Raw genomic sequence first — 72,089 nt, forward strand, 5'->3', positions numbered from 1 at the left:
GAAATCTGCATCTCCAAAAAGTTGGTCAGCTGCAGGAAGCATGAAGTGCTCTAAAACTTCCTGGTATGTGGCTGCGTTGACCCTGGACCTCAGAAAACACAATGGACCAACACCAGCAGATAACATGGCACCCCAAACCATCACTGACTGTGGAAACTTTACACTGGACTTCAAGCAACGTGGATGAAGTGCCTCTCTTCTTTTCCTCCAGACTCTGGGACCTTGATTTCCAAAGGAAATGCAAAATTTACTTTCATCAGAGAACATGACTTTGGACCACTCACCAGCAGTCCAGTCCTGTTTCTTTTTAGACGCTTCTGACGCTGTCTGTGGTTCAAGAGTGGCTTGACACAAGGAATGCGACAGCAGAAACCCATGTCTTTCATACGTCTGTGTGTGGTGGTTCTTGAAGCACTCACTCCAGCTGCAGTCCACTCTTTGTGAAACTCCCCCACATTTTTGAAGGGGTTTTGTTTCACAATCCTCTCCAGGGTGCGGTTATCTCTCTTGCTTGTACACTTTTTTCGACCACATCTTTTCCTTCCCTTCGCCTCTCTATTAATGTGCTTGGACACTGAGCTCTGTGAACAGCCAGCCTCTTTAGCGATGACCTTTTGTGTCTTGCCCTCCTTGTGCAAGGTGTCGATGGTCGTCTTTTGGACAACTGTCAAGTCAGCAGTCTTCCCCATGATTGTGTAGCCTATAGAACTAGACTGAAAGACCATTTAAAGGCTTTTGCAGGTGGTTTGAGTTAATTAGCTGATTAGAGTGTGGCACCAGGGGCCATCAATTTTGAACCTTTTCACAATATTCTAATCTTCTGATATGATGAATTTGAGATTTTCATTTGTTGTCATTTGTAATCATCAAAATTAAACAAAATAAACATCTGAAATATATGAGTTTGTATGTAATGTATGAATATAATATACAAGTTTCACTTTTTAAATGGAATTACTGAAATCAATCTACTTTTTCATGATATTCTAATTTTATGACCAGCACCTGTATTGACCCTTTACAGGGCATTCAGTAAAATATACAGGTGCTGGTCATAAAATTAGAATATCATGAAAAAGTAGATTGATTTCAGTAATTCCATTTAAAAAGTGAAACTTGTATATTATATTCATACATTACATACAAACTCATATATTTCAGATGTTTATTTTGTTTAATTTTGATGATTACAAATGACAACAAATGAAAATCTCAAATTCATCATATCAGAAAATTAGAATATTACTGAAGACCAATAAAAACAAAGGATTTATAGAAATGTTGGCCAACTGAAAAGTAGGAACATGAAAAGTATGAGCATGTACAGTACTCAGTATTTAGTTGGGCCTCCTTTGGCCTGTATTACTGCAGCAATGCGGCGTGGCATGGAGTCGATCAGTCTGTGGCACTGCTCAGGTGTTATGATAGCCCAGGTTGCTCTAATAGTGGCTTTTAGCTCTTCTGAATTGTTGGGTCTGGTGTATTGCATCTTCTTCTTCACAATACCCCATAGATTTTCTATGGGGTTAAGGTCAGGAGAGTTTGCTGGCCAATTAAGAACAGGGATACCATGGTCCTTCAACCAGGTACTGGTAGCTTTGGCACTGTGTGCAGGTGCCAAGTCCTGTTGGAAAATGAAATCTGCATCTCCAAAAAGTTGGTCAGCTGCAGGAAGCATGAAGTGCTCTAAAACTTCCTGGTATGTGGCTGCGTTGACCCTGGACCTCAGAAAACACAATGGACCAACACCAGCAGATGACATGGCACCCCAAACCATCACTGACTGTGGAAACTTTACACTGGACTTCAAGCAACGTGGATGAAGTGCCTCTCTTCTTTTCCTCCAGACTCTGGGACCTTGATTTCCAAAGGAAATGCAAAATTTACTTTCATCAGAGAACATGACTTTGGACCACTCACCAGCAGTCCAGTCCTGTTTCTCTTTAGCCCAGGCAAGACGCTTCTGACGCTGTCTGTGGTTCAAGAGTGGCTTGACACAAGGAATGCGACAGCAGAAACCCATGTCTTTCATACGTCTGTGTGTGGTGGTTCTTGAAGCACTCACTCCAGCTGCAGTCCACTCTTTGTGAATCTCCCCCACATTTTTGAATGGGTTTTGTTTCACAATCCTCTCCAGGGTGCGGTTATCTCTCTTGCTTGTACACTTTTTTCGACCACATCTTTTCCTTCCCTTCGCCTCTCTATTAATGTGCTTGGACACTGAGCTCTGAACAGCCAGCCTCTTTAGCGATGACCTTTTGTGTCTTGCCCTCCTTGTGCAAGGTGTCGATGGTCGTCTTTTGGACAACTGTCAAGTCAGCAGTCTTCCCCATGATTGTGTAGCCTATAGAACTAGACTGAAAGACCATTTAAAGGCTTTTGCAGGTGGTTTGAGTTAATTAGCTGATTAGAGTGTGGCACCAGGGGCCATCAATTTTGAACCTTTTCACAATATTCTAATTTTCTGATATGATGAATTTGAGATTTTCATTTGTTGTCATTTGTAATCATCAAAATTAAACAAAATAAACATCTGAAATATATGAGTTTGTATGTAATGTATGAATATAATATACAAGTTTCACTTTTTAAATGGAATTACTGAAATCAATCTACTCTTTCATGATATTCTAATTTTATGACCAGCACCTGTAGAGTGTGGGGGTTTTGAGACAGAAAAAATAATAATTTGAGCAAAAAAATAAAAAAAATGCAAATGGAAAATGTTTTAGAAGTTTTTGTTTTTCAAATGTGTATAAGGTTTTCAGAACAAAACTTCCAAGACCTTAAAGCATACGCTCCAATAGCCCAACACTTCTTTATTATGGGTTTGCATGTTGGATTTCGGTTCATAATCATAAGAAAAAAATGAGCCCATCAACTGATAAGACCTTTTATTTCATCAATTGAGAAGGAAACATGTAAAAACAGTGTACAAAGTTTATATTATTTGTTTACTAAAGCTGGTGTCTTCGGCCTCAGGAATACAGGAGGGGCAGGTACAAAAAAAAGTTGCAGTAAAAAATATAAAATGAATTTTCTTTCCCTATTTTCAGGTGACAGCCAAGAGAGGAGTGTGCATAGGAGTAACAAACAGAATGAAAGAGTGAACAAAGGTTTGTCAACAACTGAAGAAAAAACAATATTAAAACCATTACATTCAATGAAAATATGCACTTTTGAAGTATGATTATCATTTGTTGTTAAAAAAAAAAATACTGAAATGCTTCCAGTAACTTCTGGCAGAGGAGCATCAGTTTGAGCCTCAGCAGAAGAAATGCTTCAAACACATGAAGTCTTAGAAAAAGGAAGCTAATTTAGTCTTTACCAGCCATAAGTTACACATAGGGGGTTCCTAATACAATCATTTTTGGGTAACAAAGTGCATATCATTGGCACAGTGAAACTCCGTTTCATCCATATTGGTCTCATAAATAACTCAGAAGCTCATGAGTGGGGTAAAGGTCCCCTTAAAAAAGCAAAACAAAGATGACTGGGTTTCCCCATGAAGCCTAGTTTGCTTGCGAAGTACTCCTAAAGAAGTGTATTATGTTGAAGTGACCTCACTGAGGCTGCAGCATATGCACCAGGTGGAATATAACACCCAATAGTGTACTGTACACAGAGGGAAAAACCCAAAGGAAAGGAATTCGGAGCAGAAGGAGCATCCAGATGAAAAGGCACCAGGAGTATAAGCACTTATGTTAGGACCTGGAGATGCTTTCTTTTTATTAGCCTGTACAGGAAACAGTGGGTCTGTGATGTGCAAAGAAAAAAAAAGATCAGTCTTGCTCGAGTTATTCGCATCATACTAGACTGTATTGCACTGCCGATTAATCAGACCCGTTGTGGCGTGGAATGACAATACATTAGACTGGTTTTGCATTAAGGGTAGATTAAAGCGAAGATGGCTTTTTTCAATTTTAGGGAATTAGGCATGTGTTACAACACATTATGCAGGAAGATTAACTTTATTTGATGCAGTACATTCATTTTTATAAGGCCAAACATTGTCTGAAGAGACTCAGGAAACATGGATAAATCACCAACTCAACAAACAACACACTATCTGCTTTACATGATGTTTTTGGTCCAGAGCATGCCTAGAACCTATTTGAAATGGTTGATATTTTATTGATTTCACACAACCCCTTTACAAAAAAATAATAACAATAACATATTTTATTGAGTTATGGGAGTAGCCCAATTTGTGCATAGCACATTTTCCCCATTCATTATGGGATGCCTGCTTTGTACAGCATAACAACCAGGAAATGCAGGGATAGTGTTTTCTCCATGGTCCGTCTTCAAAGGCCACCAAAAACAAGCTCGTTTATCTTGCTTTTTGTTTCGTACTTCCTCCATCCTGTGAAAACAACAACGACGGCTCGCAGACTGAGACATCCGATGGGGGGCTGAGGGAGGGCTTGTGCAGACAATGCCGGGGGAGGACTAGGCAGAGGAGGCTGGGGCCTTTTGAGAGTGCAGTCGGATGGAGAGGAGGAATGACTGTGGGACTGGAGGAATGCTTGAGATTTGCATATTAGGCTGTCCCACTGGCAGAGTAGGAGAACTGTGGGAAGTGGGGTCGTCGCTCGCTGTCAAATGACTCCATACTGTCATCTGGGGATAAAAGAAAAGGAAAACTCATCTGTTTGTTCATGTTAAGATACAACCTGATAAAGAATTTGGTTAAATATTTGCTATTATAGCAGTTAATGACAAAGACTCATTTCTAAACCTGATTACATTTCATAATGTTACAGTGAAAAAGAGTCATTATATACTACTGAGGTTTGATATAAAGGACCAACATGAAGTAGTGCATCCCTAACTCTGACGATGCTACATATAATTGCTGCTAACTAAAACTAGTAAACAGAATCCACTTGGGGAATAGTTAACTTATAACCTATATCCGGCTTTTCTTTAATGGCTTCGCTCTCAATCTGCAGGTTTACTAGTGGTTCCTAGAATTTCTAAATGTAGAATGGGAGGCAGATCTTTTAGGCTACGTTCACACCGCAGCCTGAAGTGACCCAAATCCAATTTTTTGGCCCACATGCGACTTGGATCAAATCTTTTTGGATGACATCCATGTTTACTTCCGTAAACACAGAGCACACTGGCCTGTGACGTCATTGCGTCCTGTACTGCGCATGCTGGACACTTAGGTTGCATGAATGCAGTTCACACAGTAGATCACATACAAGTTGCATATATTTGGAAATGTGAACAGCAACGCAGAAAAATCAGATTTCACAAATAAATCGGAATGGAGCATCAATGCCTGCAGTGTGAACGTAGCCTTAGTTATCAGGCTTCTCTCCTGTGGAACCAACTACCAGTTTTAGCCTGTGAAGCAGACATCCTGTGTACTTCCAAAGGGCTGGTTATTCTCCTGCAGCAGTGTGTCGCCTTGAGCTGGCATGCAGGTATGATGCAGACATTTTTAATTTCATGCTCAATATTGACGAGTGGTCTGTACTGTGTTTATTTCACGCCACGACGCAAAGGGGGAAAATCACAAACTAGCTGTGGGTCTACATACGGCCGAGGCGGTGAGGAAGTGGGGGCAAGTTTGTCTGACAATAGAGGGACATGAGAGAGAAAAAGAGCGGGGATCCAGGTGGAAAAAGGGTTCCTGCGTTCTGGTGCACCTCACTCTTCGCTGGTCCAACTATCGAGTTGTTTTCCGCAATGGCGGTCATACAAACAAAACAACCCGGTAAGGTACCAAACAGGAGACGCATAGTGTAGTGCGAATGTAGATTTGACCATTCAGAGGCCTCCTGTCTGTAGCACTTTCTGCTGTCACCTACAATTTGGGAGAGCTGCAGCAGAGTGTCTGTGGAAGGGGCGGGGACGTCTCTGCGTTCACCGTGACACTTTAAGAGTATAAACTTTCCTATTTGATAAAGCTTAGAGTAAGAAATGCTCAGGTTATCCTGAGCTATCTCTATAGATATGCTTAGACTGCTGGAGGACATAGGGACCCCTTTTTTTAATCATACTACTTCATTCTCTATTCTACCAGTCAGAATTTGTTAATTTAATATCTAACGTTATGCTCTCTTTTGCTTTCTCTCATATTAGCTTAATCTGGTCTGTTCCTGTTTGGCTGTGACACCATCCTGTAGAGGGGTGTCGGCTATTCTAATGTCATGAACACCTTTGTTTGTAGATGTTTGAGCTTGGCCTTTTTTTCCCAGTGTAGTCCTGTTTGTCTGACTGTGACTAACAGGATGTGCTCTCTTTCATCCTCTGACATGGGAGATGGCTCGGAGCTTGTCTGCCTGGCAATGCGTTTCCTGGATGGGGCTGCCTGTGTAGCTGGTTGACAGTTGCCTTTTGTATCTTAGCCTCTTTCTCTCTGACTGCTTCTCCTTGAACCCCAGTCGGCCTTTGCAGATGGCCACTCACAGCGAGTCGGGTTCTGCTGGAAGTTTCTTCCTGTTAAAAGGAACATTTTCCTCTCCACTGTTGCTACAAGCATGCTTGGTGTCAGGGATTACCTTTGAGTCAATTCCACAGTATGATCAGGTTAAATTGTCTCTGTGAAGTGCCTTGAGATAACGTGTTGTGGCGCTATATGAATAAACTCAATAGAATTGGTTTCAGATGTTTTTTACAGAACATTACTGAACAAGTGGCATCATGAAGATGAAGGGGCACAGCAGACAGGTCATGGTTGAAGCTGTTACCAGAGGTAATTTCAGAGGGCCTGCTGAGATCCACTCTCCAGGTGGTGTAAGGAAAACCATTGTACAAATAAAGCTATTTGAACACTAGCAGATAGTATTTCTCAAGCATACATGTGAAAGAATAAAAAGTTGTGTATGCAACAGAAAACTAACACAAAAAAAAAAAAAAAACTCCCACCACAGTGAGAAATGCTGGTAGCAGCATCATGATGCGGAGAGGTTTTTCTTTAGAAGGTCAATGTTAATGTTCAAAGGGATGAAGATTTAGGAACAAAATCTATCAGAGGCTTCAAAATCTTTAAATTAAAATTACTCCACACTTTTCAGATTTAGTTTGCACGAATACTTCTTTATTTAGTTTATCCTTCCTTTTTCACTTCACCTGCTTGGTTAAATTGGATCCCAAAAAACAGCGCAGTTTGGAATGTAATAAAATAAAATAAAAGAACTCAGGCATCATATATATATATGTGTGCATGTGTATAAAAAATGTATCTTTTTCCAACCCATGTTGCATTAGGGGTAAAAAAACAAAACATGTAAGACTCAAATTAGCACTAAAAAATAAAATGTACATTATTTTGCTGCGACCACTTTTTAAGCCATTATATCTTAATATAACAGCTTCACTGTTTGTTTTAATCACTTTGTGAAGTCAGTTTAAAATGTGCTGAGTGTGTGTGCGGCCAGAAGGGGGCACAGTTTTCATGAGAAAGTGATGCTACCTTGTCCGGGTGGCGTAATGGTGATGGTTTGTCCTGTGAACTCTTCGTCGAAATATCTGGTATCCGTCTCTGAGGTAACTTGGGGCTTAAACGGTGGGACGAGCTGTTGGAGGGAAGGAGACAAGCTTACACCTCAGATCACAGCTATCCATCAGCACTCTGACATAGTGTGTAATCTTATAAGTCATCCTGCTTTATAGAGATCAAAGCCCACCTTTTTTTCATAAACATCTTGCCAATTTATCCCAGCAAAGAATTTGTGCTGCATGATTTCCTTGGCGTCATCAGGCCCTCCGCCTAACCTTGAATTACAGAAACAACACGTGTAAGGCAAAAGTTTTTATACAAAGAATGATAAAGATAAATAAAACCTAGAAATGAGATTTGAGTCAAGACACTGGACAATCAGACCTTTCCATTGGATCCTTCTTAAGAAGACCAGAGAGTAGCGATCGGGGCTCAGGGCCGAGCGTCCGTGGAAAACGGATGTCTTCCATGAGGATGAGCTCAAACAGCTTCTCGTGATCCTGGTTGTAAAAGGGCAGCCTGCCGCACATCATCTCGTACATCACCACCCCCAGACCCCACCAGTCCACAGCGCGGCCGTAGTCATTGTCTTCTAGGACCTTGGAGAAGGGAAAGTTATAAAGAGGATGAGATTTACTATTGCTATTTTTGGTTTAAAATAAAAAGAGATATTCTTCTTGTTTAATCTCTAAAAGGCAATATTTCAGACATTTAGGTCTTTGAATGTTAAAAGCAAAGAAACAAAACATAAAAGATCTGATTTTCTGCTACTCTTCAAATCAGTGAAGTTTTTGACAGCAAATAATTTTTGTAGCCAATCCTCTTAAAACAGGAAATGAGAACCATATAAATAAAAGGACATCTGGAGCCACAGGGTCAAACACACTGTTCAAGTAGAGTTTTTAGAAACCACTTTTTATAGATGATATGCCTAAAAGACTAAAAAATGATAGAGTGAGAATCACAAACATCATCTCCTGAAAGAGACAGATTTCTTCTCACCCTTTTAAAACAAGTCTTCCTGTCTGTTTTACTGCTTTTGACGACCTGGATCACAACAAACCCAGAGTCTTAGATTTATGCATAGCAACAGGCCAAAAGTGACGGCAAAAAATATAACTGACATATAGCTCAAACAGGGAGTTAACAGCCAGACCATGGAGGTGTCCATAGCTCTTGTTTTTGATTATAAAAGTCATCAATGTAAGACCTTCAATCAACATCTTATTTATTTATGGGTTTCTGAAGTCAGTAGAAAATTCCCTGATATCTACGATAGTTCTGCCAATCCTAAAAGTTGTTAAAGTTGTACAAATGGCGACTTTTGTTCGCAGTTTTTTGTACACTGCGGGGTAACGAGGAAGATGTGGATGAAAAAACATTTACAACAGTTCCTGATTAAACCAAGAAGTCTCTGTTTGAACGTCCCAACCGACCCCCCAACAAAATCACCCCCCAGTCAGAAGTCGTGTGTCCGCTTCAGCAAACACTGACTCACCTCTCACATTAGGGGAAGGTATAGAATTTCCCCTGGAGCCTTGCATATTTAATCACCTCAAGCCCTTTTTTTGCATAAACACAAACAGATCAACAAGCAGCAAAGATATTAGTCATTAACAAAAGCAAATTACATCAAACTGTTCAATTAACACAGCTGGGGTCACAGACAGGGAAGTACTCTGTCACAAGTTCTCTATAAAATATCTTTTTGGGGCATTGTCTGATGAGAAACTCCTCTGGTGTTATGCTTAGTGAACAGCACAACCTGTTGCATGAGTAATGCGCTGCAGAGCGGAGTTGTTCCAGGGTGTCTGGGGACATGTACTGGATTCTACCTCTCCAGGAGGATGTTGAAGGTTAAATCAAGACGGTGAGAACAGTGTGTTCCCCCACACCTTCAGCAACGTGATGCTGCAAAATGTGGACCTAATATTAGACACTTGAGTAAAAAGATGAGGGTGGATTTAAAGAATTAGACACGGACACAAAAGTGTACTGGCTCAGAGCGGGGGGTGGTCCTGAAGAAACAGATGGACAGAAGTGTCTGTAAAAAGAACAAGACTGGTGGGTCAGTGCATGCATGCAGCTTGCATGTCTGTGTGGGCCCTGTGTCTGGTACTGCGGTGAGTGCTGAGCATCAACGAGAAAGGCCGGGAGGGCAGGGGAGGGGGTAACGTGAAGCCGGTACGGAGCTAAGATTACTGGGCTGTCTCTATTTCCAGCGCTGCTGTCGTGTGATTCACACCGTGCGACAGCTGGGCCCGCAGCTGCCCCATATATGTAGAAGAACACCACAGCTGTGAAGCTGCCAGGAGCGCAGGAGCCAAGCTCATCCCTCATATACGTAACCAGGACTGCCTGCTTGCCTATTTGGGGCCCTGCCTTAAGCTAATACTGTTACATTGCCCCAAAGGAGCAGAGAGAGAGAGAAAAAGAAGAGGATTAAAAGAAAAAACAGAAAACAAAACATGCTTGCTGGTTCTTTGGAGGTGCACTCTCCTTACTGCTGTTTTTCAGACCTACACTGACAGCCATTAATCTTTCAAGACGCTGAATACAGATCAGTGTTGGGGGGCTAGATTAAACACGTCTGCATTTTTCAGCTGCCAATAATGGTTTTCTTTCTGTAAGTGTTTAATAAAAGTAACTAAGTGAATTTGCCCAGGTCTGTGGTCTGAAGACACACTGGCCAGGCTGTTGCAGATGGAATCCGTCCTCCCTACCTCTCCCTCTTTCTCCATTTCTTTTTCTCTGCAGCTCTGGGTGGAATATTCCCAAACATTACAGCATTCCTGTGCAGCACACACAACAAGGTCATTGTTTATTGCAGAAAAACCTGTAACACTGCCTGGCCCGCACTCCATAGAGACGCTCAGCAGCGACCCAGTTACCATGGTGATGCCCCCTGATGTCTACCAGCGCTCCACTGGTGAGTTTGGAGCTGTCATTACAGAGAACCTTGGGATAAGGACAGAAACTGAAGCCTTTACAATAGAGGAAAGTTTTTTTTTTTTTTGCAAATGGTTTATCTGAGATTTGGATTATTGTGAGAGTTGGTGCCATACCTCTTTAAAGTTCTACTTAGTGTGATAATGTGACCACACTACAGGAAGAGAACATGAGTCTCCAAACTACCGCCGTGTCTAACAGCTCTTTCTCCCCTGGATTTTGATCTATCCCACTTCCTGTTAACTATGTGCAGCCGATTTTTTCAAAAGAGATGCATTACAGTTGGGATGGTGTGTTAGGAATGAGGTGCAGTGGTAGGATTTCCAGCACACATAGCACTACACATGTAGCTTTAGCTAAATATATATTTAGTGTTAGGAATTATTAATCAACCTGAACCTCGTAACTTTTTAATTCTGTGAGAATTGGTTATATTTTCTTTTATTTTTCGATGTTTCGATTACAAGGGTGCCGACCGGAAACAGGAAGCGCAGCAGAATCCACAAAAGTTTGCGCTCAAGTATCTGTTGTTTTTTTGTTCTTTTTCCCCTCTGTCACAAGTACAGAGAAACGAAATGAACTCTCTGAATTTAACCCATCCCCCTTGGGGAGCAGTGGGCTGTCATTGTGCGGTGCCCGGGGAGCAGTGTGGGGTTAAGGGTCTTTGCTAATGTGGCAGTTTGTGGGAGTGGGGCTTAAACTCGGAACCTCAGGATTCCAAGCGCAATGCCCCAAACACTAGGCCGCCACTCCCTCTAATGTTTGTGACGCAGAATTAGAAAGTGTGGCTTAGCATTAAATAAAGACACGACCACTCAGCTATCTGAGACACTGATGGGATTATATTATGCAAAGGAAGCTGCAAGGCCAACATTAACACCACCTAACTCATCTTTGACTAGCTGCACCCGTGTTGTGATAAAATAGGTTCTCTGAGGGAATCGGTTCCTCTCCTTGAATATATAGCGCAGCTTCTGGAGGAAGAGTGGAGCTTTTTATATTTTCTTCCTCTTACTTTATGTCTTAACAGATACCCAACCTCGTTTTCGTTGGATAGAATGAAAAGCATCTTAATGTAAGTTTACTAAACTTCCGAATGATTTTAAATTATTTTAACTTAATTTGTGACATGTTACATATGATAAAACCCAGTAGATGAGCAACAGAGTATGAAATCTGATGGTTCCTGTCCACAAGAATAAAACATCACTACTCTGAAGTCTAGTTGAGCAGAGCTGAGGTGCAGTAAGTGAGGCTGAGGATATAAACTCTGACTGGATGCCTTCCTGTTGCGCTGCTTTACCCTCCTTCTCAGACGCTCAGCCTTGAACCAAACGACAATTAGACTCAGGTAAATAAAATAATACAAATTGTCTTATAGGGCTTAAGTAACTGAAGCATCAGATACTTTATAAATGTGTTTTAATGAGTTTTAAACCATTAATTTCCATGTGAAATTGGAACTGTGCAAATTCCCAAGATATTTATTAAAGTTCATGGGTTTGACATTAATATAAGGCTTAAATTAACTATGTAATCATTTATAGTGTAATTTAAACAAAGCTGGATGTTCAAGGAATTAGATTACATTGAGAAGTTCAGACCATTTCATCCAGACAGAACTCTAGTTAGCGAGCTAATTAATAGGATATTAACTTTAATAATTCTTCTATTTAAAAGACCTGAAATCAAGAACTGATAGGATCTGTAATTGTAACAAACAAAAAAATATTAAAAGAATGGTCAAAATTGTACATCTTACCATAAATCTGTATCCAAGCAAAGGGAAAGCAGAGTTTACGTGGCATTTTTACACTTTTAGTTTTCTTTCAACAGTCCTTTGATTGTTTTAACCAAAACAAAATCATGTTTGTCACATCGCCTCACAAAAAGATCCTCAACACGTTTAAGGACTTCTTTTGGATTCCTGTCCAGAAAGGCTTTCTTCTTGCTCTTCCTCTATAAAGATATAACCGGGGTAACTTCTATAGGAAAATTGTTTAACAGCATTTTATTTGATGGCAATAAGCTAAACGGTCCTGAACACAAATGCATTTTAAAATAATTTTTCTTCAATTATGCGGTGATGCTATACTGCCTCTTTGTCTATCCAATACAATCTTAATGCAATACAGAGAATCTGAGAATCTAAAGGGGTTTTAAGGTGAGAGAAACTTGTAGGGGTGTTAATATATTTTTACAAGGCTCTGCATTTGCTCCTCAGAATGCTTTGTGGGACCATGTGCTCAGGTCAGGTGAAGCATCCCAAGCAGGCCTATTCTGGTGCCATATAACAGCTGTAATCCATGTTCTCTTTCTTTTCCTCCTTCCCAGATGGAAATTCACATTTCCTGAGGTCCTGCCAGTCAAACATCTTCTTCTCTAAATGCTAAATTCCTAAAGCAGTCTAAAAACAAAAAAAATAGGGCAACTGTGTCAACATGGAAACCCTTCTTCCGGGGGAGCATTTCTATGATCACAGGCTGGGAGAACCCACAAGCACGCTTCGAACACTCCCAATACAACATATCAGGTTACACATCCAACACTTGTCATAGCTGCACGCAATAGTAAGTAGCCACACCCTTACCGAGCCGGCAAATATGAGAGCAGGCGGCCCTGCCCTGGGCACTCTGCTCACTCATTAACCCAACTTCAGCTGGAGATTAGAGAGGCATTTTGGGACAGCTGCTGTTTCCTTCAAAATACTTCCCTTGCATTGACTGACATCCACTAAGGCATGGAGTGTCTTGGTTAAGGCTGCCAGAATAATCCACTAATTCCCTTTAAATTTGAAGACAGGACTAAGTATAAGGATCCATACTGTACTGATTAGTTTAAAGTGCTTTTAAGAACAAATTACTGCACAGAAAAGCTAAATGAAAGCTACAGACTCCGAGTAAGAAGTAGAAAAACCAAAAGATAAAACCGTGATTAATCGGGAAATCCCAAAAACAAAATGAATAAAAACACAAATGACGTTCTATTCTGGGTTTAAGGCCGGCGAATCAATGGGTTCTTGTAAAGTGAGATTTAAAGTCAGAGACGGAGGAAGTCTGTTGAATGTGAACTGATAAAACATTCCAGAAACTCGCAGCAACTTAAAACATTAAAGACGTCTTTGGAATGACTGAAAGCATCTCTCTGTCAACCTAAGAGTGTGAGCCAAATATGACAACACCTTAAAATACTTAAAAAAAATAATTAAAATAATAAATTTAGAATTTCATTTTAAGAGCAAGAAGCAAAGCTAAAGCTTGAGCAATGTGCTAATTCTTCTTGCACCTATTAGAATTTAGGCTGCAGCATTTTCTGCCAGATGAAGGTGATCAAGGGAAGCCAGACTGAACCCAAACAGTATGGTTATTAAATATAGAGGCCATAAAAACATGGATAATGGTTTCTATTCCTGATAAAGTTGACTTGATGAATTCCACTTTCTTCTATAGTTTTTGCTGATAAAAAGCAAGATGTGACCCCAGTTGACATTGTTGTCTGGTTTTAAACAAGCATAAATTTTAAGATCATTTTTAATCAAGCATTTTTTATTTTAAAGGCTGTTTGGACTGAGAAGCATTACTTTTCATTAAAACCATGACAGTGTGATCAAACATCACAAAGGCGGTGGAAGAAGATCGAGCTTGAGAAGAGAGAGCTAGTAAGGAGCTAGAAGAGAGACAGAACGCAGCATATGTCATTAGAGGGGAATAAATCCGACAATCTTCTGTGTGACGATAAAAGGTTTACTGTGCAGAAGCAGGTAGAGAGAAAATAATTCAAGAATGGGAGATAGATGGACACCTTGCATATGGATGAGGAAAAAAAGTTCCAAAGATGATTAAAGCTCCATTTTGTTTTGTGTTTAGGTTAGGACAAGGTAGTAAACACTTACTCCGAATTAAGTGTATCAAAGTTATCTGAACGCTCTTTTCTTTCTTAAAATCTTCAGGTAGGTTCAACACCATCAAACCCCACAGAACAAAATGTAAGGCAGACTGGGCATTTTTTACACAGTCTATGAGAACATTTTCTTCCATTTGTGTAAATGATTTAAAAAACCCATTTAGAAAGACGTTTTTGCAGCTGGAAGCCTGAAATCGGGATATCTAATTACCTCAGGTGCAAGGTATTCTGGTGTCCCGCAGAACGTTTTCATTGTGGCTCCGTCCTTGATCCCTTCCTTACAGAGCCCAAAATCTGTGATCTTTATATGTCCGTCTTTGTCCAGCATGAGGTTTTCCAGCTGTAGAGATATAAACGAAAGGAAAAGAAATAAACAAAGAAACATTTTTAAGTTGAGTATTTAGAGATTTATGAAAAAAAATTTAAGCAAAAAAAAAAAAGGGGGAAAAAAAACACTTTAATTGTTATGACTCCCTTTTGATTGAGGACCAAATGTGCAACTCGGTAAAAGATCTGCTTTAAAACTTATAAACAAAGAATATATGACATGTGAATTATATAAATAGAAATAAAATATTTATTTAAATACATTAATGACTAAAATAATATTTTAATATAATAAAAAAAAGGAATTATTTATAAAACAAAAATTTCAAATATATATTTTTCATTACAATCAATTTTGAAATAATAATAATATATTAAACAGTCCCTAATATCTGATTGGTTAGCAAACACAGCCATTAAATCCTTAATAACATTTTATAACACGCAGTTCTGGAATTGTATTAAAACACTTTTTATTTTAAAGTATGAATACAATTTTTCATAATTTTCTGAATCATTAAATTAGTGAAAAATGTTAACATTCAAATATTAGATATTTATTTTCTTAATAAAAGTGTGTTCTTTTTTTAAAACATGCATAACTTATCATTTGTTGAATTGTAGCAGTTTTGGCTGGTCAATATTGTTTAAAACCAGTTGAGTAATTTTGTTTTTCAGTGATGCTAAAGGCTCTAAAATGAATGAATTCGTCTCAATGGGTAATAAAAATATCTGCAAAGAGGAATTGCGTCTCTAATTCGACACGGCTAACAATAAAAAAAAACGTTCCTTCTTCCCTTTTTGAGAGGTAAAAAAAAAAGGATGTGTTTTATTTCCCCAGTTTGGCAAATTAATCTGAAGAACAACATGTGAGCTTGGGGAATGTTTACACTCAACTTGCTGCTCATGTTATTTCATGTTCTATGCCATACTTTGAAAACACACAAGCATTTATCTGAATAATTACGCTGCAGTTCTGTCTCCTTGTTTAGGGTTTTTTGTTCCTCCATCAACTCAGGAGTTTTTTCTGTCCCTAATGAAGAAAAGGAAGACATTGGCGCTGCCGCCACGTTTCTCTATGGGTATGGTGTATTTAGATTGTTTTTGCTCCCCAGTGTTTTGGATCGCTAAAAGAAGCCTCCATACAACAGCTGTATTATACAGAAAATCACATCCTTTCATGGAGTATTTTTAGAGGTAAATATCAAATGGATCTTAATACAATTTTCAGATTTTTTCACCTATAAAACATAGAAGAATTACTTTGTTTTTTCATTCACTTCACAACTATACAAAAAACAAAACAAAAAAAAAAACATCCGGATAAGATTGATAACTAAAAGGTTTAATAGGTGTTAATACTTTTGCAAGAACTACAAACTAGGACATGTGGAGGTAATCAGACCTGTAGTGATATGGATTATTTGATGTCATGACTCCCCCTCTTTAAGTGTCTACCTCTTTCTCTTTAAGTCACCTAGCAGCTGTAGCTCACACGTGGCCAGAAGCGCCCGGTCAGAGTCAGCACATCCTCCAATCCTGCTACCCCGGCATTTTCTGGAGAACCCTCGCAGGCTGGGAGCCTGCCTCGTAAACCCAAGGGAAGGGAGGAGGGAGGGAGAGCTGCGCTGTGCTGACCTGGCTGGTATAGTTTTATCAGCTGGAGGATGTACGGCTAGAGATGCCCACTGCAGCACTGATAGCATTCCTGAATCCAAACACGGCTCTTAAAAAGGGCCCAATTAGAGCTGTAGTGATGGGTTTGTTTTTTTCTTTCCTTTCTTTTGCAAACAAAAACTACTAAACTGCAGCGTCGCATCACAAAATAATATTGCAAAGTGGAAAAATGCCACACTAAGGGCTCTGCATGTGGGCCATTAGAAACAATCCTGGTTATTTGTGCTTCACTGCAGTGTTCGGACCACTCTCAGGTCCAGCTGCAGTGCTGTCTAGAGGCAGATCAATAAGCCAAGTCCACTGCCACAGCTCCAGATGGAGACTAACTCAAATATACAAAGCTCTACTAAGTGTTTACACTCCGTCAACATGTACCGTTTTCACACATTTTAATCAAAAACTTGTGTTTTTCATTTGGGATCTTAAATGATCAACACAAAATACCTAAAAATGTGAAGTTTAAAGAAGGAAACCTACATAGTTTAACTTTTAAGAAAAATAAGGTTCCAAATAAAAGGTTTTGTGTGCCTATATAGTCATCTAACCTGAATAAATACCTATGAAAAACATTTCAGTGGAATTATAGCTGGAAGTTTTAATAGGTACATCTGTACCAGCTTTGTTTATCAGTCCAGCTCTAAAGAGCTACTATCATGTTAAGTTTAGGTGCATCTCGTCTCAAACACATCTGAATCTCATGAATTGCTTTTTGCCAGGCCTCTGCAGATCTGAGAAAGAGCATGCTTATGAGGGGTTCAGCCACAGTGAAGAAAATGTGCATCTAAAGGCTAAAGCATTGGAGATGTCAAGAGGTGGGGTTGAACACCCCCAATCTAGACGTGGCCATATTGACCCTTTGCATATTCTCATTGAGTAGAAAATGCAAAGTAAGTTTTTTCTCCTTTAGGCACTACTAAATAAAATTAATTGTGTTTGTGTGCATCTATCCTATCTCAACCTGTATTTTTTTTCTTCTATCTTTTCTTTTTTTTTTATAATAAGATTATAGAAATAAATGAATAGTTAAAACCTAAACCCTAATAATTTTGACACAGTTTCTTTGGCAATTTTTTTTATCTTCATACATTTTCTTTTTACAATTTGTATTTAGCTCCAGATTTTGTCTGGACCATTCAATCATATTAATGTACTTCAACAGGTATTTCTTTTCGCTTTTAATTTGTTTATAACAAGAGTAAGGTGGTAAGGCGACAAAATAGAGTAAACAAAAGGAAGAAAGGTAGTTAAATGTGAGCAAATGGGCTCAAATTTTACTGTTACCTTGAGATCTCGATAAACCACGTTTCTCTCAGCATGCAGGTAGTCGAGCGCTGACACTATCTCTGCACCGTAGAACCGAGCCCGTTCTTCTGAGAATACCCGGTCTCTTGACAGATGGAAGAAAAGCTGAGGAGGAAAATGGGAGATTTATTTTTGCTGCCAAATAAAAGCAGAGTTAAGGAGTCCAGAGGACATGGCAAACAATCCATCAGTGACAAAAAAGTACAACAAATGTCTGAACCGTGAGTACGTGTTACCTCGCCACCGTTCGCGTACTCCATTACAAAACAGAGGCGGTCATGTGTCTGGAAAGAGTATTTCAATCCCTGCAGAAAAGCAGAGTTTTGGGTTTTCAGCAAAGTCAATAGAAAGGTTCCCTTATAACAGCAAACATACAATCATAATATTTGCATTTGTAACAACAAATATTAAATCTAAAGAGAAGCAAACTGAGGAAAACTGAGAATTCAGCATGTCGAGACGATTAAAACCTTTTTCTATAACTTGTCACGTTCATAAAAGTTACAAGGAAAATTATTTAAATTAAAATTACAACTACAAAAAGCTTTAGTTTTTCAAGGTATCCCTGTTTCCATCAAATAAACAGATACTTAGATATCAAAAACAACAGAAAATAAACATTGCTTAGGTTTAAAAAAAAAAAGGTTTAGTTGAGAAACACAGAGAGCTTCTTACAGTCAAGAACGGATGCTTTGAATTCTGGAGGACTCTGTTCTCTGTGAGTGTGTGCGCCACTTCATCCTGCAAAAAAAGAACAGCACAAAGAGTGTTTGTCTAACTCTTACAACGGCTAACTATTTAGGTATCAGTCGTTGCTCCCCTGAACTCCAGAATCTAAGTGTTTTTCAGCCTTTACTTGCAAATTGGCAACCACTCACTTTAGCTACGATCACCTCCTTCTTTAGGATCTTCATGGCATAGTAGCGTCCTGTGGCCTTCTCCTTTACCAGAATAACTTTGCCAAAAGTGCCTTTTCCCAGGAGTTTGAGGTATTCAAAGTCGTGCATAGTCTAGAAGGCCAGAGCAGACAAAGTGGTATCCGGTTACAAACAGGAGAATTAGCAAACTTGAGCTTTAACTAGCTCAGACACACAATCCCACTGACAACACCACTAAAGCATTTTAGGCACCATTTTACCCACTAAGCAATTTCCACTCCACTAATGGTTTGCCCTAAATATGGTTGGGTCTTTGTTAACCTTTGACCCCGGAGAGAATGTTGTGAACAAGTGCGTGTGTGTCTTTGTGTGCCTGCTTGCAGGTCTTCCAATCCGGTTGCCCTCACACACCAGTGTTACCCCCCTAGCGAAAAGGTTTGTAGCCTAACATTTCTAAATGTTTAACAATGTTAACTGATTTATGCTTAGTCAACATTTAGCTGCAAAATAATGAACCATTTAAAAGAGGTTTCTGAAAAAAACAAAAACAAAAAAAAAAAACAGCCCAAGCTCTATCAGATTGAGTTAACTTCATTTGAAATAATATCACAATTCAACAAAACGCTATTTTTAAATCACAGAAGCAGTCAGTTTTGGTCATATTGCATTTAACAAGAGCAAGACTAAAAATATTAGAGATCCAAAATTTCTGGTACAATTTCACCAACTTCTAAGATGCATAAAAATGGTCAATGAACCGCTGGGGTAAAACACTTTAATTCAGGGCGGTTCAGCTTGTGTTCTGCTTCAGGCACTTTTATTTGAAATAAAGTTTGTTCCTGTACTTTCAGTGTTGCTGAAGTTTTCACCTTTCTAAGACTAAATATTTCACTACTTTAGGGGTTACTACTATGCATAAGGTGGGTTTGTTGCTGCACAGAAGGGAAGAGAGTTGCAACCACTGATCTCTATTCTCTGGATTGCTGATAGACCGAAAAAACTGAAGTAACCTGCCACCATCTTGGTACTCCCCACTTTAATGGAGTCACGCTATATAAATATCTGTAATGTAAAGTAATTACAAAATCAATGTAATGAATACATGTATATTACATATACATGATCAATTTAGCACTTTTGGCACATCATCAGAGAGTGTGTGTATAATATTCTTAATATCTGACCACAGTATTATAATGCTCCATTAACACTATTTTTGTTGTGATGGATTTGTATAATATGTAATATTACATGATTTAGACTTCATTGCCTTAATACTGAATATATAATGTGATGTGCCTATTTTTTACCATAAATTATAGTAGAATACAGATACTGTGAGGCAGCAAGTAAAAAGCAAGTCAAAGTGATGACTATCTTTATTTTCATTTTTAAGCCCCCCTGAAAATCAGACCATCATCGTTGTTCGATGCTGTAGTGCACATATTGTTTACATTCCTACCAGCCTGACAAGGGACTACCAATATGGCGGCTGGTGACGCCACGGCCTCTTGTACTACCAACGGCCTATCAGCAATCCAGTAAATAAATAGAGATTAGTAGTTGCAACTAGCACACAGATCCATGCATGCAAACAGAAGTTAGCAATTTTTCACACAAAGGTCACAGTAAAGTCCTGCAAGCTTTCAAGGTCAATTGTGAGTAAATCGCAGGCTGAAGCAGTGACACGACCAGACCAAGAACTCTTTCCTTGGAGATTTTCACATTATGCATGCAAATACGTTTCTTCTTCTTCTGTTACTAGCTACCTTTATTTACTGCATTGCATGTCGGGTTGTTTAAGACATTGCAAACTGTGAACTCAAGTAAAAAAAAACTGAATTTTAGTTGGGGCTGTGAGCAGTGATTGAACATATCAAACAGTGTATCCCAAGCTTTACCCCAGTTTAAAGTCTACTGCATCTATTTTTTTAATAATGTGCTGGAAGCAGTTGCATTAATTGTTGTAGAGTTTTCATCTGACCCAAGTATGGCACCACATGATGCTGATTGTTCATTAATGTCCACCAACCTGACAGGCCTTCAAAGTATCTGGAAGTATGGATGAATATGGATACTTTGGCGAAGCACAGTGCAACAGAGGGTATACATAAGATAGAGTACCACTTTGTGTCTGGGTTTGGTCAGGTAGACCTCCATGTCCATGGGGTCTGGAGAGGAGTCCATATTCTCCTCTTCCTGTTTATGGAGGCCTTCAGTCACTGCCTGGATGGCTTTGGTCCATTCTTCCCTGAATTAGACAGAGAAATCCGAGATTAAATCAGTTCGTTTTCCATCCAGCAGCCCAATCATGCACTTGTCTTATCAACAGGAAGCCAATTTCACGTGTGAGTTCAGCCAAGGACTGAGGACTTTGACTAACTGTGCTACAATGAATTAATGCAAACATTTGTACTTTTCTTCATGATTTAAAAACAAACCATGTCTTACTCTTTACAGAAATGCTTGTTATGTAAACGGTTTGAGTTTTTACAGCTAAAACATGGAGAGGTATGTGTGTGTGTAGGTTCTGAGCTTGCCTTTCCTCGGGGCTCTCCACGTGGAAGGTGCGCTCGATGACAGTGGTCCACTGCAGGCAGCGGATGATAAATGTGTTGGGCTTGGGCCGTTCCGTCTTCATCAGCTGGCACTCTGACCAACAGCCAGGGAGGGAGCGGGTAGGGAGATGAAGAGAAGGGCCAGTGTTGTAGGGCAAAGAAGAGGAGAGAGACAGACCCACAGTTATAGCCATTTATCTTTATCGCCTCCCTTACAGACACTGTCGGCCAATTTGGAAAAGAACAGGTGCACTACAGTGGAAGAGATTTGAAGGCTCGCCTAAAATGAGGCATTTGCAGAGTTCACCCTTTCCTCTCCTCATCTTAATATGTGAATTACTTAAGTTCAGCACCAAGGAAGGAAGGAAGGAACTTAGAAAGGAAGGAATAACGGAAATGTTGTAAGGAAAGGAAGAAAGTTTGGTAAGGAAGTAAGGAATAAAAAAACATAAGACATCAAATCAAATTTCCTAAAACCCAGTAGATTTTGTATGTTTTAATAATTTGAGTGTTTTTCTATATATTATCTCGACATATGGAGAAATTTATCTTTCTGAGCTCTTATAAAATTGTTATTTTCTTAGCCTAACAGTCAAAACTCTTAAATTACAACAACTGCTGATGGAAAAAAATCCGCAGGCTTGATAATCCTGTCAGAATTTATTAATACACACGTCATCACTTCCTTCACATACATATCCTTTCCCCATTTTGTAGCAAATAATAGTTATGTAAGCAGTTTCCAAAAACAATTAGTCACGATGTTCTCCAAACTGAAAGAACAAAAGCAGAGATTTCCATCTGTACCTTCTTCACATTAACATCTGTTCTCAAATGAAACATGTCAGCAAATAAGTCTGGATGCCACACAAATATGAGCCCTGTCTGATAGATGGAGGACTACAAGTGGACCACCACTGAGATCCAACATGGCTCCATCAGGGTGAATGTGGGATCCAGCTGCAGCCGCCCCCTCAGCAGCGACGCACCATGTGTCCTTTATGATGGGGTCGCTTTGGTGACAAGAAAAAAAACATAACAACCCCGCGAAGGGTTCGTGGATGAAAATAAGAGCCTCAGAGCGAAGCCCAGATAAATAGTCCAAATCAAGCCGCTAATGGTGATGATAACTCAGGAGCGCCAGGGAGCAAACATGAGGTTAAACTAGCGGTGTGATCTCTAAATGTTGTGTTCAGTCAAGGGTGTGGCTTTCTGTTATGGGAAGTGTGTTATGGAGTGTTGCTTTTCTTTAATTTTTATGTATATAGAGTATTTATATATGATTTCCTGTCACAATAGAGCAGAAATATTATGAAGCTAACAGAGAAGGAGGACAGCAATCGGACATTACCAGGTGTATTCTGGGGCAGAGGGTCCCATGGTTGCAGGGATGCAGTACAATTCTTATCAATGGAAGCAGGGGGAGATTGAGGAAGGCATATGATCCAGTATCAATGTCATCTTTTAAGCACCTGGCATACTTTTCTCAGGGTAATCTCTCTAATTACAGGCATAAATACTCATTAATCAATCTACAAATAACTTGAATTGAGTAGAAAATGTGGTGAAAGGCTTAGTCCATGCTGAGCTATCGATTCACTGTAATATCTAATTGTCCATGGATATCGTAATCTACGGCAAGTTTCAGATTGGCCATAGTTAGCCAAGAAAACAGTGCTGAAAATGTGACTGTTTTATTCCATAGCTTCCTTATACGTTTTGCATAAACAAAGATGGTAAAAGTCTCCCCTGCTTTGGCCAGTTGACAAAGACAAGCAGTTTTTAGCCACATTCTAACAGAGCATATTTTTTGTTATTTGAATGCTGTTTCACCTTTACTGTCTTAACAATGAAGCTTTGCTTAAGACGGAATGGTCCTAAATGGGGATCAGAGTAGTAACAGGATTTAAAATAAAATGCAGACATCTCTCTCCCCAGCAACACTGCAGCTTTTCCTTAGCCCCACTTCTGGAACGGAGATGCATTCCCATAATACAGTATAAGGTATGCTGTGGGGTCTCCTCCATATTTAGCTGCTTTGAAAATCTCTAAAGACACCAGCAAGATACCCAAACCTCCTCAGATTACATCTTTTGATGGGGAATTTAAATCAATTTTGAAGAATTATAGCTGTTTTTATTTATTTTTACATTTGTCTTTTTCTGTGTAAAATGCTTACTGTTTGTTTTTTTAGGTAGACAATTTTAAGATCTGCCCAGGGACAACAGATGAAAAATAGGCTTTTGGCTAACTCTGGAACATTTGCAGGAATGCTTTTTAATGTAAACTGTCCCTGTCAAATCAATAAATAAATCTAAAATCAAACCGTTGATAAACTGCCCTTTTGAGGGTAAAAGGTGTAACAAAGAAAACCCCAAAATGTTGGCTTCAGAAGGCCTTTTGGGGACATGCAAACAGCACAGTTCATGTCTCAACCAGGGAACAAGATTAATAAGATAGAAAAGGTGCAAAGTGATTTTCTAGTGAGCAATTATTTACAGATGTGTAGTTGGCCCGGATTTAAGAGGGACTTCCAACAAATAGCTTACAGCTGTTAAGCTTTAAGGAGCTCTTAAAAACAGGTAGAAATATATAGAGCAACAAGTGAAAGTAATGGATTATTCCTGATTGACAGGACAATACGTTTAGATTGAAGTTTTCAATTTATATAAAAAGAAATTACTTATTATTATATAAATAACATATCTAAAATGAGCATATGAAATATTTACCACAAAATAAGGAGAATCATAAAAGCAGGAAACTAAAGTTGTTTTAAAGAAAAGAGAAAAGCGAGAAAATGCAAGTGTGTGAAAAACAGGCATTTTTTTGTTGTTGTTCTTTCTGTGGTGGATACTCACGTGCAACAGAGAAGTTATTTAAGGGGGTTTCCAGCTGGTCAGAATCTTGTGGCCGCTCTTTATAACCGATGAATGTACCGTCACTCTTAAGGAGAAAATACCTCGGCCTCCAGGTCTTGATGTATTCTCCTGATATCAGAAACACAGACAGGAAACATTAGTTTACTGGGAAGCCACTGTTTTTGGATTAAACAACATGCCCACTGTTTTACAGCTGTCCTCTTTGGTCTGATGTGGTGATTATTTCTTTTTAGATGGTAAAGTTCTCAGAGACATAATTTTGGGAAGGATATTAAATAAAGACAGCAAGTACGATTTATTTCTGGTTTATCTGAGGGAATATACACACACACGCTGCCTAGAAAAATATTCATTGCTCATTAACTTTCTATCACTCGGATGGTTTACAATCAAGACCCTCAGGATCTTTATGTCAAGTTAGTAAATCAAAATATGTTGTTGTGTGAAAATAAATTAAATGCTTTACATGCTTGTTTTTTTTATTCTGAAAACAGCAGTTAGAACAACTCTTCTGATGCTTACAATCAGTTTTATTCCAGGATATCCCTGCAGATAGTCTGTCTAAAACACTGTAACTTGAGCCAAAATGGCTGATTTTCACGTGACTGGCCACGATTAGCAACCGGTCATTATAGAGACAATTTAAGTACTGGTCCTTGCATTTATGATTCGTTTTTTTTGTTTTGTTTCCTGAGCGGACAGCTTAATTCTCCTGCACTTGGTCCATGTTTATTTTGGTCAGAGCTCCTAAAAAAATGGTGACGATTAACACGGACTAACTGCTGGAGGCTGCTAGAGGCTAACAACGTTAGATCAGAGACACTTCACACGCAGACCGAGCACCACAGCTGGGAAGAGAAGGCTGCGGCTTGCCGGTGTCTACTCTGGAGGTAGAACGACGAAACAGTCTAAGGCTAAATTAAAAGGGCTTTTTAAAAGCCACCCAGAAATCTCCCGAGAGCATTCCCCACCTCATCGTTTGTCAATGTATTTATTTTCTTTTTACATTTTTATTTAAAAAAAAGCTTGTCTCTGTTGCCTCTTTCACTAAAACAGTGGTCAGTTCAAGATGATTTTTTATACTTAATAATAAAATGTCAATGTACATGAGACAACAGCATTGAAGAATTTTTGGATCTGATGCTGTGACAGAATCAGCAGATACTGATTTTGGTGATCAGCTCCCAAAATCCTGATCAGTGCATCTCGTTATGTAACCAAATCGTAGAGATATTGCACACAGTTTTAAAAGTGGGTTTCTTTCCAAAAATGCGAAGACAAATTAAAGACTTTTAAATCAAGGTAATCAATAAAAGTTGTTGCTTTCAAACTGGATAAAAATAACTTAAAAATTTATGAATAACGTTATACCGAACTGGCTGGTGATATACATTTGTATAACATAAAGGAAAACACCAAACATTCACAACAATCTACCAAAACACACAGTGGAAAGAATACCATCGTCCCTTAATTTGTACTCTCTAGTATTCCTGATTTCCCTATACCATTAATTGGGCCTTTTAGAATAAAAGTATCAATGACATGACTCCTCTTGATATCTGCCATGCATGTCCATCCTGCTCACTTACACAACTTGATTCACACCAATGAATCTCTGAACAAGGTCGAAATTCAATTTATTCTGGTGATGCTTCAGGAAATGTTGTGCCAGATGTTGTGCAGACGGAAGGGGGAAAAAACAAAAAACAAAAAAACAACCAACATACCATAACAAGGCAGTGGCACACAGTGGCGAGGAACTTGAATATTTATACTAGAAAAAAACTGTAATTTATTTTTAATTATGGAGCCACATATTAACCCCCTGCTGAGCAGCACCAAGCTGTCCTTAATTGCCCCATTTCCTCTAACACAGAACTGTGTCTGGTGTACAGAGATGTAGAAGATCTGTCAACACGAGCTTCTGCTACCCTCACTCAAACAAACTTCTGATTGATAAAACTGGAAAGAGATCAGTCAGTAGAAAACAAACAGGCACTAGCTGAGTGCTGATCCACATAGAAGAATTAAGGGTATATAAAACCGAACATAGCCCGACCTCCGTCGAAGTTCTTCTGTTGTGTTAACCGATCATTTCCTTTTTTACTTACGTTTTTCATTCCATAGAATTTACCTTGCATGACAGTAACCACCCCCATATTCAAAGTATGTCATTGGTGGTGTAGTGGTAGCGGTCACTGTTGCAGGTGTCTGGATTTTGATTCATGACTTTGAAAGCCTTGTTGCCCTGGTTTCCACCTGCTGTCTCTTTCAATTTCCTGTCTGATTGCTTTCAAAACAAGGCCACTAATATCACACAAACCCCATTAATCAAAAAGTAAGTTACGCTTTTTCAAATGACAGTATCAATGGCTGCTAAAAGGCTATGACTCAAAAATGGTTGAGTTTGAAAATACTAACATCACATGAGTGGGTCAATCACATTGATAACATTTTCAAAATTGAAAGGAGTAACTGTAAACTCAAGTTAGAGATGGATATAATTCAGGACAATTGGTCAAAGTGGTTGACATATATGACAGCAAAAAAGCATGATATTCTATGATGCCTTATAAGTATAATACCCTCGTTGTATAGTTTTAAGACCCGTCTTTGTATTTCTAAGAGATGGAATAAAAAGTAAATGACAAAAGTCAATTAATGCTGGATAACTGCATTAACGGACAAAGTATTTTAAAACAAATATGCTTGTACTCTCTGAAGAGATCCCTGTATATTTTATTCTAGTTGTCGAATTCCTGAAATCATTTGTTTTATCTCTTAAAAAAAGGAATTTCCAGATCTTATTGTGAAACAGTGACATAAGCAAGAAAAGCCATGTTTCATAGGTACTTATTTTAAACACACAGGTTAGACTTTGTCTTCGTTTAAAGAACAAAGACAAAAAGAAAACCACTGTTTTCTTTTAAAAGGTGTTGATGTTTTTGGTACAGTTCTGAGTTTATGGAGCCTTTTAAAGTTGTTTCATTCAGACAATGAATGTTTCTCTACATTTTCTTCTGTCAAGTCCATTTTTCATGTGGCATATCTGTGGTTTCACTTTTCTTTAACCACTGAAAGGTAAAAAAAAAGGGGAAATAAACTCAGACATAGTTGAATCAACGCACACACACAACTTTTTACGTTTTACTAGATGTGTGGGGTTAAGCACCAATAGGTTTCGCTGACAAACAGCCAGTAGCTCAAAACCTTTTAGATGGTCATAGTTAACTAAATAAAAAGGCGGATATTTTCCACTTTGGTTAAAACAACTTTTAGACTTTATTCATCACCTCTCTACAGTTTTATTAAGATCTTACACCTTTTCTGCCCTCCATTTTTCACTTCCCTTCTTTTTTCAAGCACACTGCAAATATGTTACCATAGTCAGGCAGAACAAAAAGAAAAACCTTTGATTAAACGTATAAATGTTCTAACCGATGCCTTGTGTACATGAGAACCTATGTCTTAATGACACCGACTGTATAAATAAGAGTTTAAGAATAAAAAAGATTGGACGCAACTACACAAAAAAGTCTCGTTTACTGTAGAGTTATTAGAAAGTAACTCATCTTTTCTTAACAACACAGGATAGATGTGGTGCAAAGATGTGTCATTTGTCAGCTTGAAACCACAAACCTTTCAGTTCAGTCATTTACAAATATGCACTTGACTTCAAAGAATTACCACCCACAGTATTTCAGATCACCCAGCCACAGCAGAGAAATGCCCTCAGAGATAGTAAACACATGTTCTAAACACCAAGAGCACATATAAGGTGAAATTTATCAGTAAAGACAATGAGTTCACTTCAGCAATGACAAAATGCCAAAATCTAAGGCAAGAAAGAATGCTGAACCCTCTGTACCGAGCCTCGTTTTCCTCAGCTGGGCCCCAGCTGGTGACTTGTTCTCCTGACAGGTTTTGGCTGACCCATATTCCCCTGATATCCTCCATGCCAGCTAACATTGAGGACAGTATGTGCACAATGTAGAGGCAGGATAATGAGCCCTCTACCTGACAAGACACAGGCTCTGCGTATGAGCGGAACCTCTGTCACTTTAAAGAGAACAACAAAAAAAGTTTCAGTGATGAGGAAATAACATCAAAAATCCCTTCCAGACTGGGTAATATTCTTATATACACACACTGATGTGATGGGCAGAGACAGGTGTTTGACCACAGCTCTGTGCGCTTGTGTGCAAATAGATTTGTTTATACATTGGCTCATAGGCAAAAAAAAAAGAAGGGCCCTGTGTGTGTAGTAGATTACATCAACACGCACTTTGGAAGGTGGAGAGCATTTCCTGCCAACTCTGCTGACGCATAGCACCCACCAGAGAAGCAGCATGGGTGGTACTAAATGACGCAGCAGCAATTCCAGGCTCGGAAAGCCTTGCATCTTGGAGACACTGAGGTGGCCTTGATGGAGATGATCAAGCCAGCCTTGCATTCTCAGTCAACAGAGTCGTCCAAGAATTTTCACTATGCTGAACTGTGATGTCAGCAGAGACAACTTCATATGATTACCTAACTAGGATGAAAAAAAGCCCTAAATGCTCACAGGGATTTGTAAAAAAAAAAAGGCAACCAAGACATTTGAAGCACAAAAATTATCTTCTAAATCAGAAAGAACTTTTGGGAAACTCCCCATCTGCAAAGCAAATTTTCACCTTGTACACACTGCTTTGAGACAGGAGGACACTGCAACTTCCTCGTGTGTGACCGCAAAATCTGGTCACATGACAAACAGTGGAAGTAGCTATATCCGGGTGTCTGCGACTGCGTCTCCGCAGCACTGCAGTGCAACACACACAGCAGGCAGACACACACACATCCAACGCAGACTCTGCTGAAAGCGTAAACAACAAAGATGACCCATGGAGGCTTCCCGTTTACACTCATTTCCGCTTCTACTTTTATTCATCTGTACTTTCCACACACTTTTTAAGCGCTGACATGACAAGAAAGTGAAACCGACAGCTGGGCTTTTTGAGTCTTTAACAGTTAGCGTAAACAAAGTTGGGGACAGACTGCGGTCACAGACTTGCATTCAGTTAAAAACTGATGCAAAAAAAAGCTCCTGCAAGATGAGCTACAAAGCAAGCATTGTTGAGCATGTTTACACAGCCTCACTGATCAGAAGAAAAACCAAACAAAGAAAATTCTAAGTATATCCATTTTCAATATAGCATCTAACAAAGGTATTCATACACTTCGGGAGTTTTCACAAACGATTACAAGCATAGGCTTTAGTGTTTTGTTGTAAATTAACTGTAGTTATAAAAGAAACAAACGAAGTAGAGATTAGCTTTTGGATGACAGGAAACTAATTTTCGGTTTTCAACAGATTCTTTCAACTATCTGAAAACTGGGGCGTTTATTGACATTCCTCTTCTAAGTGCTGTATTATGTTGTTTATGGACAAAATACATTATAAATTAGCTCAAGATCAGTCAGACAGCAAGTGTGACAAGTGTGTCCGTGACATCAATTTACAAGTCTTCCTGTGGATTTATAACAGGATTTAGGCCTGTTCAACCTGTTAGAACATTCAACTAGGCGACATCGACGTCCGATGGAGGAGTTTGCCCTGCCAATAAAAGGTTTTCGGTTTAAGCCCTGCTCAATTTTTTGATGTCATTGTGTCCTTGGTCCAGACCCTTGTCCACTGAAGGGGGTTAGAGGGGAGGTTAACTTGCAACCATCAATGTGTTCAAGAATGAATGAATGTCTGAATGCAGTGTAAGGTGCTTTGGTCAACTCTCCTGACTTGGAAAAGTACAATACAAGAACAGGCCATTTACCATTTACAAATCCAGAGCAGCTCTAGCTGTACGTTTGGGTCATTGTGTTACTGGAAAGTGAAATCCCACCTCAGGTTGAAGTCTTTTGCAACCACCATCAGGTTTTCATCCAAAAATTCAGCTTTTCATCTTCCCTTAAACAGAGACAAGGTTAAATCTATTGGCTATCCTTTAAAAATTTATTTTATGCTCATCCTTCTTCCATCCAGACTAATCGATTTATCTAAAGAGGCTCCAAACTGAGCTGCAAGTCTCAGCAGCTCCTCCAGAGTAACCAGACTAGATGAATGCACTCCCTGGCTGGCTTGTTGGTTTAGTTGGATCAGAATGTCTTTAGATTTATAGTTCCCACCTCTATTACTAGATGATTATGTACTAAGCTGCGTTTACCTGACAGATAAAATTACCTACAACTACTTTATGTGAAGAAATACTTCTGCAGAGAACTTTAAATTAATCGAACGCATTTAAAATGTTTGGTACAGTTTCTCTAGTGCTCAGCTGTGTAAAACCCCAACTGCATATAAAGGGGAACATGGACAGCTGAAAAAAAAGATAATACGCCTAAAAGACACAGGAAAGCATTCTACTTTCTAGTTAGTTCATCATCACTGTTCCAGTAAACTAAACCCCATCGGATGGCGAAATGTTCTCCAAAACAGGAAAATGGCCCACAGAAACACTGACCTCAACATAGATAAGACTTTCATCAAAAGTCTGATCAAGAAACACACAAACACAGACCACTACAATAGGAAATCCTTCCAGTTATCCGTGTCACAGAATCAAAGCATTTCTAAAGAAGTCTGACAGCAGCCATGTGGCTCAGCTCAAGTAAATTAGGGGAAGGACAGAAGTATAATAAGAGTGATTTGACACAAGATGAGCGATGGGAGAACTGGAGGGGATGAAAAAGCTCTGTGCGAGGAGCTGTGCTGAATGGAGTGCTAGTGAGACAGATCGCTACATATGTTCCCCACATATGTAGGCCTGCAAGTGGAAGAGAGCGTGTATGAGCTATGCGCACTGAGACAGTGTGTGTGTGTGAGCATGAGAGGAGCTGTCAGGGCCTGATAGAGTGTCTTTACATGACAAGCAGCTGCTGAGGGCCGGGATGCGCGCTGGGCAAAGTGGAAAATAATGAACAGAGAACCACTGCCAAACACAACAGAATTCATCTTTATTTGCCAACTGCTGCATTGCTCTGTATATGTGGACAGCCCTTACATTGAGCTGCCACGCCCGTCATCCCACAAACACAAAACAAGGTGTATATGGAGGGGGCAGGTTTGGCCACAGCTGTAGAAGTATCATCCTGTTCCCCCATGTTTGTGTTTATATAACAAGTCGAATGAACACTGGAGTTTTACTTTTTTGTTCTTAGTAATAACCCCAATGGTACAAGGAGGACACCACCTTTTCACCGAGTTAACAGCTACAAATCTCATAACATCCTTTGGCCTTCAGATTATCTCAAGAACTATAGAGAGAGTCAGTGAATGGGTTTCCTTGACCAGGCATCCGCAGACTAAGGGTGTATTCTCACCATAAAAGTCCTTCGGCATGCCTGTCTGTGAAAATTCTTTCATCCAGGTCATGGCAACCACAGATAGGCTTTAAGCAGATCCAACCAGACTTTCGCTTCAATATTATGAGAGCATTTTTATACCTAACCAGTTATGGCAGGTCGCACTAGAGCAACCTGTACATTGAGTGCTGCTTTTTTTAAGCAAGTACACAAGAAAAAAAAAAAGACTCCAACAACCTAGGAGAGTGAGAGATTTGTCACTGATTTGTAACCAACTAGGAGTGGGCTTGGATTATTGGCCTAAAATTGCTTAATAGCAGCAAGGACCGAACTAAACATCCCTCCGATGCAAGGTGCCACAATGGTAGACTCATGGATAGGTGTAGTAATTCTACCAGGAAAAAAGAGCAAAAAGTTTGGTTGCCACCGTTTTGAGCTTTGGTCCCCCTGTTCTGTTCTAGTTGAAGGAGGAGCTTCTTTTTTGTTTAATGTACTTTTTCCAAGTGAACTATAACTTGCATCAAAGTCACACAATTCGCATTGCATTTCCAGACAAGCTCATTCTTTTAAAACTTATGCTATTAAATATGTGGGTACAGCTTGGGAAATTGTCGAGTTCAACATGACTGCACATCAGTGCATGTTGGCATTAATATTTATCTATACTGCTTCATTGGCAGGCAGGTAGAATCTGTCTCAAAGTGAGGAAGGGTAAGTGCTCAATTTAACTAGTAAAAACTCTGGTCACTAATGATTTCTCTGGCTACTTTTAAAAACTTATTTATAGAAATGACATGTTCAAAACTGTTGCAATTTTAAAACCATTTAAACTCTTGATCTTTATATTCTCAACTACCCAATGCCAAACAGAACTGGTTTTACAGACCAAAACATTTCACTCACTAACTTGCAAGAAAGCAGAATCTAGGGCACTTTTATCTTAAGAGCCCTAAACAGTGAAAGTTACATGGGGAGGCCCATAGAATAATGTAATTGAATAAAGGGCAGAAAAGGAAGAACGAGGTAGTGGAAGTGGTTAATTGCCGTTTCTGGCGAATGTCCTGCTCTACGCCTTTCCATCTGACAAGAACAGGAAGGTTGAAATCCCAGCTGTTGCAGCTTATTGGCTTTTAATAAAACACATCAAGTAAAAAACGACAGGTCTGATGCCTGCATAACTCATCATAGAAAAAGAAAGATTCACTAAAGAAGATTGGATAAACCATACCCTCATTCAAGTTATAAGAGGGCAAGTCATCTCTCACAGCAAGAGGGAGGGAGAGGTTCAGACAAAATGTGCCTCTCAGTGCCCAAACCCAGTGGTTGGACTTCCTGAGAGGGCTGCTGTTGGGTTTTGTCCCCCGTCTGGCCATTCATGGCTCGGGGATGAGAGGAAGGGAGCCAGTGGTAACTCCATGAACTGTGCATGTGTGTTTGAGTGGTGGGAATCGGATGAGAGGGGTGGAGGGAGGGGGTGAAGCGGAGGTTGAGGATTAGGGAATTAGAACTCCAAATCAAGGGAGGAGGGGGAGGGTGGGCTTTGCCTTTTGTTGGTTTTTCCTCAGCCGCCCCCGCCATCCCTTCGGCCCTTTTCTGCCGGGTTCTGCCTGTAGGCTGCAGCTGCGGCCCGCCGTCCTGTGCCCTGCATCTTAATGAGCTAAGGGCTCCAGAGGAGAGAGGGCTCCCTGATGCAAGGGTCACCAATAAGGCCCAGCAACCATGATCTTAACTTCTACCATGAACTGTCCTCATTTGAAGGCATACTGCATAACTTCTTGCTATTTAAAGACCCATCTACCTATTTGCGCTATTCACAGCAGAGGAGGTAGCATCAGGCCAATGTAAACTGCCCAGGTGTTTGTGAACATATTGACTGTTCTGGCACTCGTCTTTCTTTCAGCATGAGCAGCATAAAGATGACTTAAGATTGGTCTTGCATCACCATTATCATCATGAGTTGAAGGACCATCCTGCTCTGAAATCAAACCATCTCACCGTCGCTAGGGCTGCTGCTGCTGCTACCCTAACGAAAAAAAAAAGGGAGAAAAAAGGAGCTAGGGGGTTGGGGATGCGATGGAAGCTGCCCCTCTTTCTCACGCTCATAAGAAAGCGCTCACTTCTTCTCCATGGTGAGTGACACCTGCTGATTACCATAGAGACACTGTGGGAAGTTCCCCCCGCAACACAGGGCCGAGATTTGCCCCTTCTCCCTGGGTAAACAAGCAACCCATGGATTAGTTAACCGGGTTACTGCATGACAAACATATAAACACACACTATTTGAAGCAAATTAGTGGCAATAAAGTCTCAAGGTCTGATGTAAGATCTAATACTTTAAGATAGGAAAACTGCAGTGGAAAAGCCAAGTGGAGTCACAAGGCACATTTCCACTCAAGGAATCCTTTCAAGGAGCCATGGATATTTTCTCAGGTCATGCATTTCCACTGACACTACCAGATTTAGAGATTTAAGTTTCATACATTTTCTTCTTTTAATTTTAAATTTACTTACTCTTTATTCATTTTGGGGCACTTTTGGTTTCAACGGCATCCCTTTGGACCGGATAAACGGTGAACTGTTTCAAAATGTATAAGAACCATAGGGCAAAAACAAAGAGCATGAACACACAACTAGTGTGCAAAATTTTACCAATAAGCCAACTTTTTGTTTTGTTTTGTTTGTAAATGGATACACATTCCGTTTGAAAAAGTATGGTTTAGGGGCTTCTCCGATTTCTCTGATCATGGTCAAACTACTTTATGATCTTCAAAGCTGATGTGACAGATATGCATTTTGGTCAAAAAGTGAAACAGCCAAGCATTGCCCCCTAGCTTTTGATTCTTCTCCTTCCTTGCTAAACCAGAGAGCCGTGCCAGTGAAATGATTGATTTCCAGGACTGGGAATATTTTGCTGCTTCGTAGCAGCTTCTGCTATGGGTCTGAACTGTCAGGGTTGTCATTATACTAGCAACAGGGTAGTGGGCTAGACGTGGAGGATAGAGAAGGGGGCTGGGCTTAGTGGAGTGGGCAAGGGATGTCGGAGCCAGGAAATATGAAGGACTAAGAATGGAAAAGAACAAGAGATCAGATAGTGAAGAAGACGGTGGGGGAACAAAAACCAGGGGGGTGGTGATTAGGAAAAAAAAAAAGCACTGCTGAGCATCAGTTGGGGCCAGCAGCCGGGTTCTCCACAGAAAAGTAAGCACACAGCAGGCCTGTCATAAGACGAGACGCATTGGTAGAGGTGACACCTCCCGCAGCCTCCTGGTCCCAACACCATTCCAGCTACCCTGCCTGCCGACAGCTGCACCCCAGTAATTTACTTTTCTTCACCACATTTAGCAAGAAGACTGCTTCCCATTTCCCAAAGCAGCGGGTCTGTGCTGAAGGCCAGAAACTTAGCCTGCCAGGTTCCTGGTGAGACACCCTCTGCTCTGGACCCTGCCTAGAGGGGCCACAGTCAGCGCACCTTCAAACTCTTTCATATTCTCGGGATTGAGCAGGAATAGCTAAATAGCTCATACAAAACGGCCCCCAGGTCCCATTATAAAACCAGCAAACTGATGTATCTTCATTGGATTTTGTGTGATTAACAATAGGTGATACAAAAAAGAAGAACTGAAAAAAAATTGTGTTAAAACATCAATCAAAACTCTGGTACTTAAGTGTACAGTCCTGCTCAAAAACTAAACCACAGCTCCAGTCTGTCGTTCTCCAGGTTTCTGGAGAAGGACGGACCAGTATTTACCTCCATTCCAACTATGAATGTCTGATTTAGTTTCCTTTACAACCAAGATGGGCCTATTGGCTGCTACTAGGCTCTCAAGCATGCCAGTTTAGGTGGATAAGCATTTCCTGGTATCTTTATCTTTTGTTTAAATTTTTTGAAGATCATGGGAGAGACTGGGATTATTTTATAAATTAACTCTTCTGTAATGACTTAACATGGTGTCCTCCACAGCCCCTTTGGTCTCCATGTTGTCAGATGGCATTAAGATTCCTCACGCTGTTCCTCAACATTGCTGGGATCCACTAGAGGGTGCTGCTGTTGCCGTATGTGAGACTATCACGTTCACTTCCTGTTTTGACTGACCTACGTCCTGTGGAGATACTTATGCTCTCTCCGTCTGAGCTACATTCTCTTTTCTGTGATATCTCTAAGTTACTCCAACAGTCCAGAAGCATTTTAAAACACACGTTCTACTGTTGTATTTTTCAACAGGGCACTTGTTCGGTTCACATGGTTTTTATTTCAGGTAGTAAGGGTTAACTAGCCTAGGCTACCACTGGGTTAGCACTGCTATGGCTTCTCTCTCTGTCTCCCTTGACTCACAGCAGATCTTTCAAGGAATTTGGTCAAAATGTCAAAATCCTCCAAAAACCTGACATTCCAGTGTGCAGACCAGGAAGCCGAGTCATAGTTTAACATTATCCTATGAGGCTTCTGTATTGTTACCCACTCTTTACTCCATCTAGACAGTGTCTTGCCCAAACCCAAAATAAAAAAAAATTAGAAAAGAATCCTAAAGGAGTAAATCATGATAATCTAATTAAAAACAAAATGACACTAACTTGGGAAAAGTGAAAACAATTAAATGTGGATTAACATAAGAGCTCTTTCTTTAAAAAGTCTATTAGTTGATGACTTGATTCGTGATTTGTGTATTATTACAGAAACTTGGCTGCAGGAAGAGGATTATGTGAGCATAAATAAGGCAACTCCCTCTGATTATTTACATTTTTATATACCAAGAAATTTTGGGCAGGGAGGAATATTTTAGTACGTCTTACTGAGCCAGTTAATAGTTACAATTCTTTTGAACATTTAATCCTTAATTTCCCTCACCCATATTGCAAAGCAATAAAATCTCTTCAGTTTTTATCAACCACCAGGTCCTTACTCTGATATTTTAGATCAGTTTATGGTAGTTCCTATCTGATTTATTTTAAATACTGATATGAACATGATAGAGGAGGATTTTACAATCCATGCTGACCTTTAATGCCACCGTAGACTCGATTGGCTTTGTTCAAAATGTGAGTAATCCTACACATTTTAATTTTCATTCTTTGGAACTTATGCTGACTTATGGCATTGAATGTGAAGAAATAACAGTATTCCCTCACAACCCTATCCTCTCTCACAACTTTTTTTTTTCAATCTTAGATAGCGTTGTTGTAAATCAGCCAAACTGTTTTTAAAAAAAAATTCAATTTGAGTTTAAACTCCTGTCTTGACTCAGAAATGCTAGCAGTTTTTTTAGACATCTCCATAACTGTAGTGATATTCACTCTAAGGAATGCATAACAGCCTTACAAAAACAAACCTTGTATGAAGCTTTATTTATTGCAGTACATGGGCAACAAGACTGAAATACTTTTTGAAGATCACTCAAAATTGTCTGGAGTTTATCAATTGTAGTTCATTGTTACATAAATGTATGGTGTTATTTTTATTTTTCGCCTTATAAAACAACCATTTTAACTAAATTGAGTGGAAATTTTCTCCAGTGGTGTAATAAGAACGGTGATGTTATTGTTCGTCTGTGCAGTACAGCCATAATGAGGGGATGTGTAGGAGCCTGGCTGAGTCCAACAATAAATCTGGCAGCCAGTCAAACACCTCAAGTCTTTAAACAGTCAGCATTGCAGTATCATGAGACATTCCTAATCAGGTAGGTATGCTCCTTTGAAGAGCTTTTAGTAGAACAAACTCTGCTCTCCTTTACAGAGGTAATAAAAAGGGAAAAATTGTTGGCTGAATTCTTCCAGGTCTGTTCACCAGATGCAAAGTATAACAATATTCAGAAGATGGAAAAAAAAAAAAGATGTATACGCTTCCATGCATTGTGTCTGATGTTTTTGAACAACCTCCCCCACCCATATCCCTTCAAGAAATTATGCTCCCTCCGTGCCCCATGGAATCGCTTGGACCACCAACACGGTTTTGCTTGGAGGAGCACATCATGGGTGTCCTTCAGCCTCATGACCAGCAAAAGGGACCAATTAGCTGATGAGCTCCAAACCAGACCACGAGAGGTTCTGTGTGGCACGTCACACACATCCTCCATCAACTCTCCTCATGCTGACTGGGTCACTGAGCAATGTTCTGGGAACATTACAAAGACGCAGCTTAACTTTTGCCTCTTGTTTTTTGCCTCTTTTCCTCACCACCTCTACTGGCATGCACTCTGCACCTCTCTTCCCTCAGGAGCCGGAGCCAGCTGAGTGTGCTACCCAAATCCAACAGTTGTTGTGGCCTTCGTTAGCCTAACGAGGGGGGCGACTCTTTATACTTGTCAAGGAGCAAATGAGTCAAACAAACTAGGGCCAGGAAAGAGGCGAGGACAAGCAAGCGCTGTTCTGTCGTGCTTCACTAAATTTTGGCTTCACTGGAAACTGGGGAAGCCACAATCTGCTGCTTTGATGTCTGACGATGCTCCGGCTTTGAAGGAAAAATGTTTCCAAAGAAGAACGACATGCAGCTCGGAATCTGCAGCTGCGAGAGGCCGTAGACAGATTTAAAATGTGTTGGTGCACACTGCAAAGCACCTAAAAGTGGAAACGTAAACAACTGGTTATAATATTACCAACAAAGGCCTGAAGTCGCAATGTTGTCCATGTGTAAGAATGCTTGGTGATGTCCTGGTGAAAGTGATGAACTGCAGTGGATTATATATTCAAGTCATAATTTTTTGCACTAATATAAACACACAATATTAAACAGCATTAAGAAAAAACAACTGCAGATCCTTCTGCTAAGCAATCAAAATCCATTATTTACATCAGACAAAAAAACCCATAAATATCTATTTATGTTAAAAGAAAAGTAGTTCAAAGTACTTAACATGAGTTAATGTAGAATTTCTGAGATACAGAAAAAGGGCTTTATAAGCTTCCGTTCAGAGATGTATTTAACTGCTCAGAAAGTCCGTCATTATGGTAGAATATCATCTGTCCATCTAGCATAGTTATTCACATTGCTATAAGTTCATTTATTTGATGTATTATTTGACTCCCAAGACCTGACTTCCATTTTTCCTTAGCCATTTTTATTTATTGCCATCTTAAAACGGCAGCCAGATTGTACATCGCCTTCAGGTGTCACTCGTAGTTATACATCCATCCAACTAAAATGTGAATTTTAAGTAAACTTTTAAAAAGGCAAAATGTAATTATACGCTTCATATGTGTCATATGTGGGTTTTCTACATTACATTGTCACAAATGGATTAAATAAACAGGAAGTAGAGGCTGCAATCTACCAATGACCACAGATCAGTAATGGATAGGGATGTTGATTGTTAATGTTTATTGATATCGATACCTTTATCGATACTCCTTATCGATCCGAGTCTTTATCGATACCACTATCAATACTTTTCTGTTATTTGGTGGAAAGACGATGCAACAATATGTTTTTAACAGACAGAAAGGAAGTGGGAAAAAAAATTATTTGGAGAAATGTCCTATATTTTGAAGAAATATCTTCTTTTGGTTTAAAAAAATATATGCAAATGAATAATTGTATTTTAAATTAAATGTAATTTTTAATAAATGTTGGCATCAGTAGTTTAATTATATATTCTAAAATAATTAGAGCAATATACAAGTGTATTACTCATGCTTCTCGCCAAAACCTCAATTTCCCTTTTCTTTACGTTACACTTGAACGCATCATGATAACCTAATTGTGGTTTTACTGAGCCAATCTGAACACATCATCACGCAGCACGTCTGAAACTTTATTTACTTTTCAAGCTAACTAGCTTGTATGCTGCCGATTACAACACGGATTTCACAATTACTATTTTTAACTGACCGGACAAGCTACAAAGTCTGTGTGTGCGCTCACCAGTGGTACTCTGAGTGGATGATGAAGACGGGCCCGACTGTGTTGCGGCGGCAGCAGCAGCAGGAGGAGGAGTCTTTTCAACCCAGAGACAGTCGAAGGTACTGCATTTGGCCTTTATTTGATGCACGATACTAATGTGCTTGGCCATTGAGGTTGTGTTCCCCCCTTTAAAAGAGATGATTTTGCAACATAAGTTGCATTTCACTTCTTCTTTATCTTTGAGCTTGGTAAAATGAAGCCAAACTTTAGACCTTTTCGTCCGTTCAGCCATCCTCGAGTCACGAGCAAAGTTAACTGCCAGACTTAACTTGTTTTACTTTTAATATCTGTTTGCTTACAATTTCATTCCAAAACATTTGTGGACATGCTGCAGTGATTGGATTGATTAGAATTAAATGCTGTGACATGACTCGAGGGACACACAATTATGTTACAGGACTTCCGGGTCGGGAGGAAAAAAAAACGACCAGACTCGATAGTGGTATCGATAAGCCCAAACGTTATTGATTTTCGGGTTTTGTAAAAAGTGGAACCGGGTCCTTGATAGAACCGGGTTTCGATCCCCATTCCTAGTAATGGAGGTTAGTTTTAATGAATGTGTTGCTGTTGGAGAAGTTGTTCTTATCTTACAATGTCAGCTAGTAATGGCCACGTTTCTTCCAACCATGTTTGTTTGTATAATAGGAACATCCAGGAAGAGGCCGACAGCAGAAACAGATGATCAGTCGTGAGGTAAAAGTCAGATACATCAGAGCTGTTTTGTGTATTAACCTTTTTCACAAAACAGACAAAAATCACCTCAACCGAGAGTAACAAAACTTTTTTTTTTTTGCATAAATTTTGTTGGAAAAGCACCTAAAGCAACAACACAAGCTCAAACCCTCCTTTGTTTAGAGCATCAACCCCCCTCTCTGTCTTACATAATGGTATGAACCTTTAACTTACAAGTGATAGGACATACACTGGCCAGTTAGCCCTGAGAGCTAAGCAGCAAAAAAAAACAAAAAGGAAGCATTTCATAATTTGTTTCAAAGTAGCATTTCTCAAGGCCGTATTGTATGATATCGGTATCTGTATCGGTCTTTAACTCTGCTTTCAAAGTGCATTGCTAGTTTAGGACTACTGGTGCTTGCTCAGGTATTGCAGGAACCAAGTCCTCATGGTAGGCAATTAATTTATTTTACAGTACAAACAGAACCGTTTTCTTCTCTGTCAAGTTTAAAGTGATCCAACACTATTAACACACTGTGCATCTTTTTGCTTCTCTACAGTTTCCTCCACGGCTTAAAACCGCATGTATTAAAGTGTGGGCTATCATTAGTGGAAGTGAGAGTATTGCTGAACAACGACAACAACAAACAACATCCGGCCTCAAGACAATTAATAGTTCAAAAAGATATTTAAGAGGCCCCTCCAATTAAAGTAAATCAGGTCATTCAGGGAATCATGTCTGCCCTACGAGTCTCTATTTTCATCATTCCCACAGCTGCATTGTAAAATCGCCCTTACCACACCAGCCCATCCAGTACTTTCAACAATCTGAATGGGTTGTTTTTTTGTTGTTTTGTTTTTTTTAACAAGACTTAGAAAGAAAGTATGTAGGTGTGTCTTTCAGAATGAGATCACAAAGTGCAGCCAACCTACAGCAAACGTTTAAAGCTTTTCAAGGCTGAGAATGTGGAGTTCGACCGAAATCCCAGTGCTGCAGCATAGGAAGCTAAATACTTGCTCCACTTTCTTTTGTGAGTCTTGAAACAGTTTGCACGTGCATGTTCAAGATGACTAATCAGAAAGGAATCAGAGTAAGAGTGCATGGCATGGCTTTGTTTAGTTAACATGCTAGAGCGGCTATGCTTTGTGCCGGGGACTGACCCACTGTGAAATCCAATCATCACCAAGAGGGAGTAACTGTTAACTCTAGAGGGAGGAGGAGGGAGACGGCCCGCCTGAGATTGGTTTCGTAGAGTTAGAAGACTGGAAAACCAGCTTTCAGAGAACACACACAAGAGCTTGATGGTAACGGGAAGGTTTATCTTTTCTGAGATGTTAAATTGTTGTTTTTCAGAGCACACATGGGGGTAATGAGTATGATGAGGTTGTTTGAAACACTTATCACGCCCACGGGGAGATTTGAGTCACTTGGGTGGCACTGCCACACAATAAAAGCTGAAGCTAAGGTGTGGGACGCCTGGCTGAGGTGACGGACAGCAGAGTCAGGCTGCTGCAGGTTCACCTTCTGTGCAGTGGCTCTGGGGCAACGATTGTATGACAGTGATGCGACACTAAAAGCCTTCCTGTCAGGGAAGCGGCCGGACGTCCTCCAATCAAAACACGAAGGCTCGGGGTGACATTTCACAGGGCACAGCTGCTGGGCTGCGACAGCATGCCAGCTCACTATTCCTGACGGGTTGTTTGTTTAGTGCGTGTCATAAGTAGAGGGGTGTCACTGCAGGAGTTGTGTGTGAATGTGTAAGTGTGTGTACGTGTCAGACAAACTCGCCGCTCTCGTACCAGTCATTATTTGACAAACTTGAAGTTATATTTTACACCGACTCTCTATAAGAATGTTCCGTTCTTATCAGCAGTAGTGTAGGGGTGGAAAAATGGACATTTGCCAGTTTCAAGACACAAGAGTACACACAGAAAGGAGAAAAAAAAACCTAAAAAAGGAACCCAGGTACACACACCTAAGGACCTGTGTAAAATTACTCTGGTTCAGAAGGTTTAATCTGTTGTCTGTTCAGTTTTAATTCTTACTGAAAAGTAATAAAACAGGGTTTCTACACCATTTCAATATTTTAACCCTTGACTTAACAGTTCCATCCTTTTAAAGTTCTTAGGACCTTCAATTGTGTAATTTTAACGGGTATACTTATCTAGTCAACGGATTTTAAAATATAGAAAGAAGAAGGAGAGACAGGAGGAGGAGAAGGAGTTAAAGAGTGATGAAAAAGAGAAAAAATTGTGAATGTGAGGAAAGACAAAAGTGATGGGGAATAAAATTGTTAAATAGAAAAAAAAAAAAACTCTCCATACTCTAGATTTTATTTTACAAACTAATCAAGACCTGGAAATTAATTATAATTTTTTCTCAACTGTGCAACAGCCACAACAAAAACTCAATTTGCTTCTGCAGAATCAAACAAAAAAAAGACAATTACATAAAAATGTCTGAACTTGTCCCCAGGTGGTGGCTGGTAACAGAAATATACTTTTTTCTGATCTGTGAAGCAGCCACATAAGAGCGACTTGTTCTCTGGCAAATCATTCTATAGGGAATAAGACTTAATTTTAGACATTGGTCTCATTATAAGTGTTCAAAAGTTAATGCACATGAAGCACAGGGATACAAGAAACCATATAAAAAGGAAGTTGCACCTTTCTACTGTTCTGTTGAGTTTTCTAGTGATACTGCCACCAGTGGCCAAAGCGTAGAACTGCAGCCCTCTTATGCTTGTTCGCGCAGCTCGAGTTCATACTTAAGGCTTTTTTTTTTTTTTACTTTTTTCACCTTACCATCGATTGCCATCAGTGGTTGCTTCTTACGATGTACAAAATGCATTTCGAATAAAACGCTTCCATTGTCTGCTAGTTCTGACTCATTTAACATGGATGCACTTTACCTCACATCCACAGAACAGCGTTGGAACTTCCTGCCTGAAGTTAACTCAGGAAAATAGGCTAAAGGCCTATAGATGCACTGAACTAATGAGGTGTCAGTCTTCTCATCAAGCAATGTTTTAGTCTTAAAGGGTCAAATAAAAGATATTTCTTTTAGTGCAAACGTACAGAATGTCTCTAAGATATAAAGGAAAACCTTTCAGATTCTCTCATAGAACACTCTGGAGTTGAGTTGAATTTTTTATGTTCGATATTTTGTTCACAATATATCAAATTAGTAATGATTCCAAAGTTAATGTCAGCTACAGCGATGTCCCAAGCCAATAATGAATTAAGAAATCAATCCGATATTTGGCTAAAAAGTATTGCAAAGAGTTTGTTAACTGGATTATAGAGATTCTAAATGATGTCTTTAACTTACATAGCAACACTCTTAGAGCAGTAACTATACAAAAATTGTAAAAGAACATCTTAACATTTTGCATTTAAAATGGAAAATAAAACTTTTTCATCCGTCAATACGCTCTATCCAGAACTCAAGCGGACACGTCTTCATACTTTCTTTCTAAGCCACGTTCAAAAAAAGCTCCTAGTTTAAAATCTATAAGGAAAAATTTTCTATCTGATTATTAATTGAATCAAAAAAATAATCAACTGATTAATCAATTATCAAAATAATTGTTAGTTGCAGCCCTACTGGGCATCTAATTCATCTACTTGGTTGCAACCAGGGCATTTACTTTTTTATGCAATTAACTCTTTATTTCAAATACCAAATTATTGTGAACAGATGCTAGATCAAGGTTTAATCAGCTGTTATGCAAAAACTCAAGGAGAACGATTGGTGCTTCTAGAAGTTGGGGAGAAAAAAGGGCTGGAATTTAGTCATATATCAATCCCAAGTGTCCTGTACATATAGAGCACTTTTTCAAACAAGGAGACTTGACTAGGGCTGCAACTAACGATTATTTTGAAAATCGATGAATCGGCCGATAATTTTTTCGATTAATCGATGAATCGGACACAAAATATTTTTTTTATATTAACCTCTTTATTCCAAAATAAACATTTTAGACAGAACAAACAAGCACACCAGTACAGGTTTCTCATTAACTGTACTGGTGCAATATGAAAAATAAATGTTTGTGTTAAAACTACGCAAACTTACATGAGAAATGTAGCTGTACATCCACAAAATATAGGGTACTTTGTTTCATAAAGCGCAAAAAGAGACAGGCATTTTAGTTTTTAAAGCCTCTAAGGGGTTCAAACAATAGGTCCCCCCATTTCAACAAATGAGTTTTTTTAGACTAGAAGAGTTCTGCCTTTTAAGACAGGAAAGTAAAGTTGCTACTTGAGAAAATACTGAACCATAGAGATAAAAATAGCCCTGTGATTCAAATTATAAATTGTATTTGGAATAAAAATGAGAGAACTAGGGGTGCTAAAAACACATCCTCCAATGACAGATATTTACATGGGAATGTGGCAGATAATTAATTGACATATTACTGATCTTGCTGGATTTTATTCTGCTTTACTTCCATAAATTGCAGGATCTTCTTTACTTTATCTTTGCCAGAAGATTTAAACCTTAAAAGCCTTGCCCTCATAATTTGCAAATTAATTTATTTATAAAGAAAATATAAACGCTGCTTAAGCTAATTTAAATGAAATTAAAAGTAAAATAAGTAGCCAACCTTATCACTGTCTGTAACCTACAAACAAGCTAAGGAAAGCATCAGATGAGCTACCTGAGAAACTAACGTTACGTTTCCCCACTTTAAAATGAAACAAACATGATGGTTCATCCTGCTGATCAGCTCTCTTCACTGCCATTGAAGGCTCCAACGTGTTTTCTTTTCAGGTGCTGCGTCATAACAGTGGTGCTTCCGTGCCATGTTAATTTGTTTTTACAAAAGTTGCATGTTACGACTTTTTTCACTTTACAAAGCGCAGGCTATTTTAATTATTGTGATCAATTTGCGCCGTCAATCCCGGGGCATGCGCGCTTCATTTGCAGTCTGGACGCTGAGGGTAAACTCCTCACTAAAATCCTGCGGCTCTGACTGCCACGCTGAGAGGGACTCCTGTGGGAGAGGGAGAAAGGCGTTGGGATGGGGGAGGCGCCCCACGGCAGCAGCTGCCGCTGGAGGACAAGAGTAGGAACGATACATGCTTTCACGTAAGAGTCTCCAAAAGCCGCCAGTGACACCGTAAAAAGTCGCCAGATTTGTCGCTAGTCGCTTTTTAAAAAAATAGTCGCTGGAGGGGTCTGAAAAGTCGCTGAGTTGGCAACACTGCAACTGCGGCGCTGACTCGCTCCGCCATATTTTTTCTTCTTCCCCGGGATGACGGCGGCGGCGGATGACGCATTAATCGCGCGACACAACTAATCGATGATTAAATTCGTTGCCAACGCTTTTAAAAGTCGATTTTTATCGATTTTATCGATTCGTTGTTGCAGCCCTAGACTTGACCAAAGTGCTTTACACTACATTCAGTCATTCACCCATTCACGCACACACTGATGGTGGCAAGCTACATTGTAGCCGCAGCTGCCCTGGGGCTCACTGCTGTACACTGCTGCCACTGGCTCCTCTGACCACCATCAGTAGGCAATGTGGGTGAAGTTTCTTGCCCAAAGACAACATAGAGCCAGAGCTGGGGCTTGAACCGACAACCCTTTGGTTGCAAAGAAAGCTCCTGGATCCGACCCCACTGTGTTGGATATATAAGCATATGCAGTTTTTTTTTTTTTTAAATGGGCTGAATTTCATTAAAAGTTCTGGGGATCAAAAATACCTGCAGTCCAAGAAAAACACTGTATCTACATTTTTACATTTTTTACATTTTTTACCCCCCAACCAATGTAAACTTAAAAAAAAAAAAATAAAATAAAGTACTTAACTAAAAAGGATTTCATGAACTCCCAAGCCAAATAAATAAACGCTTTAATTTTTAAAATTTATTTTGAAGTTATTTGATAAAATATTTAAAAATTAGGCAGTTTATATATAAAAAAAACAAAGCAGTAGTGCTTTTCCATTTTAACAAACCAGAAGAACATGTGATGCACTGCAAAGATTGATAACTCACCTGAATTTTTCTTATGTCTTTAAATAATGCTTTCATACTGGCTAAAGCTCATGTGTTTGGATGTTAGTAATCCTGTTCTTTTATAACGAATTACCGAGTTATAATTTAATTATCAAAGAAAGCAGTAAGATATTTATATATAGATTTGCAGGTGAAAAATATTAAAGCTTATGGATTAGGCAAAACTGAATCAAACTGGTGATTATGAAATCAGAGGACCTAAACCTGCGTCATCCTGAGGCTAAACCAAGACTTGCAGTTAAGGCAACTTACAGCAGCAAAATGCTCTGTTTAAGTAACCTGCTCCCATTACATTATCCGGTTAGTTTGAGTTTATCTTATTCCAGAAAAAGTCTGCTTCTCTGGCTCAGAGCCAGGAGGTTTGAGTGGTTTTGGAAAAGTTTCTTATCCCATTTTGCCCCGGGTGGTGATGGAGGGAGCTCTGTAAGGAAGCCACAGTTGAAAGGCAGAGTTGGTATGCACACATAAAGCTACTCAAAGCCAGCAGGTATGTGTGGAATGCCTCTTCGTCCAAACAACGGGACTCACGCCTGACACAGAACCATGCCAAACACCACACAATGATGTCGGAGGGAGGTAAACTCTGAAGAGCCCACTAGCGACTCTGCAGCCAAAACTTTATTTTTCTGCTAGCTCATTTAGAAAAACAGGTAAAATTCTGAACCACTGGTAAGAACATATAACGATAAATCCTAGAACTGTATTATTTAATGCCTGAATGCAAACATTTCTTCAACATGCGTTAACAAGCATAAATTTAAGGTTCTTTACATAGTTTGAGTTGCGTGTTAGCTTGGTTAACCTGCATGTTTGAACAGTTGAGGTTTCTTGAATGCAGGGTAATCACCACAGTCAAATGTAAACGCGGTGATTATCCTGCACTTATATTCAATTTAAACTAATTCAAAAATACTTAATCAGATTCAAAGGAAAATGAAACGTTGGGGCTCATTATGTAGGTTTCTTGAAAGAGTGGTTCGTTTATTGGTATGGAGGCCATTTATAACATTTCCTCTCAAGACATTTATGCAGAGTCAGACTGACTAAAAAGTAAAAAAAAAAAAAAAAGAAGAAGAAGACAGTGAAGAGGAAAACAGAATTAGTGAGTATAATGGCTGAAACAATTAATCTAGATAATCATGATGAATCAGTTATTTAAATAGGAATGGGGGGGAGGTTCCAGCTTCAAGGTTAGTTAAAAAAAGCCACTTTATTTCTCTGAATCATTGTATAAAAAGAAGCCTTAACGCTTCTAGCAACTTTAACTTATGACGTCTGCAGTTAGTTACAGCTATGAATAACAACATCTTTTATGGTATTCTATGCTATTTTCTTAGCAAAGTATGTAATAATTGAATATGTTGTAATCAGGATGTTTGGCTCGCCCCTCCCCCGGACCAGCTCCACAATAAATGCACTGCTTTTACTGCAGGTTAGAGGATTAAAACACATTTTATGGAGCATTTTTTTATCATTTATACATTTCAAACAAAAATTCTGTTTCATAACAGAGTTTTTTTTTTTTTGTTTTTTATTTTATCTCAAGATTTTGTTTAGTAATTTTGTTTTCATACTTCGACCGAGTAATGTTACGACTTTATTCTTGAAAAGTTACGACTTTATTACATTTGATCACTGCTGCATTTTATGGAATGGAAATTTCGTCTTGTATACACAGAGTGTATACAAAATGACAATTCAAGTTGTTCAAGTAATTCTCATAACGTCACAACTTTATTCTAAAATGTTATGACTTTATTTTCAGAATTTTATGACTTTATTCTGATATTATTAGGATTTTAAATACATAATAAATAAAAAAATCTCTAGCCTGGCCTGGTACTCTGTCGTATCATACAGGTTTGTTTTCATAAATGTTTTTTCTTTACAGGATTTCATTTTAGTTTTTTCTATTACTTTATTGATTTACGGATTATTTTGTTTTGCTCATGTGATTTTCTTTTCAAATTGGTGTCTTTCTTTGATAAAACTGTTGTCATTTCAGACAAAAAAAACCTAAAACACAATTCAGCTAATTTTCTCTTCATTTTTTTGATAATGGGATAATGTGCAAAGTACTACATTTTAATAAAAAAACGGGGGTAGATCTTATGAATCAATACTTTTTAACATGCATATGGAGCCCCTCATTGGATATCAGTAACACAAAAACACATTTGACACTTTGGTGTTTCAAAAGGTGTTTTTTGTATTTTCAGTACTTATTTTGGAGAATATTTAGGCAAGCCTCAAAAATGTTGATTTTTGTACTTTTTAATCACCTATATATCAGACACGGTGACTCTTGATAACTATTCTTCAATCTCTTTCTGCTGGGCAAATACAAGCTTTTCAATTCACACTTAACAACTTATCTCTTTATAAAGTGTCTTCTTTGCTTGTCAAGTTACATCAATCCTATGGCTGCATGGACTTTATGTTAGGAGAGCAAAGAGTTATTTCTTCCAAACAGATATTATGTCATACAGTATGTGAATGTGAGAGATCAATAAGACCACTTAGACTAGTATATCTACAAGTTATCCTAATTGTTTGCTTCTCAGGTAAATATATAAGTTTTTTGGAGCTTTGTAAATAAGGTTGAGGCATACTGTACATGTCAGTGCAGTAAACACACACCATTCAATATTAAATATTCACCCAGACCATGAATGTACTTTGTTCAAGAAGCATATCTATATTAAAATAGGATATACTATACATCTTTAAACACTTACCTCTTTTATGCAGCCATCCCTCCTTGACGATCACCACATTGGTCATGTTGGAGGGCAAGGTGGAGGATCCAGGTTTCCAACAGGGAGAGACACAACTTTGTTTTCTTTTCTCAGCCCTGTGCAGGAGCCTGCAGATGGGGTCCTGGGGTTTAGGGCCGCCTTTTCAATGGTGGTAACCTATTAGTAGAGAAAAAGTAAAAATTAGCCCACAGTTGAGGTGAAAGATTTTTTTTCCCCTCCATGTGTCTAAATTTTAACCTTCAGATCAACAGAGCAGAGTGGAAGCAATGTAACCGAGAGGATCCTTGTGCTTTATGGCCCAGTCAAAGGAGGACATGCTACAGCAGCAGTGGCGTCGTTTGAACAAGTGGAACCTGCAACATTTCAAGGTTCGAATAACTACGCAAGGCTGTGTGTTTTGGCATTCAGGATGAAGTCTCCCGTATTGGAAAATTCCACGCCGTCTACAACCAGCACAGCCATTTTTGATAGACCAGGAGTTTTTCCCTTCCACTTATGACCACAACAGCTCTTAAAAAAAAAGAAAATTTGATGACGTCAAATCATTCCCGCACAAGCCACACACATTAATAGACTGCTGGGCTTGCTTGCTGTAGTATCAAAATTGTTCCTTCAGCTTTAAGCAAAGAAATGTTTCCAATTTCCATCTTCTAATATCACAACTATTCTGAAACACTAATTCCTGGAATGCAGATCTGACCCATTTTATTCCAATGGGAACTTCAAATCAATTAAAAAAAGGAAAAGGGAAAGAATGTGTGCCAAACCTATATAGTTTACTGATTAATTATATCTGATATTATCAAAGCAGCTTAGGTATGTTTTCAGCTGATGGGGGTTTGCAGCATTGAGGAAGAAAAAAGGGTATTAATAGCTGCCAGTAAATAAATGGTAAAAATAAATGCATTGATAAATTGTTTGTATTGTGTAATTGTGTGGTGTTGTAATGGAATAAATAACCAAACGCATTTTATTTCTTGCAGTATAATCTAATCTACAGAAGACACTGGCAAAAATCAAACCTACTACATTTTATCATCCTGGATCTAAATATCTCTGATGTTTTACCACGTTTTCTGCTGACATGTTCAATCGATGCATTTCAGTGAGTTTGGTTATAAAGTCACTTTTTTATACTTGGGAGAAAAAAAAAACTTTAAATTTAGTTTAACAGATTAGAAGCAACACTGGAAAAAAAAGTTTTTAAACTTTTATTGGATAGAGAAAACAAAACCACTAACCGCCTGTCAGATCAAATTGACAGACTGGTCAGTTAGGAATCCTCTCAAACCTGGTCCATCCAGAGGACAGTCTGAAAGACGTGGGTTTCACGTTTTCATAGCGCTTTTCTGGCGCGTACAAAAAACGAAATAAACAAGGAGATAAATGTGTTTAAGAACACAGTTTCAGTGGCAGTTCTGCTCCTTCAAAGTCAAGGTATGGGTCCAATGCACTGAAGAGAGCTTTAGTAGAGGGAACACAGAATGCACCACACCAAAGCACTGCAAGATTCCAGTAACACTCTTCAGTATGGAAGGCATTGCTGCAGGAAGGCTCTGAGTTAGCTGTTCTTGTACCAGAGTGGTATGAGAAGCTACATTAAAAAGAAGCACTAATATGTAAAAAGCAAATAAAAATAAAACTGTAATTGTTGTTCAACATGTTGTAGAAAATATAGTAAAACTAAACTTATTACAGTACAGTATATTTCCCCCCTTCTTTTTTAAAAAAAATTTGAAACTTTTAATAGAACATGATAACCATAGAAAAACTGGCAGATTTTGAGAAATCAAGGGGTTCAACCTGAGTTTTAAAATAACAACTCTTTCATTTTTTTTTGTAGCTTTAAAAAATATGTAAAATCTGAGAGCATAAATAAGCCAGGAAATGAAAAACAGCATTCTATTAATGCTCTCTATTAAAGTATTTCTATGAATTTCTATTATTAAATGACAATTAAGGAAGAGTTTGTTCACTTGCTTTTAAGAAATTCAGAACAACTACTTAAAATCATATAAACCATAATTAGCTCCAACCTGGAATCATTTTAGTTTAAAATATCTGGTGCTATTAGAGCTTTCAAGCTAGGCCAGATATTTAATATCTACTGTAACTAAAGAATCAAATCTAATTGGTGATGAACAATCAAGATCAGGTTAGATTTGTCTTTAGTATTTATAGTTTTAAAAGATCAAAGAAGAAAAAGCATTAATAAAAAATCTACTTTGTGGATTAATACAATAATCGAAAAGCATTGAAGTGAAAGTCAAGACAATGCTGACTCGTTAAGGTGGAGTAAAACATGTTCTAAGAACAGAACATGTAGCTACAGAAAGCAGAGGTCGACTAAAATTAGTCCATTAGTCATACACCAGTGAAAATATTTTCATATTAATAAACTAACAAAATAAGCTTTCAGCCTCCGTACTTCTGTTTGAAATGTCCATCGATAAAGAGGCCTGGTGCCGTGTTGTTCATTTGCCATTTTCAGGACTATTTAGTGCAGAACTTCTAGTACTGCAAAATGCTAGGTCTGTGTTTAGAGAACAACAACTTCCGTCTCTGGTTGGTCAAGCAGAATACATAAAAAACAAACACCTCACTTACATATATGTCTTTTTTTAAATCAGATGCGTTATTTGTTTATCCTGAAAGTCAGCAGCTTACAGTGCTTTACAAAATAAATTATTTGATGGTAGAAATTTATTGAGATTCTATGACATCTTTAACTTTGAATCTTAAAGATATTTTGAATATGTCTTTAGATCAGCATTGCTGCTAAAGTTTAAAGCCTTGACTTTACAGGACTATTCTAACACAAGAGAATGATTTGATATGAACCATACCATAGAGTCTCTGGCTCCATGTTCAGAGCCGTTGCGCTCAGTCCTGCTCTAAAGTTGTTGGGGTTTTTTTTGGTGCATCCTTTACATTTTTTTTGCCCTGAATCACCGCTATCCCTTACACACTTTCCCTGTATTGCAACGAAAGAAAATAATAATAATAATAAAAAAATGGCATGTCTTTATGCTTCTACTAAAAGTTTGGGGGTAATTATTTTTATTTTACAGATTAAAGAGTTCTTCTACTCCATATCTTTCTTCAGTTCTCATGTGTTCTTTGGTCTTCATGATGCTCATTGTTTACAGAACGATCTTCAACAACCTCAGGCATTTATAGAGCAGCTTTACTTATGCTAAAATTAATTGACACACTGTTGAATGATACAACCTTGTCAAAACTATTTATCGTTTGGCTTAAACGTCACCCTTATATGGCAATTTGTTTCGCACCATAAGATAAAAAAAAACCCAATGAAGTTAACTTTTTCAAGATACGGAAAAAGTTCAGAAGCTATGGATAATTTTACAAGACACAGTATGTATAGTAAAAAGGCACACAGTGTCATCTGATAAACTGGCTCAAATCCAAAACAGTTATCAATCATCCATCAACAGCACGCACTAAAACCCTGCAGGCTATCATTACAAAAACACATGACGCTTTGATCCATCCACGCCTGCTTTATATGATATAAAGACTGCTTTGAATACAGGGCGGAAGGAAAACAATGATCAATTGCCACACTTGCTTTCACAAATGTCACAGCGAACACCAAGCAATTCCTGACCATTGACTAAAATCAATTTTTCTGCAGCTAAATCAAAGGGGGAGAGAGAGAGAGAGAGAGAGAGAGAGAGAGATGTGTTTCACTGGCCTCATTCAGTTTACTGCTGAGGCCAAACAACAGGAAGTGAATGTGACAATTGACAGACAAGTCATACTAGTACAGCCCAATGCCTCACTACATCTGTCACTAAACATGTAGTAAACACGTTTACTTACTTCTATCAGTGGGCAAAGGTGAGAATATACCTTCATGCAGGGGTGTTTTTTCTTTTTTTAGATCAAAAATAATAACACTGAGTGCAACGACCAAAAAAAAGTTTAAACCTGTGAATCAAACTGTGTGGCACATGGGAGGATACGTCACACAAACAAACTTGATCGTACACAGAGCACCACAGCCTAAAAAGCAACATATGCATAAGAGCGGCTCTGGAGCCACAACAGAGCGCTGCTGTTTTAATGGGAGCGACCTGTTGCTACTGAAGCCTGTGTGGAAAAAGCTGGGCTGCTGCCAGCGCTTCAGCCACTAAATGAACCCAGTACCCCGACGGTGGGTCACATGGTCCGCAGGCCTCTGGGCCACCGCCTGCCTGGATGTCCTCATGTCAGGGCGTTTTTTTTTTTTATTTTCTTCCTCCTAATCATTCATCTTTCTGGCTCCAGCTTCAGGAGGGTAAAAGGAGGGACTGGGAAAGTGCCCCCCCTCCAATTAGATGCAAATCATATAGCAAAAGATGCCCCACACACTGAGCCGAGTGGGTCAGACAGGACGGTCCCATGCATCTCATGCAGGAAGCAGAAAATAAGGCCAACGTCATCACACCACTTCCGTCATCGCAGATCAATAGATACAAGTGTGTTTCTCCCATTTTTCTTGGTAAATAAAATGAGTCAGCAGAAGAATCATCTCTACGTCAGCTTGAACAGAAGACACAAATATCCAAAATAATAAGCAGCAACGAAGCAGATCCAACAATCTCATGTGCTGGTGACACTTGTGTTTATTTAATTGCCACAGTGGAACTGGTATTAGTATGAACTACTATACAGTCCCAAGTTCCTCTTTCAGGTTCCCTGAAAATAGACCATTGAAAATAATAATAATAATAATACTGCAGTTACGGTAGCTGAGCAACCCTGAAAGACCCACTGTTTTAATCCTGTGATGACTTGAAAAGCAGAACCTTTATGACTCACATTAATTTATTTACTTTTTAGGCTCCTCTGGCATGCCGCAGTCAGCACACGCAACTGGCCGAGAAAAAAAGTACAACACATTTTTGGCTGAAATGGGTTTTTTTTGTTGTTGTTTTTTTATATAAACTCCTGTGACCCCAAACTAGGTTTGCATCCCAAATCTGTCTGCATTAAGTGACAACATTTCCAGCAACATTCCTCGGATTCTGCATGCAACCAGTGGCACATTTGCGTCAATGGAACTGTTGGGGGGGGGGGGGGGGGGGGGGGGGGGGGGGATTGGGTGGGAGGTGACTGGTATTTTCTAAACAGAACATGGAGCGAGCCAAGCAAGTCACCAGCTGCTTCATTACGCCAGCTTGTTGCGTCTTCGCCGGGTCACATGCCAGGCCCCCATTGCGTACACACAAACGGTCGGACGTAGTCTCATGACCGGTAAAAACATTCAGACACTTGAAAGCATGAAGGGTAAAGCGTGCCTGGGGACAGTGTGGTTCTACAACCCTGGGAAATGGAGACACGTGGAGATTAGAGCTGAACGTGTCTAAGACAAATCAATGTTACATTTTCAGCTCATCTTTAAAAATATGTATCAGACGCTGATGCCACAATGGATAACACTCAACCTCGTAATAGTTTAAAACAGCAACATGAAGAGGTAGCTTTTATATTTACTTTGAGCATCTGTTGACAACACATAAGGCGTTTCCACCTGTATAATTTTATTAGTTCTTTATTTACCTACTTTAAAATCTATTTTTTTATTTAATAAGGGGTTTACCTCTACACTGAAGAGCTGCACCAAAATAACAGGAGTCGTACAGAAGACTGCATAGATTCAGAAATAATCATCAAAGTGGATTATAATGAGGGTCAAAGGTGACTATTATTTTTAAAACGTTTATAAAAACATCAAGATCAACTGCCAATTAAAATTATCTCCAGACAGACTTCAGTCCTGGCTTTTGATTCCAGACTACAGCCTAAACCAGTCAACACCATAAGGAGGAAGTAATAAAAAGAAAAAAGAAGAAAAAAAAAAACAGTCCTATCGCTTGACCTTCAGAAAGAGGTTCTTCAGGTAAGCTAAAGTAGTCAGAGTGGGGGTTAAACTTTGGTGTAATGTATAACACAGTCACGCAAATGCTTCCTTTAAGAACAAATTACAAAATCAGTCAAAAGACACTTCTCTGACATAACTTCAGCACATAAGTCACTCTGGGTGTTGGTCATTTTATCACCTTTGGTCATTTCGCGTTTGACTTTCTTTGGTTTTGAAATGGCATCTGCTCCAAGGGACTTTTTGTCCTAATGTACCCCCATGTTTCTTAACCGCTTTGACACGCCGTCATTAGAAGAAGCTCATCTAATTCATTCATAATCTAATCTAAGTTTCATTTTGGGGGGGGTTAAAGGGCTTTGGTGTGAAAGGAACTGAACTAAATGCTTTGTTTTTGTTTTGTTTTTTTAAAAGATGGCCTTCTTTCAAAAATACAGAAATTTAAAATAGACTTGAACTTCTTAAAAACATGATTTTTCTGCCTTAAAGGAAGAAATAAAACAGGTTTTTCAACAAAAAAACAGCTCTGGAGCTAGAAAAAGAAATACTTTGTGACTTATCTGTTATGCAAAGGCTAAAGTGAGTTGTGCATCACTTGAGCAATTTAATTTAGCATCAGTTAGGCAAACAGTGTCTCTTGTGATTTCAGTGGTTGTTCAGCTATGGTCTACTGTAGAGAAACGTGGTTAGATGACACCAATAAATAACATCTTACTAGTGAGAGGTTACTTATAGTTATCTTGTTTAACTAGCAGGGGTCATAAATGGTGCCAAGAATCAAACTTAACCAAAATATTGGGTGTAAAACAAATATTCAAAATGATATTAACATGAAGCAGCTTAATTGCATAAATAATTTGTTTACAGGTGTGAACTGAACACTATGATCTGGTAAGTCTCCCCTTTGTGCCATTAGACTGCTGAATGTTTTGTAAAATTGGTTATTTTATTGTATTTTATTATATTTTATCATTCTAAAAAAACTAAAATGTGTTGTACATTTACAGTCATACGTGTATATGACTGTTTTTGTATATTTTTTCAAGGCTGCACTTTAAAAGAATGAAATTGTCTAGGTGTTTTAAACTAAATATATTTTTTGTTTTACACTTGTGTATACAAAATGACTAATAAATCTGTCTAAGTTCTTATACCCTGTGTGAAGTCATCATCCCAAATACACACAAAGCATCACAAACTTCAGTTTTACTTTAAATGCACTAGAAAATGTGACCTAGCATTTTGCTGTACTAGAAGTTCTGCACTAAATAGTCCCTGAAAATGTGACAAAAAAACAAAAGAAATCAATCCTTTCTCCTCCATCTTTTAATTATTTATTATCAGATACTGTTGCTTAAAAAAATGAAACCTCTGCATAGTAACTTTTAACAAAGTCCCCTATCATTGCCACACAAATAAACTCACAGTGATTTAGAGCAGATATGAACAACTGTCATTGCTGTAGGTGGTGTTGATAATGACAGTGAAGACATGAAAAACACGCATTATCTCATTGCACTGATTACTAGAGTGGAAAACTACTAAATAACACTGTTGTGGCCATTTTTCCTCCCTTAAGACCTCCCTGAAGCACTCAATTGTGGACCAGGAGAGTTAAAAAGGCCCCCATTTTGAAGCACAACAAATGTGGGCTACTTTTCTTTGCTGTTAGTAACAGAAAGATTCAACTTTTGGTAATAAAGGAGATAAACAGTTGCAGAGCTAGTTTTTTTTTTAATGAAACAATGAATGAGCTGCCCTCCTCTTGTTGAGCTCATTTGTTTTCATCCGGCTCCATGGATCTCCAGCACAAACAACTTTTCCAGCAGAGGTGGACACTTTCAAGCACAAGCAGATACTTTGGCGTGTTCACTGAGGTCATTGTCAAAACCTGAGTGGTTAACGTATTTAAAAATGGGCTTAAAAGCTGCAATAGAACTTATTAAGTTTGATTTGGAAGCCGACTTAAAGGTGGAGGAGCTTCCTCGGTAAAGAGAAGCGACCAAAAGTGGCTAACTCCAGGTTTAGCGATAGAAAGGGGCCTAGCGGGGCAGCTTGGGTGAGAATAACCGCATCTCATGTTAAGTACAATGGGGACCTACCCTGTTTTAGCTCTCGGCCTCTTGTAAACAGCCACGCGAAGGAAAGGCAGACATTTACCTGGACAGCAGCTCAACAATGTGCCCGTCTCATTATACTTTGGTGTTTCGGCGGTGTTTTAGGTTGGTAAGTCCTTCAACAATGTGGACAGAAGTGCTCTCATTTACTCCGTTTCTCCTTGCCTTTCTTCCACTACACCTCCCAAACGCACTGTCTGCTGCTGTGGCAGAACGGCGTCTCCTGGGTCCTAAAGCCCACTCGGTTCAATTCACTGGCGAACTGTCACTGAAAGGAAAACATGTGCATGGCCTCGGTGAACCCTCCTCTACGGAAGAGGGTTAGGGCCACTGAAAAATAAAAAAAGATAACTGAGTTTTAAATATTATTTCAGTTTAACGTGGGGAAAAAAGTCTGAATTCTGACTTTAATCTGAGAATTCTGACTTTTTTTAAATTCTGACTTTAATCTCAGAATTCTGAATTTTGGCTCAGAATTCAGACTTTTATCTTAGAATTCTGACTTTTTTTTCCTCAGAATTCAGAATTTTTTTTTCTCAGAATTCTGACTTTAAATCTCAGAACTCTGATTTTAATATCAGAATTCTGACTTTTTGCTCAGTATTCTGACTGAATTCTGACAGCTAACAAACATCTTAGCATCCAGCTGTAGCCATGTCTGTTTTAGAAACTAGCTTTCTTGTTTTAATGACCTTCTACCCCTTTATTAATGAAAAAGCATCCCAGAGGACCCCTCGGGCACGTAAAAGAATGCTTAATTTCGTCATTTTGCACCAAAGTGTTACTGGCTTTCCCAAACAACTAACATCTTTTTGAGTGAAGCTGAGTGCTCCCACATCTCTTCCTTTATGGTGCCCATCTACATTAAGATCCACATTTCTGAGATTAAAGTCAGAATTCTGAGGAAAAAAGTCATAATTCTGAGATATAAGTTAGAATTCTCAGATTAAAGTCAGAACTCTAATTTTTTTTCTCATATTATAGTGAAATAAAATTTAAAAATAAGTTAACTTTTTGTTGTTTTTCAGTGGCCCTAATCCTCTTCCGTACTCCTCTGTGCTACCTACATGGGTGTAGATGACCCCAGAAAATAAAGGTGTATCTCAATCAGTGGTGGTTCTAGATAAAATGTGGGCCAATGTTCTTGGGGGCACCGCATTAAAGATCCAACAATAAAAACAACATCAAAACATTGCAATAGTCCATGATGAGGCCATGAAACTGAACATAAAAAGTGATTTGCCAATCTAGAATCCTCTAATATAGCAGATGAATACCGTAATCATATCTCAATATGACTTAAGATAAAAGTGCAACCACAGCTTTTTTCCAACATTGTTAAACTAAAACTGTAAAAATGCAAAACTATTCCAAGGAAACCAGCATATCTCAACAATGGGAATGAAATTTACATTGTTATTTCATAGGGCACCGAAAATACAATGGCAAACACACCAAAAAAACAAACAAACAGTGAAAGCGCAAAGTATGTATTAGTATATAGATGAGCCATAAAGAAAACTCCATACTTCTCACCAAGTATGTTCTTGACAAGAACATGGGAACGTATGGACTTGGGGAGAATAGGAGTATGCAGAATAAATCAGGGTCAATTGGAACAGAATCGTGACATCACCCCATTTAAAGCTGGTTATTGATAGTCTCTAGATAATAATAAATTCTTACTTTTGTCATCTAGTGGGGAGAAAGATTAACACAGCCAGATAAACACAAATCAAATAAACATTCTGCCAAATAAAATAATAAAAACTCAGAGCCAGCGGCACTTCAAACACTTCTATATCCTAACCTTTTTCTAAATTACAAACTAAATTAGTAAATGGGCCATATAGTGAAGCGTACTTTTGTAGACATACATCAAAATGTACTTCTGTAGAACAACAGCAACAGAAAAGAACTTTCAACTTAATACTCTGAGCTCTGTGAGCGCTCCCCTGGAAGCTGCTACTGCAGTGCATGATGGGACAGCTGTCTATCTGGAGAAGGCACAAGTCTGCTCTGATGCATGCTGGGTAAAGTAGGAGGGACGTTCTCAGTTTTTTGTTCCTGTGAATTGAAACAGTGCACGGGCACAAGTACACAAATTGAGAGACGGCCATTGATTTAGTATTACATTATCAAAACTGATCTAAACAAGTAAAATGCTCTTAAAATAAGTGTATTTGCCCTTAATTCAAGAAGTTAAATATGATAATCCACCAAAGGAATGGGTATTTTCCATCTTATAATAAGAAGGTAAGATATGATGCACTTGAAATAAGTTAATAGAGTTGTTTTTTCTTATATTAAATGTAAATCACTGTACTCCAGCGTATGACATAAGGGAATGCTAAAAGTCACTCAATGGGTTTTTCTACAAAAATGTATTCTTTTAAAACATATATGTACATTTATAGGTCCTTTATACATGGCTGACTCAGTAAAACAAACTCTACAAAGGACACACATCTTCTTACTAATCACATCAAATCTGGTATCATATGAAATTAGAGCAATTCCCTTTTTTAATAATATATAAGATATCTTTGCAGCAGCCTTTCTGAGAAAGTAATATCCTTACGTTAGAGCTTACATACTACTGCTTACCGAGCTAAGTAATTTTAAACAAATAACTAATATTGACTAATACCGAGCTATGTAATTACTATGTAACTAATATTGACTAATGGTACAGTTTGATGATACATATGACCAAAGGCTCATTTACAAGCAAAATAACTCTTACCATGTATATTAACAATATTATTTGACCAGATCTCCTTACATGAGTTGACAAATACATTAAAGAAGATACACTTGATTTAGTCCTACTTGTGAAGTTATGTTTAATATGATGGCTTTTAGGATCTCAGGCATCTCCTGGATTTTAAAAGGATTAGAGTGGTGTTTGTTTTGGGTGAGGCTGAAGTAATTAGATTTTTTCTTTGCTCAATCACATATAAATCAGACATAGATATATCCCTTTTAATCTTAATTTTCTACTGCTACAAACAGTTAGCGTTTTAGACCAGATAAAGGCAAATGTAGCCTTAAATTCATCTAGTTGTGTATTTGCAGAATGAAACTGACTCCAAAACCCAAGTACACAGAAAATAATTATTCTTACTCGTTTAAAATAGGCTGCAGTCAGTTATGTGGTACCTTTGAATATTATTTGAGCTCAATCTGTACATGTTTTCATCTGAACCGTGATGCTGCTAATTGTGTTTTTGTGTGAATAAAACACAAACACCAATGAGCATCTTGAACCATAAAAGTGCTAAAATAAAATTGGCGCAGCTCTGAAAAAAATAAAATAAGAAATTCAATTCAGTTAAAAAAGGAAAGCCTCTCTATAATATGCTGCAGACAAAATTATGAAGTTTAAGTTTTATTTTTCATTATTATTTTTAATTTTTTTTCAAACAAAGGAATATCTCTGACTTCCTCATAACATGAAGCATTTTTCACAGATAAAATCCAAAGGCATTGGTTTATTGCACAAATCAGACATCATCTGTTGAATAAAAAGCTATAGATAGCCAGAAGCCCATGAATGCAGACTCTATACAGAATAGGCTGCTCTTGAACCAGAGATGTCAAAAACATCTTACTTCAGCTAAGAAGGGGGAAAAAATGGTTCTAAGTCCTATGTTCCGATAAAATTTTATTTTACATTACATGTCGAAAAAACAGGTCAAAGTCTGAAGGAAGAGTGAAAGGAGTAGAGTCTTTTAAGCTTTTATTGTCTCTCTGAATCCACTGTTTGAAAGTGGTTGAGTAAAATTTATAAAACTTTAAAAATTAGATCTAGTGCTATTCATTTATCCATAAACTTATTGCACTTGTCCTTTAGCATTTTGCAGTGACATTGAACTTTTTTAGTCATTAACAGGCCTCTGGTTGAACATCTGAGTAGTTTTCTCATCGAAGACAAAGTATGTATCAAATATGGAGGTATTTTCTGAGGATGAAACACAATAGAATATTCCCTCAGAATTGTTATATATATATATATATAAAAAAAAAAACAACAACAAAAAAAAACACCCATAGTAACTTCTTTAGGAATAGATTAAGCCAGACTAACACTAGGATTCTGAAATAGGCTGTGACCAAATCCACTTTGACTATTGTGGCCAGTTTAAACAACCAGGATACATTCCAGTTTGTGAATGTACTTCATCCGCCTCAGAATCTCAATCTCCTCAGCCTTCTTGGGGGCACCGAATTAAAATGTCAAAAGATAGGCCAGGTGCTCAATTGAGAAGCTATCAGTTTATTACTCCACATCTTTGGCTTTGATAGAAGAGTGACAAGAGGAAAGCCATTATTTAAAAAAAAAACATTATAGATTTAGTGTAATATGCCCCTAAAAGCCACATAGGGGAATTGGCAAAAACAAGGAAGAAATAATTTATTCTTCTGTCCAATTAGGCTATGTTTTTTTTTATTTTTTATTTAACCTTTTTTTAACACCTGCGATGGACTGGCGACCTGTCCAGGGTGTACCCAATAGACAGCTGGAGATAGGCGCCAGCACCCCTCACGACCCCACTTGGGATTAAGCGTGTCAGAAAATGGATGGATTGATGGATGTCTTCCAAACAAAACCCTGCATGGTGGATATCTTCAATCTCCAAAGTTTAATCTCTAACAGTGCAGAATCTTTAAATCAGTGCTACAATGGAAGATCTTAAAAACATTGCACATTAACCTGAATACTGTAAAGCACAGCTGTGGCAGCATTATGCTGTGGGGATGCTGAAATCATTTCCATATTTTGGAATGATCCAGTTCAAACCTAAATGCAATGGAGAATATATAGAAATACTTTCACAGATGCTCTCAGTCCAGTTTCCTTAAACTTAAAGTGTTTTGTAAAGAAGATGGGCAGAAATCTCTCCTGAACAGAAACACTCCCCAAAAGATTCTCATCTGTAGCTGAATTTAAAAAGTGTTCCATAAAGTAAGCCAATACTTCTGCTATACATTGTGACTTGGTTTTATACTTAGATACGTAACCACTACGTTTGTATAGAGAGTCTTTAAAGGGAAAGGAAATAATATAAATTAAAAATGGAAAAATATTCATACCTAATTAGAATAATTATTTTATTTGAGAGAACAAAGGATATTCATTGCATTCAACAAAGAACTATGATTCTCCAGAGAAATGTCCAAAAAACATGGTCCTGAAAATTTAAGATACACTACTGTTCCAGCACATCTAATTGAAATGGTAAAATATTGTTTCAATGTCCAACATGTTATTATGCTCACCTGAACCCTGAATAAGATTCGTTGTCCCATAGAAGATCTAAAAGTTGCCATATTTTCAAGAAACTGCAGGTGTGGACCATAAATTAAATTTAAAGAAGCTCCAACATTCTGATATACCGTACTTTAAAAAGATCATCTTAATGTAAAATATGAGTTTCAAAATTATGCATGTATTTTGAACATCTGTACATTTTTTTTATTTATATGTTTTTACATTTACTTCTTATCCTTATAGGAGTAGTCTATTTCACTTACTTCAACAGTTCAAAAATGGAAGCAATCAGCAAATGTTTCATAAATAAAAAAATATATATATAGCTAATAATTACTGTACTAGATAGCAATATAAAATAATTACACTTATAATTTCCTATCTTTATCTCTAATGTTAAAAATCTACCCATTTATATTTAGGTGAAATCGGTGTTGCAGTAGAGATACAATAAAACAGGTTTTTTTTTTATCAGTTTTTTTTCAATGACAGGATTCGAGTGACTGCCACTGTACTTCCTACTGTGATGAAAAGTTTATTGTTATGTATGCTCTCTATTGCTGAGCCTTTTTTTTTTTACAGTCATTTCCCTTTATTTTGTCACTTACTCTGTGAGTGACAAAATAAAGTTGCCATGATTCAGCTTGGCCTGAATGTTCCTTTTATAATCTATCTATCTATCTATCTATCTATCTATCTATCTATCTATCTATCTATCTATCTATCTATCTATCTATCTATCTATCTATCTATCTATCTATCTATCTATCTATCTATCTATCTATCTATCTATCTATCTATCTATCTATCTATCTATCTATCTATCTATCTATCTATCTATCTATCTATCTATCTATCTATCTATCTATCTATCTATCTATCTATCTATCTATCTATCTATCTATCTATCTATCTATCTATCTATCTATCTATCTATCTATCTATCTATCTATCTATTCATCTATCTATCTATCTATCTATCTATCTATCTATCTATCTATCTATCTATCTATCTATCTATCTATCTATCTATCTATCTATCTATCTATCTATCTATCTATCTATCTATCTATCTATCTATCTATCTATCTATCTATCTATCTATCTATCTATCTATCTGTCTTTCTCATCTCAATACTGAAACAGTATTTGTAAGCCTTAATCATCAAAATATTAGAAATAAAGGCCTTCAAATATTCTATGCAATGAATATATATAGAATATAAGTTTCACTTTTCTGAAATTGGGGACACAATTTATTTTACATTTCTACAATATTTACATCGATTATAGATTTACCTGCAGGTTTACTGAAAAAAAGGTTAATTGATTTTAGAATCGTATATTACTGTAGCCAACATTAAATCTGCAGCTTAAATCCTGTATGGCATTAGTCTTAAATCAAATTCATACAACTTAATGGAGATTCAATTTATCACTTTTTTAATTTCTAAATTACAGTCCAGGTGCACTGTAATTTTTAAGGGGTACCTTGATTCTTAGTCTTTCTCTGCAGGCATCAGCATTGTGATGATGCTTACAGGGCGGCCAGCATTTAGCTTACATGACAGATTAAATAATTTATGTATTTGGAAGAGATATTATAGTTTTCCTCAATTGCTTTCGAAGATTACTTAGATTAGAATTGAAATTCTTCAAGTATTTGTTCAATATACATATTGTGTTTCTTGTGTAGTTTCTAATTTCTTTGAACAAGTTTCAAATACTCTGGTATGTCCATCCAAATTATACTGTATAATTCTCTGGTGTTTCCTTAATTTTAATTTTTTTTATTATGGGTATCTGTTGAACGGCTTTACTACCCAGAACATAATATGTTGAGAGTATTTATTTATACTCTCTAACATATTTTTTATACTGTATTGCAAAAGAAAATATTAGTTATGATGTTGAAGGGAATATTTGGTGTTAGGTTTAAACACCAAACACCTTATTCAGCAACCTGCACAAAGAATGACACAGAGAATTTAGTATATTTTACTTGCAAGGAGAGGGGATCAGAAACTGCATTCAGTTACAACTTCAAACCCACTCTGAAGCAGTATCTGCTCTCCAAGCCCTTTATTGAAGAAACGCCCTGATTACAATGTGGTTTCAACCGCTAAAGGGGGAGGGAACAGAACCCAGTTGAAACCAGAATTTTCGTACAACATCCTACAACATCAGAGGATAAGGAGAACCCCTCTCCTTATCTAGTTGCACAGTTCTCCATTCTCCTCCACACCCTTAACGACATCTGTTAACAGCAGTCGCAGTCAGCATCCCTCCTGCACAGACTTAAAAAACATTAATGACACAGCAAACAAAACTAAATGTTTTAACACTCTTTGTAATATGAGTAAGATAGAGATAACAAAATGTGTAAGTATAATATGATTAAAGTAGAATAACTTATGTACAATTAATTAACCCAACATTTCCCTCCTGTTTATTCACTTTAAGCTATTTATTTTTATCATTCAATAGTTACTTCTTTTCAGATTTTCAACTAAGAAATCATTCTTTTTTTCTTTTTTTAGCTGTAAAGGGTACACTCAGAGGTACTTTAAACTGGTGGGTTATTGTCGTTGGGATTAGGATAAAAGTCAGGAAAGTGTAAAGAGAATTCATCCTCTTCGCTGTCTTCATCATCCGATAGGTGTTCCTCAGTGGACATAAGGGCATACATTTCTGTTTTCATGGGTTGTATTGCAGTGGTAATTAGTCTATTTAGCAGCGCTCTAATACATGGAATACAACAACATCCACATAAGGTCAGGATGGCGGCAAATATAGCTACAGACATCAAAATAGAAAGTACCAGTTGTTTGTATTTACCAAAAATGTCTCCAGATCCATCCCACATTTTTGTGTCAACTCCAGAATGGTCTTTCATTTTTCTGTTAAGAGAGCGAAGGCCTTCAAGGGCCTTTGTGAGGCTGCCATCTGCAGCAGTGTTGTTGGGAATAAAGGTGCAACACTGATCTCCAAAAATAGAGCACACACCACCTTTTTCAGCTAACAGCATGTCAACAGCAATACGGTTCTGGAAAGCCATCAGAGAGGTAGCTGACTATTGTTCATGGACGGCGGAGAAGCCTTGTTCTGTTTTATTTCCCAGCCTCTGGACGTTATAATGGATGTAGTTGATCCTGTCTACATTTTTATTTATAGTACACCACCAGCATAAGAAAGATTCAAATCCTGCAGAAACTTGATTCACTAGTTTATACTCATCTGGAACACCTCTGGGTACTCCAATACTGTCAATATAAGTAGGGTCATCTGGACTCCACGCATTTTCAGATGCCCTCCTTCTTCTAGTATGCCATGTATGTGGTAAAATACTGTTTACAGTCGTTAACAATTCATCCATTGTGAGTGAAGTAATAGAAACAGGTAAAATCAAGGTGACTGCAGCACACAATCCAGTGGTGTTGCATGGAAGTCTGTCAAACAATTTGTCATCTCCACACCACCACCAGATGTCACTGCGGGATTGAGGTTTAAAAAAGGTGGATACCAGTAAAATGCTTGCACATTGTTTTTCATTTAGTGTACCCAATTTTGGGCCCACTCCGGTCCTGTTTACACAGGTGAAATTTGCCACAGCCACTTTCTTCAAAAAGATTGGTTTTTTCTTCTCATCTGTGGTCAGGGGATAGATCTTATCCCAATAGGTGCAATTATCAGTTGGAACTGTATAATTAATTATATTTAGAAGACATTGAGGAGTTATGGTGGCAGGAACCACACGTAACAGCGGTCTGGCTCCCATACACACAAGACAATCAGTGGACACTGTTTTAGCTGCTTGTTCTGCCATTAAAAGCCAGTTATTTGTTTGCCCAGAGATTCCAGTGGTGACTTGAAACAGTTCATCTGTTTTAAGCGGGTCATTAATATTTTGAATTTTTATCTGTTCACCTTGGGCAGAAGTAAGAATCCCTTGTATCTCATTTTCTTCTTGTGTAACATTTGCAGAGCACAGATACAATGTCCAACATGGATCGGTTTCACTAGACCGTGCACATAGAAATGAGGAAGAACAGCCTTCCTTCTCAAGGGGTTCTGCTGTGGAGTTTATTGTCATAGTGAAAACTTTGGAGGCATGGTTAACAGTGAACCCTGATATTCTACTCATCCATTTCTTAGCTAAAGATGTCCATCCATACGATCCTTTTTTCCACTGTCCAGTGGTTCTGAAAACGTCTCCCCAACTCTTTTGAGTTCTTTGAACTACACGGGGATATAGGTAGAAATCATAACCTCGCCAATCTCCCGGGTCAATTTTAAATCTTTGCGAGAATGTTTGAAAAGGAATAGTCACTACACTGATTACTCTAGTAGAGTTATAGCAGAGATAGACGTCCCTTTTACAAATAGCTGGCTCATGGGGGCAACAAGAATCCTTGCCCTGAGTGAGAGCTAAAAACAAAACTAATATGAAAAGTTGCAACATCATCTAGGTTCAAACTTCAAAAAGTTTCCTATGGGTAATCTTTTACACAGTGGTCTACTTCCTATGACCTCTCGGCAGAGTTGTTGAACCTTCTTTTGCCATCAAAGTGTCTTTATTTTTGCTTTTTGTTTTTATTTTTTGCTGCAATTCCTTTATGTTTGTGGTGCTCAATTTACCATTAAAACCGTAGTTTTTTATCCAGTAACACAACGGCTCTGCCGCCAATGGGTCATCATTTTCAACTGCTTTCCAGTCTTTACACTGGAGTTCCTCCAATAACTTCTGTTTTTCTTTACTTTGCCCCTTTCCCATTTTGAACTAAATTTGGGCCCAGTGGGTTTTCAACACCTGTCGTGTTCTAAACACTGGGGCTTCAGACAAGATGGTGATCAACGACTTTTTGTGGTAAAACTCACTTCAACCCTTACAGGTGGAGTTTTCTTGTCTACAAACATCCACAAAAGCTCACCATTTAACCCTTGTCTTTTTGGTATGAAATACAGATATCTAGTGATATCTATATTTCCTTACACACGCACACACACACACACACACACTCACTGCGCAGTTAACTTTTACTTTATTTCTGTTTACTTATTTTAAACACAGAGGACGCCGCTATCCTATGCAGAATTTAACTAGTTTACAACTCGGGGAGCCTGCCCTTACAAACTAGGGGAGCCTGCCCTCCCGCGGACTTTAACTGTTTTAAAATTTCTATTTTACCTGATAGAGTCTAGAATTGTCAGGGTTTTAGTACAAAAGGGGGACCTCGTTACCCCATGCGGAATTTAACTATTTAAGATAGAGGACACCGCCGTCCTTCACGAGGTTTAAACTGTTTGCAAAGGGGAATCTCGTGACCCCACGCTGAGAGGACTTCAAAAGGGGAATCTCGTGACCCCACGCCCTTCACTTCGATCTTTTTTTCTTTTTTTTTATATTATTATATTTTTATAAATTTTTTATATTTTATATATTTTTCTTCCAATAATTCACTCACTCCTTATTAAAAGAAAAACTACTCACAATTCTCTGCGTCCTCGAAATGCTTCAACCGTCGGACCCCAGCTTGTAAGGGAGAGACCAGTCCCGTAAAGGGTCTCTTTGCTGCGGCCGCAGGCTTATCTGGATCTCACTCACCTGCTGGGGGTCGTCGGGTATCTTGCAATCCGGCTCGAAGGACCAATTAATGTTAGGTTTAAACACCAAACACCTTATTCAGCAACCTGCACAAAGAATGACACAGAGAATTTAGTATATTTTACTTGCAAGGAGAGGGGATCAGAAACTGCATTCAGTTACAACTTCAAACCCACTCTGAAGCAGTATCTGCTCTCCAAGCCCTTTATTGAAGAAACGCCCTGATTACAATGTGGTTTCAACCGCTAAAGGGGGAGGGAACAGAACCCAGTTGAAACCAGAATTTTCGTACAACATCATACAACATCAGAGGATAAGGAGAACCCCTCTCCTTATCTAGTTGCACAGTTCTCCATTCTCCTCCACACCCTTAACGACATCTGTTAACAGCAGTCGCAGTCAGCATCCCTCCTGCACAGACTTAAAAAACATTAATGACACAGCAAACAAAACTAAATGTTTTAACACTCTTTGTAATATGAGTAAGATAGAGATAACAAACTGTGTAAGTATAATATGATTAAAGTAGAATAACTTATGTACAATTAATTAACCCAACATTTGGACAAACGGACGTGAACATCAGGAGTTATAGGAAGACTACTCTGTAATTCCTACAGCACAACATCCTCCCCTATGTTAGCATTTCTACTTTTTTGTATTTTGTGGTGCTGTCTAATCATTTATGTATCACAATGACATGGCCTCTCGACATGTTAGAGAACAAACAGTTAAAGCTAATTCTCACTAATGTTCTCTAATGACATCCTCATGGCCTGAGATAATTGACTTGTATCTGTACTCATCCTGTTACATCTCAGTACTGCATTTGGTACAGTCGATTATAATATTCTTTTAGAAAGACTTAAATTATCATGATCTTGGCGCTGATGATGAGCCTGATTACTAATTTCATTCACCTGATTAGCTCCGCTCAGTTTCTCATGACAGTTCATGTGTTTCACCTGCTCCAGCCTCTATTTAACCAGCCTTCTTCCAGTCATCAGTGCCAGTACCTCTTCGGATCTCTGATCGCCTGGATCTGATTTCTAACCGCATTGTTGACATTTTGGCTTTGTCTTCGCCCTTTGGATTGTCCTGCCTTCCTTCATCTGCTCGGTTCTGACCTCCTGCCTGTTCTTGAGTCTTCGGGTCTTCAGCGTCTGGGACTCTTTCAGCAGCCTCCGCCGTGTCTTGTCGGTAGCGCTCTTTCTGGAAATGATTAACACATTAATAATCATCATCCACCAGATAGATGTGGTCACTAAACTGTGTTCTCAGCCTACAGAGGTTCTTGCCTTAGACACCCTTGATGCTCACTGCAGATCCAATTTCTTAATAAATTTTTTTTGAGAAATCTAACTGTCTGCTTTGTCCTCTTGTTCTGAGTCTTGACATTAATATTTTGTAAGAATTAAGGGAATGGCACTAGGCTGGTTTAAATCTTATTTATCTGACAGATTTCAGTTTCAGGTATAAAAGCCTGGATGACTCTGAACTTTCAGTTTCAATAAAAAAAAAGAATGCAACTGTTTTTGGCATCTACTTAATCATATTTAGTTACTTTAACACAATTGTTCTATGTTTGTAGGGTAGGACATGAGCGTTAACAGCCCGATCCGGAAAGAGAGAATTTCAGTCTGGATAGATATTTCTCCTTGGCTCTACCCTGGCCCTTTTGTGGCTCTACCTTTCTTATACCTCATCAAAAATAGTAAGGTTAACCAGAGCTATTATCTGTTTGTGCTGCTATATGTTGGGCTGCTGGGTCACATAGGAACCACTTCTCCTAATTCTGCTCTATTCTATCTTTACTTTCTCATTCTGAAGTGTTTGTTAGTTCAGCCCATAAATGTGTACTATATCTGCTATTCCCATCATAGTAGCTTCTTCATGACATGGCAGCTTTCTTTTGTCCCACTTCTGCTGCCTGCACTACCCAAGTCAGCTGTGTACTTAAGCAGTCTGTTTCCTTCCTCCCATGTCAGTTTGTCTTTGTTTCTTCCAGCAAGCGTTCTAGTCTTTTTACCCAAGCTTTCTAGGCCAGTGTTTTTGGTTACCTCTTGACTTGACTGGTAATCAGTGTACCAACCTTTGGACTGTCTTTAAACTACAGAATTTTGGAAACTCTGAGTTCTCAGTTGAGTCATATCTGTCCAATTTCCTCTCACAATAATAGAGTCTAGCCTGTTTTTACAGTGCTTTATTATGACTAACTGTATTTGCTCTCTTTCATCCCTTTAACATGAAAATTGACTCAGAGCTCATCTTCTCAACTCTTTCTTTCCAAGACTGAGCCCCTTGTGGAGCTAATTTACAATGAACATAGAACATATTTACAGTGCTTTTATGTTTGTTTTGTATTTCTGCTTCTTTTTCTATGTCTGCTTCTGCCTCCTTGAACCCCAGTCGGCCTCTGCAGATGACCGCTCACACTGGGCCTCAATCTGCTGGAGGTTTCTTCCCATTTAAAGGGAGTTTTCCTCTCCACACTCGCTGCATGCATGCGCGATAAGATCAATGAGTCGATGCAATCCGCTGGATTTCCTTAGATAGAAAATTTTGAACTGATCTGACTGTATGATCTGGTTGAATTGTCTCTGTAAAGTGCCTTAAGATGAAGTGTTGAGAATTGGCACTATATAAATAAACTGAATTGGAATTTGATCTTTCTTATTTCTTGCATATCTCCCATACATGCTAGGGTGTAACTTACAGTTTAGAACATCCCTCTGGAGTTCATTCTTCTGATGGCAGGGGCATGTTCATTGACACAGATATTTACTTTTGAGAGATGAAGTAAGGAATAAATAAAAGAGACTGGCCTTTAATGGTATTTTACTACCAAATCTCTTTTTAGAAATACCCTTACTGTTTACTACTACTTTATATTAGTCTAAACACAGTCCCAATGGATACAGGTTTTTGGTTCAACTGTAGAGATTTTATCCAAAACTACACTGCAAAAACAATCCAGAAATAAGTAAAAAATTTCTTAAATTAAGTATATTTAGCCTTAATTTGAGCAGGTAAATAAGATGATTTGCCAATGGAATGAGTATTTTCACCCTTAAAATAAGATAGTTAGATAATATTTACATGAAATAAGAAGATAAAATTGTTTTTTCTTATTTTAAAAGGAAATTGTCTTGTTCCATTGGCAAAGTGTCTTACTTACCTCCTCAAATCAAGGAAAAACGCACTTATTTTAAGAAAAAATAACTTATTGAGATTTCTTTTTTTTGCAGTGTACTCATCAGTTGCAGCAGCTGGTGCAGCTCTAGTTAGACTCTGAGAAACATATTGACCTTTTCTAAAAGTGATGATAAGGGAGTACATTTTATTTTCTGAAGCACATACCTTCAAAGACTGATATCCATAGCTCAGCCTCTCCCTCCCCACGAGTCTTTGGAGTAGTGGGGAGAAAGATGTGGCTCAACGGTGGCTGACTGGTTGGCTGGTCAGGCTACACTGGAATGTGGGCTCTTTTGTTTGTCTGGGAGAGGAGTGGGTCAGGGGGAGAATGCCATTGATGATTGCGGGGAGGAAGAATGAACCTCCAGGAAGTGTTCTCGCTGTCCGCTACTCCCCCCCAGGCCCCCACTTGCGTTCTGTCTGTCTCTCTCCATCTTTTTTTTCCCACTGTGTGAGAACCTTCACCGTTCTGAGCCTCTCTCCGCTGAGGCCACGGTCTCTAGGCACAACCACTGCTTTGTCTTTGCCCTGTGAACACACACACCCCTCCTCTGCTGGGTGCCTGCATTTGCCAGGGTATGAGAAACCCGGGGCCAAGGCTCCTATTCTTATCCACATCACTGCCCCTGGAAGGATGTGAGTGTGTGTCTCTGTGAATTGGTGCTGAATGATAAATTGTGTTTCTACATGCCTTACACTTTTCATTTATCAAGATCAACTTATTTTCATGTCTTCCTAAAAAATGTGTATTTTATGTTTGTCTGCTGAAAACAGCCAACCTGAAGATGGACTATGTTGCTAAGTGGATAAGAATCTATCTAGTGGCCCCTTCCAAGCAGTGGCTGCCACCTCCCTTCACATTGCTCACTCCCTTCTGTGTTAGAAGGCTGCAAGGAGCTGCAAATGGCTCTTTCAAAGCGCACAACAGCTGGAACACGGGGCAAAGGTGACTGAAGCAGTTGGGGGAGCACAAGAAGAGCCAGAGGGGGAGGAAAGGAGGCAGAGGGGCCACGAGATGAGCAGCTGCAACTTTGAGCCCCTGTTTCTTCACATTGTCACCACATATATTGCCTAAATGGTTACAGAGAAAACTCAGGATGACGTTTGACTCATCTCTACTTGGTCCTAGCTAAAACTTCATAATTGAATTGGATTTCTAAAAGTTCACAAAGGGCCACTGACCTGCTGTGAAACAAGAAGAGATTTATACTTCTTTGATCGGTTCAGATACCACAGAGATCACTTCTCTGAGGCAGAAAATAGTTTCTTTCTTCCAAAAGCAGATGAAAAACCACATGCAACATTTTTGAGCAGCTTGCTAAATTAATCAAATTTAAACCCTTAATCCTGGATACTTCTGAGCAAGGGAATGAGCAAACAAGGTG

At 38.5% G+C, this 72,089-nt stretch overlaps 1 protein-coding gene across 2 annotated transcripts; it reads right to left on the reverse strand.

The window, feature by feature from the left end:
- Window positions 1-2,879: 2,879 nt before the first annotated feature.
- akt1 (v-akt murine thymoma viral oncogene homolog 1) lies at window positions 2,880-56,837 on the reverse strand. 2 transcript variants are annotated; one of them, XM_038294469.1, is made up of 14 exons: window positions 56,615-56,837; window positions 48,605-48,781; window positions 23,912-24,040; window positions 21,033-21,144; window positions 20,617-20,743; window positions 18,493-18,624; window positions 18,290-18,355; window positions 17,851-17,919; window positions 17,594-17,719; window positions 14,520-14,648; window positions 7,841-8,055; window positions 7,644-7,731; window positions 7,430-7,532; window positions 2,880-4,623 (listed from the first exon to the last, which is right to left on the reverse strand). In XM_038294469.1, exons 2-14 carry the CDS (start codon window positions 48,648-48,650, stop codon window positions 4,544-4,546), a joined length of 1,422 nt encoding a protein of 473 aa, XP_038150397.1. In that variant the 5' UTR covers window positions 48,651-48,781; window positions 56,615-56,837; the 3' UTR covers window positions 2,880-4,543. The 2 variants fall into 2 exon arrangements, with proteins under 2 accessions (XP_038150397.1, XP_038150396.1); XM_038294468.1 differs by having other exon boundaries at window positions 56,673-56,836.
- Between the last annotated feature and the right edge of the window lie 15,252 nt (window positions 56,838-72,089).

The sequence above is a fragment of the Cyprinodon tularosa genome, unplaced genomic scaffold (genome assembly GCF_016077235.1).
Source record: "Cyprinodon tularosa strain WSP-4 unplaced genomic scaffold, ASM1607723v1 ctg340, whole genome shotgun sequence".
Classification (NCBI taxonomy): domain Eukaryota; kingdom Metazoa; phylum Chordata; class Actinopteri; order Cyprinodontiformes; family Cyprinodontidae; genus Cyprinodon; species Cyprinodon tularosa.

What these genes read in the sequence shown, in the direction of transcription:
- akt1 (XM_038294469.1), bottom strand. Translation starts at nt 48,650, where the DNA reads ATGACCAATGTGGTGATCGTCAAGGAGGGATGGCTGCATAAAAGAG. An exon ending in CAGAATACCTTGCACCTGAG is followed by an intron (nt 8,056 to 14,519) that starts GTAATTAGATAT and finishes CCCTTCTCCAAG; the next exon opens with GTCCTAGAAGACAATGACTA. An exon ending in AAGATGTTTATGAAAAAAAG is followed by an intron (nt 7,533 to 7,643) that starts GTGGGCTTTGAT and finishes TCCCTCCAACAG; the next exon opens with CTCGTCCCACCGTTTAAGCC.